We start from the raw sequence: 72,089 nt of genomic DNA, 5'->3' as shown, positions 1-72,089 counted from the left end.
TGATTGTAAAAAATATATGTGTACGTCACCGTAGTCTCTGCAATGATAATTTTATCAGAGCAGTCTCGCGCAAGTAGAAGTTCTTTACCTATTAGTTCTTCACTTATTAGTCTCAACGTCTGGCGCAAAGCCAGACGTTTTCCATTACGATTTCACTACGATGTTTGACAAGAAGGAGCAGTGCGCGAGATATGCTAATGAGCAGACTTCCCTCGCTTGAGTTTCTGAAGAATGTTCCATATCGCGCTAAGCTCATCACTGCTGATTATGACAGGCGTGCAACGGTAGGTATTTGCTCCCCAACTTCCACCCTAATACGGTACAATAAGTTACCATTTGATGGGAATGGGACAATGCCCTCACTGTGTATGGAGTCATAGGGATAAGAAGACATTATTCATTAGTGTTGGTACAAGTGATTTTGCCCAAAAAGCATGTGCATTCAAAAAACAAAATATGCAAGGTATCACGTACATGACCATGACGACGTGCAGAAAGTGCACTGGCCAGTGCATACCCTATGGCTATGTACTAGTAAACATGGTAAACATGAACAACATCATTATTCATCGGCAGTTCATTTTACTCCGAGCTTTTCCTGAAACATATAGCCATGATGATTAGGCCTACCATGTACCATGACATGACCAATAACAGCACTAGATCATGTAGATGTCAACAAGTTCACATGAACCGTATAATCCCGCATTGCGCATGTGGGGCATGCGTCTAAACCAAAGCCCCAAAATCACTTGTTTTGGTCTATTTCACTTATGTTTCCCCCGTCTCCCACCCCGGTCCATAATACATTTACAGTTTACAATCCCCAATCATGGCCCAACAAAAGGTCATCGGTTGACTAAAGGAACAGAACTGTTCAATGGATTTATAGTTGAATGCGATCAAACTACGTCTTTTCAATCGTGGATTGTAAATTTAACCCCATGGGCCTAGGGAAGGCCCTATAACAATACTTTCGACACAGTTATTATCTCCGCTGCCTCCACCATGTTACACGCAGTGCTCACTGCTGATTTTAAAAAATGCACCACCTAGTCAAAACAGGACATATGTTCTTCTAGGAATAGATCTCTTTCCAATATTTCGTCATTCCACTATCGTCATCACCTCATGATACTTTCATTGACATTACAGGCACACATCCACAGAGCACTCTTCAAATCATCTACACAGTGGTTATCCAACTAGGATTATAAAGGTAATTTCTAAGCCCCGCACAGTGGGTTTCACTCTTGATAAAGGGGCACTATTGCTAGCAGCTAGGTAGGCAAGATAAAGTTAGACGAAGTAGCCGATAGGGGTCTCTCACCCCTCAAAGTCCGTCACAACTATTCAAGCTTGTACAAGGAATACATGCAGCGCTGACTCTCACAAGACCCAATGGGAATGTCGCACAGTCATCTGTCAAAAACAAGACCTATGTTGTAGTATGATCTCTTGCCAATATTTAATAATTGCACTTTCGTCATCACCTCATCATACTTCATTGACATTGCAGGCACACATTGACATAGACCACTGTTGCAATGAACGACACAGTCGCTATCCAAGTAGCATTATAGAGGTAATTATCATTATCATACCTCATTAGCATGTGAACCAATCGCGTCGCGTCCTTTGCGATCACAGCAAAGCCTCATGGAATAATGTCTTTCACCGTTGAATGATTTTTCATATTCCATGCCTACAACTTCAATTTCTTCATATTCCATGGCTAGAAGTTCAATACTAATATAATATCCAAGATAAAGTTACAAGAAGTAGTCAATAGGGGTCTCTCACCTCTCACTGTATGTCCACACTATTCACGCTTGTACGAGGAATACATTCAATGCTGAATCTAACAACACCCAGTGCCCTTACTCTGTATATTATAGTCACTGGAAGATGGCCCATTTCACTCCTTGCTTCTACTTCACCTATAGTCTCATTGCATACGCCTCAGTTCTATGATATCACATTCACTTTCAGCTGTCATGCAACGCAACAACTGTGCTATCTGCCATCGCACATCAACGAAGAAGTGCAGCCGCCCACATTCCACCTCACATCTGTCCGACCAGCTGCAATCCTCGAGGACGCCCCACTGTACCACGATTTCACTACGATGTTTGACAAGAAGGAGCAGTGCGCGAGATAGGCTAATGAGCAGACTTCCCTCGCTTGAGTTTCGGAAGAATGTTCCATATCGCGCTAAGCTGACCACTGCTGACCATGACAGGCGTGCATTGGACTGGTACAGGTTGGAACTGAACATTGAATATGCTGGTGGGGACGCTTTCTGATGAGAAGTTGGTCGTGACTGATGCAGTATTGTTGGACTTGTCCACAGCATCGTTCAATCATTGCTCTCTGAGCTGCCTTGATTCTGTACTTACCCAAATACTAAGACCAAATGCCTGTTGACTGTGCTTTAAGAGAGACTGGCGCCATGCCTAGAGATATGACTGACCCCTATTGGCAAATTTGTATGACTTTATCTTGCCTACCTAGCTGCTGCCTATAGTCTCCCTTTAACTGCGGAACACTTCAAAGTCGATAAAATGCCATGTTCCACCTTTTAATGTGTTCAGACCGCCATTTTCAAAATAATCAAGTCAGGACACTGCCTTCTAGTCTCATAATAAATTTTGCTTTCCTCAATAATAACATTTCTTCTTCTTCAATGCTTTCATCATTCCAAACTTCTCCTCCTCTGACTTTTACAGGGGTACAGTCATGGCAATCAAAACCCAAATACTGAGACCAAATGCCTGTTGACTGTGCTTTAAGAGAGACTGGCGCCATGCCTAGTCTCTCTTAAAGCACAGTTAACAGACACCAACCCCCTCAGACTCAGAAACCACAAACGCCCAACCCTTCCTGCTACCTTAATACTTCTGGATGCACGCTTACACGGCCTCGAAACATGTACAAAACGACAGTTTACTCCAAGTGATAGACACTCGCGCAGCGGAATGCTATCAGATGACTCCTCGATGCAATAGATGAACAAAACATTGGTTTTTAGCAATTTTGATCCAGAAGTTGAGACAAGACCACAATTGATTTTTTAAGCCTTTTAGCAGTTAAATTGTCAATGTTTGACCGCGACGCATCAAAGAACGCGTCAAGTAGTGAAACTGAAATTCGGATATGATATACGGGTTAGTCTTGCGAGTAACTGGTGCGATGGAAATTGGTGATTGACCACGGTAATTTTTTTATAATCGACAAATTAGACAGACTTTGATATTTCCACTGTTTTCAGCCAACTGGCAGAAAAAACTCAAAACACGCCCCCTATTACCCAATTAGCAAAATTCGAAATTAATTTTTTCATCAAATAATTTCTTTATATCTGTAGACTTGCCACAGCAAATATTTTTTCAATACCTCTCCAAATATGTACTTGAGAGTAAAAAACATGCACTCGTCTAATTGATAGGCCTCGACCCTCCAACCTATGAATATTCATTAGTGGTCTTGTCTCAATGAAGGTACATTTCAGGGGTTAACATTTTGAGATTTTTTTCAAACTAATGTAGATGACATCCCACAACTCTCCAACAAAGGAAAGTCATATCTGGACATTTTTGGAGAAATGAGAGACATTTCAAAGAGTGGTACAACTGTGCCAAAGCGACGAAAGAGGACAAAATCGACAAAAAGTCATGCTTTTGCAGCCAACAGCACCAAATTCAAAGACCTGCCCTGGCCAGAATATGCAAGCTATGGAGCTGAAAATTTAGGATGTGATTAAGGAATATCTTTGCTGCTTAAAGCACAACTTTCAGAATCAAGGCTTAAGTAGTTTCAAAGAAATTACAAAATGAATGGCAACACAACAAGACTTGTAAAAATGAAACCGAACTTAGACCGGGGTTAGGTTGACTCTTATTTGGGTCAAATTAAGTTTTTTTCTCATTATTTTAGCTTGTTTTGACCTTAAATCATCAGCAATACAATATTCTAAATGAATTAGAGTGATTTGAGCACATTCAAATTTTTCACTATGTTGACCCAAAATGTAGTGTAAATAGAGACAAGACCACAATTGATTTTTTAAGCCTTTTAGCAGTTAAATTGTCAATGTTTGACCGCGACGCATCAAAGAACGCGTCAAGTAGTGAAACTGAAATTCGGATATGATATACGGGTTAGTCTTGCGAGTAACTGGTGCGATGGAAATTGGTGATTGACCACGGTAATTTTTTTATAATCGACAAATTAGACAGACTTTGATATTTCCACTGTTTTCAGCCAACTGGCAGAAAAAACTCAAAACACGCCCCCTATTACCCAATTAGCAAAATTCGAAATTAATTTTTTCATCAAATAATTTCTTTATATCTGTAGACTTGCCACAGCAAATATTTTTTCAATACCTCTCCAAATATGTACTTGAGAGTAAAAAACATGCACTCGTCTAATTGATAGGCCTCGACCCTCCAACCTATGAATATTCATTAGTGGTCTTGTCTCAATGAAGGTACATTTCAGGGGTTAACATTTTGAGATTTTTTTCAAACTAATGTAGATGACATCCCACAACTCTCCAACAAAGGAAAGTCATATCTGGACATTTTTGGAGAAATGAGAGACATTTCAAAGAGTGGTACAACTGTGCCAAAGCGACGAAAGAGGACAAAATCGACAAAAAGTCATGCTTTTGCAGCCAACAGCACCAAATTCAAAGACCTGCCCTGGCCAGAATATGCAAGCTATGGAGCTGAAAATTTAGGATGTGATTAAGGAATATCTTTGCTGCTTAAAGCACAACTTTCAGAATCAAGGCTTAAGTAGTTTCAAAGAAATTACAAAATGAATGGCAACACAACAAGACTTGTAAAAATGAAACCGAACTTAGACCGGGGTTAGGTTGACTCTTATTTGGGTCAAATTAAGTTTTTTTCTCATTATTTTAGCTTGTTTTGACCTTAAATCATCAGCAATACAATATTCTAAATGAATTAGAGTGATTTGAGCACATTCAAATTTTTCACTATGTTGACCCAAAATGTAGTGTAAATAGAGACAAGACCACAATTGATTTTTTAAGCCTTTTAGCAGTTAAATTGTCAATGTTTGACCGCGACGCATCAAAGAACGCGTCAAGTAGTGAAACTGAAATTCGGATATGATATACGGGTTAGTCTTGCGAGTAACTGGTGCGATGGAAATTGGTGATTGACCACGGTAATTTTTTTATAATCGACAAATTAGACAGACTTTGATATTTCCACTGTTTTCAGCCAACTGGCAGAAAAAACTCAAAACACGCCCCCTATTACCCAATTAGCAAAATTCGAAATTAATTTTTTCATCAAATAATTTCTTTATATCTGTAGACTTGCCACAGCAAATATTTTTTCAATACCTCTCCAAATATGTACTTGAGAGTAAAAAACATGCACTCGTCTAATTGATAGGCCTCGACCCTCCAACCTATGAATATTCATTAGTGGTCTTGTCTCAATGAAGGTACATTTCAGGGGTTAACATTTTGAGATTTTTTTCAAACTAATGTAGATGACATCCCACAACTCTCCAACAAAGGAAAGTCATATCTGGACATTTTTGGAGAAATGAGAGACATTTCAAAGAGTGGTACAACTGTGCCAAAGCGACGAAAGAGGACAAAATCGACAAAAAGTCATGCTTTTGCAGCCAACAGCACCAAATTCAAAGACCTGCCCTGGCCAGAATATGCAAGCTATGGAGCTGAAAATTTAGGATGTGATTAAGGAATATCTTTGCTGCTTAAAGCACAACTTTCAGAATCAAGGCTTAAGTAGTTTCAAAGAAATTACAAAATGAATGGCAACACAACAAGACTTGTAAAAATGAAACCGAACTTAGACCGGGGTTAGGTTGACTCTTATTTGGGTCAAATTAAGTTTTTTTCTCATTATTTTAGCTTGTTTTGACCTTAAATCATCAGCAATACAATATTCTAAATGAATTAGAGTGATTTGAGCACATTCAAATTTTTCACTATGTTGACCCAAAATGTAGTGTAAATAGAGACAAGACCACAATTGATTTTTTAAGCCTTTTAGCAGTTAAATTGTCAATGTTTGACCGCGACGCATCAAAGAACGCGTCAAGTAGTGAAACTGAAATTCGGATATGATATACGGGTTAGTCTTGCGAGTAACTGGTGCGATGGAAATTGGTGATTGACCACGTTAATTTTTTTATAATCGACAAATTAGACAGACTTTGATATTTCCACTGTTTTCAGCCAACTGGCAGAAAAAACTCAAAACACGCCCCCTATTACCCAATTAGCAAAATTCGAAATTAATTTTTTCATCAAATAATTTCTTTATATCTGTAGACTTGCCACAGCAAATATTTTTTCAATACCTCTCCAAATATGTACTTGAGAGTAAAAAACATGCACTCGTCTAATTGATAGGCCTCGACCCTCCAACCTATGAATATTCATTAGTGGTCTTGTCTCAATGAAGGTACATTTCAGGGGTTAACATTTTGAGATTTTTTTCAAACTAATGTAGATGACATCCCACAACTCTCCAACAAAGGAAAGTCATATCTGGACATTTTTGGAGAAATGAGAGACATTTCAAAGAGTGGTACAACTGTGCCAAAGCGACGAAAGAGGACAAAATCGACAAAAAGTCATGCTTTTGCAGCCAACAGCACCAAATTCAAAGACCTGCCCTGGCCAGAATATGCAAGCTATGGAGCTGAAAATTTAGGATGTGATTAAGGAATATCTTTGCTGCTTAAAGCACAACTTTCAGAATCAAGGCTTAAGTAGTTTCAAAGAAATTACAAAATGAATGGCAACACAACAAGACTTGTAAAAATGAAACCGAACTTAGACCGGGGTTAGGTTGACTCTTATTTGGGTCAAATTAAGTTTTTTTCTCATTATTTTAGCTTGTTTTGACCTTAAATCATCAGCAATACAATATTCTAAATGAATTAGAGTGATTTGAGCACATTCAAATTTTTCACTATGTTGACCCAAAATGTAGTGTAAATAGAGACAAGACCACAATTGATTTTTTAAGCCTTTTAGCAGTTAAATTGTCAATGTTTGACCGCGACGCATCAAAGAACGCGTCAAGTAGTGAAACTGAAATTCGGATATGATATACGGGTTAGTCTTGCGAGTAACTGGTGCGATGGAAATTGGTGATTGACCACGGTAATTTTTTTATAATCGACAAATTAGACAGACTTTGATATTTCCACTGTTTTCAGCCAACTGGCAGAAAAAACTCAAAACACGCCCCCTATTACCCAATTAGCAAAATTCGAAATTAATTTTTTCATCAAATAATTTCTTTATATCTGTAGACTTGCCACAGCAAATATTTTTTCAATACCTCTCCAAATATGTACTTGAGAGTAAAAAACATGCACTCGTCTAATTGATAGGCCTCGACCCTCCAACCTATGAATATTCATTAGTGGTCTTGTATCAGTTAAAGTGTTCACTATGGAGGCCGCCATTATTATGAGCGCTCTCGAAGAGAGGCCGGCATCTATAGTATGGGTCGTGATCACGTGATATGACGTCACTGCGGTATCCTCCTTGTATTTAACTCTAGGTATGTGTCTCATAGGCCAATGAATAGGAAATTGGCAATAGGATGCTGCACTATGTACTAATAATGTATCAGTCACACTGTCATGCCAAAGTATAGTAGTACTAGTAGATTGTCGGTGTGCATTAATGGCAGCATGTAGTACGGTATTATGCATGCCATATAATATATCATGTATATAGCCATATGCATCATGAGACTTAAAATTTGGTTTCAAATAGTTTTGGAAAGCCAATTCAATTGCAAATCAAATGTATATATCCTTACAATACCTCATGGTTATTCTTGTACGCCATAGCACTTGCAGCTGATCAGCAGACTATGAAATAAGAAGTTTCGCGAATTTGCCTCAAGAAGGAGCATAAACTTCAAAATTCACGCAAGAAGAAAGACGCCACACGACATACATGTGATCAAATAGTTGATACATACTAGATTTAGAAAGTGCAAATCGACGGCTGCGGCCAAAATAAGAAATCCCAGGAAACGGGTCACTCACCCGAGTCATGAAATAACTTTTTGCCTTGTTTACTCCTCAAGTGACAATACCACCAATGAATATTCATAGGTTGGAGGGTCGAGGCCTATCAATTAGACGAGTGCATGTTTTTAACTCTCAAGTACATATTTGGAGAGGTATTGAAAGAATATTTGCTGTGGCAAGTCTACAGATATAAGAAAAAATTATTTGATGAAAAAATTAATTTGGGATTTTGCTAATTTGGTAATGGGGGGCGTGTTTTGAGATTTTTCTGCCAGTTGGCTGAAAAGAGTGGAAATATCAATGTCTGTCTAATTTGTCGAGTATCAAAAAATTTCCGTGGTCAACTACCAGTTTACTTTTCACCATTTACTTGCCCGACTGTCCGGAATATCATATAAAAATTTCAGATTCACAACCCCACGCAGTATTTGATGCGTCGCGGTCAAACATTGACAATTTAACTGCTAAAAGGCTTAAAAAATCAATGGTGGTCTTGCCTCTCGGAGACAATACCACTAGTGATGGCGGCTCACATGAGGCAGAGGCTGTATAGGGGTGCCGCCTAGGTGTAGCTAAGCGAACTAGCTAAGAGATTTCTATTATGAATAGATTATTTCTTCCTCGGGTGTTTCCGAATGGAGTACACATGCAAAAGTCTGACCTGGGTAGGTATGAACTAATAAAATGACGTTTCCACAGGAAATGGAAATTCTGAGTACTCAGCTCGGAGAGGAGGTGCTCACTTGCTCGGCGGACCTCTTCGCTTCGATGATCAAGGACAAGATCATCCTCTTTGAGGGTGTGTGGCAAAAACTATTGGCTTGGATTGGTTGGTCTTGATTCGTCCACAGTGCCCTCGCCACTTTGCTGGTCTGTTGTGTCAGGGAAAGCCCCTGAACACAACATCTTGGCCTCCCTCATTAGTGCGGAGTTATCAATGGACACTTTGAGCGAAACATTTTCACTCCTTGGTGGTGTACTACATAGAAACTGTGGTGTTGGTATGAGTGAACATGATAGTTGTGGTGATGAACATAGAAACTGTAGAGGTGGTATTGGTGAGCATGATAGTTGTGGTGGTGGTGGTCATGGCATTTGTGGTGGTGGTGTTGGTGGTGAGTATGATGGTAAATCATCTCCAACATTTGTATCCCAAGTTTTCGATGAAAGTGGATCAGGAAAGAGGGAATCATGATGTTCTGACATCTCCCGATCCGTAGTCTCATCGTCCTTCTGGAGATACGTTGAAGGCCTCCTTAGTTAAAGGCAGTTGCTTCGCCTCTTTCCTCTTTTTCGAGGAACTCTTGTTCCTCAGAATCCTTATCCTTATCATGACTAAACATGTTTAGGAAACGATTTTGAAATGGATCCGCATCCAATCTGTGGGTTGTTTCCACATCCGGATAACTTTCGTCATCTGAAACATGCCTGTCGAGATAACTCCCTGGAAAGTCCAAACAGTCAGGCAGTTGCATGTCTATTTGGACTTTCAGACACGATTCACCATCTTTCCAGAATAAAACTTTTTTATTACGCTCACCAATTCCAGATTTCCCTCTTTGTCCCTATCCGTTCGAAGCGCCGACTTGTCATTCTGAACTCGCCACTTCACATAGTCCCTCAAATGACGTACAAGTCCTGTCCAAGGAGGTTCTTGAGGGCCTGAAATACATAAATTAATTGGGTTGATTTTTTTTCACATGGAAATATGTATTCATGCTTAAAAACGTTCAATACTTAATCAGTACAGAAAATCAGAAAAAACTTACTATGTGTGGCAAGATCGTCCGACGCGGCTGACATGTCCGACGCTTCCTTTTTGCCCCTCAGCCCAAATGGGCTAGAGGGGTATTGTCGTCACGTGCGCCGCCCGTCCGGGCAGGAGGGCGTCTGCTACTTGGTTTCCGTCGATTTCTAGGAGAACGGCTTTGACAATCAATTCAATTTTTAGCTCGGCTGTCAAAGTCAGCAAAGCTGGCAATATTACTAAGGGAGTGGTGTCCGTCCTTCCTTCCGTCCGTGTCACTTTTGGGCATTTTGTAACCGTAAGACGTAGGCACTTTGTTGACTCTGCTAAATTAGGAGTAGCCCAAGGGGAACTCAGAAACCAAAAATCAGCGCGATCCGACCTACATTCAGCGAATGAGGTCATCGGGAAGTTTAAACTTCTTTCCTTATATTGTTTTCAAATCTGGTCGAATATTTTTTAATAATTTTTCATTTTGACTTGTAATGGAATTAGTTTAGTTTTCACTGCCAGTTGGCGCTACAGGCACATTTGACTGATTTTTTGACCATTCAGAAGCCTGGGTTATGACGTATAGTTGCGCAGTTGTATTCTGCGCATTGAATTGGCCAAGGAACCAGGCTATATTTCAGCATAGGCTACCCACTGTGAAAAGATGGAAGATTGATTTTGCAACAAGTAACCAATTTTCTGCTAAAAAGTAGTCAAGTAGGCGATATTATCACTAGTTCCTTTCAGTGGGTAGTCATAAGGTCTTAAGGGAATACTTTCAGAAATAAGTTCTTGAAAATTTGGCCACAATTCTGTGAAAACGATATCGGAAGTGCACGCTCTGTTCGCGATGTATTTTGAAGTGGAGAATTCCCACAGTATGTGCAGTGAATCGGCATGATTCCGTTTGCATATTAGTTTTTAGTACTACGATTCTTACATGAGTAGAAAGTAGACATTCCAAGCAACACAGTAATGTTACTCCCATAAAAATTGATTCAAAATTGACGGAGCTACGGCATTCTGTTGGGCAATTGGCAGCGCTGATAAAATATATTGCATGCTAATGCATGCCGAATGGCACACTTTAAAAAGCGCTCATTGAACAACGTAGGGAATCTCCAGAAATGACGTCATCGCTAGTCTAAATCTTCTATATAATAATACTGGAAGGGGACGAATAAAGTCACACTTAGAGGCGTTGGATCGCCTTGAAATTTTGCATGAATGGTGGTGACACCTTACCCTGATGCAACGTCTTTGTTTTGTTCATAAATTTACTTCAGCGGAGCAGTAATGAGCGGTTATACTAATTCCCGACTTTTCCCGACATTTACCGACTTGCGGAAAATGCTGCCAAAATATAGTGTATTAATCATCAGAATATTTATATTTGTACTGTTTACATACATATACAGCACGTCTGTTAATTTCAAGACTTTTGAACGATGCTAAGCTGAGCAAATCAACTCCAATAATTACATCTATTTACCGACCGCAATTATTTTCTGCAGGTCGGTAATCTTTGTTAGTTGTGGTTGTCGCTTCTTGTAAACTGTACATGCATATGCTCGTGTACGGCTTTGTCTGAACCCAGCATCAATGGCAGGAAAATAGCTTGTGGCTGGCTTTGGCGCTAGTTGTATTGGAATTTTTAAACTATTTTAAAACTTTTCGTTTACTTTCAGTTGATGGCAGTGTCAATGAAAATCAGCTGAGATTATATCAGATTTTGAACAAGATTGATTCTTTCCATGAAAGTCCTTTCGTGATAAAAGTCCACAGATTATGATACGGAGAGTTCATTCAGGTTGTCTTAGTTGTGTGTGCGTTTTTGCGCTACGCGGTCTTTTCTTTTGCGAGTGTCGAAGGTCTTGGTATCTTTAAAAGTCCGGTAGTGGATGTGATGTAGGCCTCATTTTCGTGGTGCGTTTTCTTTCGTTTCATCAACTTGAGGAACAGAGTGTCTTTCTCTTCCTCTGATTTTGTACTCCATATTGCCTTAGTAATGCTGTGCTTTTGAAAAGCTGTGGCAAGTTGGAAGTTTCCTTCGCCATACAGGGCTCTCCTTGTGTCCTTGTATTGGACCCGTACAATATCATGCAGTTTTGACACGAGGTCGGTAATCTTTTGCGGCTTCCAAATGATTGCGAGTTTCAAGACGTGGTTCATACTTTCACAATTGTTATTAGTCCATTTGAGAGGGAGTCCGTGTTTCTGTTGTGGTTCGAAAACTTTAGTGCGGAGGGCGGGTATGAGTTTCGTCAGTAAATGTCGGGAAAAGTCGGGGTAGGTCGGGAATTAGTATGACCCGTAATGAGGGATTTTTAATCGGACAACTGTCAATTCTCCTTACCACTCACAGAAGCCAAGCCATTGCTGTTAAGTTATGCAGGGGCTTAATTATGACTCCAGCTCCTCCCTCTGGGAGCTGGAGTCAGTATTGTTTTCGCTCAGGTTTCTCGTCCAATCACGTGACCTCTCCAACACTCGATAATGCACTCTTTTCGTCCACGTTTTAGGCCAATCTTCGGCATGAACATGAAATCTAATAAGCGCAGTACTTAAATCAGATGTTTCTCTCGCCTTGAAAACATTTCTGGGTAAAATCCATTGAGATTAGCCGAGTTAATCTACTTTTTCCGTGCTTAAAATCTCTGCCGCTGAATTCTATAAATAGAAACTATAAACATCGCGGCAGTGTGGTTCCCATTGTGCGCCCTCCCACTTCACACCATGTCAGGAAGTTTTACGGAGAGGGAGGGCGTGCGGTAAGAAGAATGGCCAAAATGACGTCACGTTTTCCTGGCAATGCCTCTTGCCAGACCAGTCAAGCATTGGAAAAGCATCTTTAATTCAGACAACGTTAGAACTAGAAAAACGAATATGTTAATTTCAAAAGTAAAAGCAGATTTCACCTGTAACCAGTCAAATCGGAATACGACGGCGCAAAATGTTCTCGCTTTCCTCCTGCTAAAAAAACCTTGTTCCCGCACTCCTATTTTAATTTATGCCCAGGAATATGATATGATCTGTTTTCACTTGTTTGTAAATAAATGTTATTCATATAAGGCCATGGGAATTATTAATACCATCCACCTCCCGCATGGGTTCTGAGCGAACATGAAATATTTTCATAATTTTTTTATCAATCTATTTATTTAATTGTTGCCATCATTTTCTTTTTTTTGAAATAATCTTTCCAGTAGTTCATCTTTACCTTAAATGATTGAAAAACACAATAAAAACTTGGCAGGGTAGGCTCTTCATCATAATAATGACATTTTTTCAATGCCTCATGTTGATGACCGACCTCATTTCCATTTACCGGAACTTGCTGAATCGCATGTTTTGACCAGTAAATCAGACTGTAAACCGGTAATGAATAATGAAAAATGAAAAAAAGCCTCATCATCTTTTTAAATCTCTCGGACGGTAAACAGGATTAATCATTCCCATGGCCTAATGAGATCAATAGTAGTGTTCCTTCAACCACCAGCAAGAGTACACGATATAAAGCCACACAACACTTCTTCTCCATGAACAGATCCCATCGTTCAACTAGTCTTCTCTCCCCAGGTGCCTCACTCACGGACCTTCAGGTTCCCATACTCAAGACCAACTCTTACGATATCGCCCTCAAAACAACCCTGGAGTCATGAATTCACAGGTGCTCCTGTGAAATCTCAGTTCTAGTCAATTTACCTGCACTCCCTGTGGGGTGAATAACATTACCTTTTGAACAGCTGGCTGTAGGGGGATGATTGGAACAGCCGGTATACCTGCTGACCTGCTGAACCCAGGTTAATGTTATTTTCAATCCACGATTGCAGGTCACCTGATTTTCGAGATTTCGCGGGAAATGAAATTGTAAACAAACGCATGTGTGCAGTTCAAATGTAAACAAAAATGTATATTTGGTACTGTTGGTTGCTGGGCTTGGGTTTTCCCGCAGTTAGGAGCTGGGGTCATATTGGTGGTCTATTGTTTATGGGTGCTGTTTTAGTCAGAGCTAGCCCATGATTATGAAGGGATTTTCTAATTAAGGTGACCATGGTCTTTTTATGTGCTCACCACAGCTTTCAATACTTGATGTATCTGAAGAGGCACGCTGAACCTGACATGGCCTTATCGTGGAGCTGCTCACGGTGCTGAACTTCTAGCTTGCCTGTCGACTAAGTGCCTTGCCCGAGACATTGCTAATGCTACATGTAGGAGGAGCACGCATTTTAAAGTTATAGTAGTGAAAGTACAGTTGGTTCGAGCTATTTGGAAGCCGACATGTGAAGGCCTATCTGGGTTCTCCTTCTTCTCCGTATAAAAAGGGGCATATTGCTGTCAAGGAACGGGGCATATTGCCATTGCCTCATCATCTCTATCGGACCAATTGATATACTTTTATATGCACGCATACATCACGCCATTGCAGGGTCCGAGTCTGTGGACAATTGGTTTGATTAATTTGTCTCTCCGATATTGCTCCTTTATTGCATTAGATTTTCATCGCAATTCAATCTATTCAAGATATAGCCAATTTGAACCTGTCTGCGCCACGGATAGATTGGTTCCCGATCGACTCACTAGGGTACGCAGTAGAGCACAATGCTGGTAAAAAATAGATTGGTTCCCGATCGACTCTCTAGGGATACGCATTAGAGCACAATATCATGAAAAACGACCCTTTGTATTGTAAATTCCAATCACCTGCAGGACAGGTCAATTTCTCTCAATAAAATTAATTTTGTTGACTCCTGTAATATCTACCTTATTAAAAAAAAAGACAGTGGTGTTAGTCCCAAACTGGTCATTTCTATTTATTTTGACCTCTGTTAAATCAGGATACCTCTCAATTACAGACAGCATTTTGTATCCTTGTGCTGTACAACCCAGCCTGGACATACTACAGTTGTCCATGGAGAAGTCATATCCTCTCTGACACTTCTTGTCAGTAAAGCTACCGATACAACATACTGAACTGGGGATATCTTCCGTTGCCTCCTGTAATATTAACATACCATGGATGATTAGTTCAATCATAATTATTTCATCCAGCTGGCAGCTCTGCATTGGAAATTTTAGTGTTATAACATGTTCTCCTGACCTTCAAACAGTAGTATAAAGCCGATATTTACTACTTTACACCGTCAGTCCTGTGTTATTAGGTCATCCAGCTGAGCGCCAGGCCCTTGGGCCTCTTGTTAGTATGTACATTGGGGGTGACTAGAGGAAGGTTCCTTTCGAAAATGGGCTTGTTCCGATTATCAATATGGCAACCAGGGCGGCGTGTTTGAAATTGGTTTCCGTCAATTTCTAGAACCGTTCTTCCGATCAAATTCATTTTTTGTATGTACGTTGGGGGTGACTAGAGGAAGGTTCCTTTTTAAAAAAACGGATCGTTCTGATTCTCAATATGGTCACCAGGGCGGCGTGCTTGAAATCGGTTTCCGTCAATTTCGAGGAGAACCGTTCTTCCGATTAAATTCATTTTTAGCTGACAAAGTCAGCGAAGCTGGTAATATTACTAAGGGAATGGTGTCCGTCCTGCCATCCTTCCATCCTTCCATGTCAATTTTGGGCATTTTGTAACCGTAAGACCTAGGCACTTTGTTGACGCTGCTAAATTAGGAGTAGCCCAAGGGGAACTCAGAAACCAAAAATCAGCGCGATCCGACCTACATTCGGCGAATGAGGTCATCGGGAAGTTTAAACTTCTTTCCTTTATACCTCGGGCCACAGAGGAAATATTGTTTTCAAATCTGGCCGAATATTTTTTAATAATTTTTCATTTTGACTTGTAATGGAATTAGTTTAGTTTTCACCGCCAGTTGGCGCTACAGGCACATTTGGCAGATTTTTTGACGATTCAAAAGCCCGGGTTATGACGTATAGTTGCGCAGTTGTATTCTGCACATTGAATTGGCCAGGGAACCAGGCTATATTTCAGCATACCCACTGTGACCAGTGTACTGTAAAGATGGAAGATTGATTTTGCAACAAGTAACCAATTTTCTGCTAAAAAGTAGTCAAGTAGGCGATATTATCACTAGTTCGTTTCAGTGGGTAGTCATAAGGTCTTAAGGGAATACTTTCAGAAATTAGTTCTTGAAAATTTGGTCACAATTCTGTGAAAACGATATCGGAAGTGCACGCTCTGTTCGCGATGTATTTTGAAGTGGAGAATTCCCACAGTATGTGCAGTGAATCGGCATGATTCTGTTTGCATATTAGTTTTTAGTACTACGATTCTTACATGAGTAAAAAGTAGACGTTTTAAGCAACAAAATAATGTTACTCCCATAAAAATCGATTGCAAATTGACGGAGCTACGGCATTCTGTTCGGCAATTGTCAGCGCTGATAAAATACATTGCATGCTGATGCATGCCAAATGGCACACTTTAAAAAGCGTTCATTGGACAACGTAGGGAATCACCAGAAATGACGTCATCGCTGGTCTAAATCTTCTATATAATAATATTAGAAGGGGGACGAATAAAGTCACACTTAGAGGCGCTGGATTGCCTTGAAATTTTGCATGAATGGTGGTGACACCTTACCCTGATGCAACGTCTTGGTTTTATTCAAAAATTTACTTCAGCGGAGCAGAAATGGAGGATTTTTAATCGGACACTGTCAATTCTCCTTACCACTCACAGAAGCCAAGCCATTGCTGTTAAGTTATGCAGGGGCTTAATCAATTACCTGCACTCCCTGTGGGGTGAATAACATTACCTTTTGAACAGCTGGCTGTAGGGGGATGATTGGAACAGCCGGTATACCTGCTGACCTGCTGAACCCAGATAAATGTTATTTTCAATCCATGATTGCAGGTCACCTGATTTTCGAGATTTCGCGGGAAATTGTAAACAAACGCATGTGTGCAGTTCAAATGTAAACAAAAATGTATTTTTGGTACTTTTGGTTGCTGGACTTGGGTTTTCCCGCAGTTAGGAGCTGGGGTCAAATTGGTGGTCTATTGTTTATGGATGCTGTTTTAGTCAGAGGTAGCCCTTGATTATGAAGGGATTTCAAATATGAAAACGACCCTTTGTATTGTAAATTCCAATCACCTGCAGGACAGGTAAATTTCTCTCAATAAAATTAATTTTGTTGACTCCTGTAATCTCTACCTTATCAAAAAAAAGACAGTGGTGTTAGTCTCAAACTGGTCATTTCTATTTATTTTTAACCTCTGTTAAATCAGGATACCTCTCAATTACAGACAGCATTTTGTATCCTTGTGCTGTACAACCGAGCCTGGACATACCACAGTTGTCCATGGAGAAGTCTCATCCTCTCTGACACTTCTTTTCTGTAAAGCTACCGATACAACATACTGAACTAGGGATATCTGTTGCCTCCTGTAATATTTACATACCATGGCTCTGCATTGGAAATCTTAGTGGTATAACGTGTTCTCTTGACCTTCAAACAGTAGTATAAAGCTGATATTTACTACTTTACACCCTCAGTCCTATGTTATTAGGTCATCCAGCTGAGCGCCAGGCCCTTGGGCCTCTTGTTGGTATGTACGTTGAGGGTGACTAGAGCGAGGTTCCTTTCGAAAACGGGCTCTTTCCGATTATTAATATGGCCACTAGGGTGGCGTGGTTGAAATCGGTTTCTGTTAATTTCGAGGAGAACCGTTTGTCCGATCAAATTCTTTTTTGGTATGTACGTTGGGGGTGACTAGAGGAAGGTTCCTTTCGAAAACCGGTTCGTTCTGATTCTCAATATGGTCACCAGGTCAACGTGCTTGAAATCGGTTTCCGTCAATTTCGAGAACGGCTTGGAGGATGGAATTAATTTTTAGTGGGTGTCGGCCATATTGGCATGAATGGTGCCAAACAGAGGAGGCGGAAGTAATAATAGGAGTGTTCTGAATGTAAATTTCAACTTACCAGTCTGAGGACTTGTGACTGATGACAACGGCCGTCGTTGATGGGGCTGTGAAGGAGTGGCAACCACTGAAACAAAGAATTATTAGATTGAATATGTGCCAAATTAATGCTGTCATAATGTACATGTTGTACAATAAAGGAGGAAGTAAAAATAGGAGTGTTGTGAATGTAAATTTCAACTCACCAGGCAGAGGACTTGCTTCAGCCACAACAGTCGGGGGAGCACCCAATGCAGCCGGCTTTGTTGACACTGGCCAGGGATGGCTAGGCCTCGAAGCAGCGGCACCCCTGAAACAAAGAACAATTTGATTGAATGTGTGCCTAAACAATACTGTCATGAGTTAAAAACTTTAGTTGTGATCGTGATTGAAAAGTAGGAATGTTTTGAAAGTAAATTTTAACTCACCAATACTGGGCATTTTATGGAGGGCAGAACTCCCTAACTTTTGTGGCAAAGTGTGTTGCCTGGGGAATGTCAAAGGGACAGGGGATGTTGGTATCCTCTCAGGCCTTGGCTCTGCCCTTCATTTAGGGGTTTTGGGAATCTGCCCTGAAAAAAAGGAACCGATCAGATTGATGATGGAGTATGGAGTTGAAAAGCTGAACTGATTTGCAAATGAAATTAGGAAATATATGAATGAGAGTTGTATTACATGAAAATAAAATTTACTTACCAGTCCTGCTGTTTCAGTGGAGGGACGATACTTGCTTAGGAGGTTGCCTCATCCTCTCCTCGGAGGTTGGCATAACCACTCGAGCCTCCGACACTTTAGGTGCAGACCCTACAAAGAAGTTACATTAAGTAAAAAAAAATATGTCAAGGGAATGGTAGAATTAAAAGGCCTTGTGACTAGACTGTGAAATCCAAATCTAAGTAAAATTGACAAGTAAAGAAATAGAGAGTCAAATAAACCTGCAATAGTTTTCTTGATCATGTTAGACATGAATGGTATTTTGTTTAGCGTGGGCCTAATATATACACATATATTTTATTGCTTTGCTTAGTCGTTGACGTACCAGGCCTAGGTGAAGTACATGTAACGTTACGAGGCCGAGGACCAGGGGTTGGCAGCTCTTCTGGCGTGGATGGGAGATGCTGGGCCTGAGGTGTGCTTAGGCCCAGGCTTGTCAGACATATGACCATGACACGTACGGATTTCACCTTCATAAGTATCTAAATACAACGCAATAACACCACGTTTGGTCTGAAGTGGCCAAATTGTAAGACATTGGACAATCAAATCATTCAGATATGCCTGAACCACAACGTCGTGGAAGTTGCGCACAGAAATGTGCAAGATATGTTGGCGAGACCTGGAGAGAGAAACAACAGGGCGATGCGGCATGCATCATGCCGCCAATACGTCCTCCACACGTATGGCCACTTGGGTAAGGGAGTGAGGGTTGTTATTCCTTCTTGTGTATAGTCTGGATGATCAGACAGCACTTTCCTTCACCAGATGGCCGCTACACCGGATTTATACCAGGAATAAGGCTGATCTAAAACAACTAGCAGAACCAGGCTCTCAACTGATAGTAATAGTGACAGTCAAATGTTGATAATGTACACTGTAAAAAGTGAGAACACCTAGAACATGTTCAAAATCAGAACACCTCGATTTGAACCCATTTTTTGAACACGTTCTGAGAACATGTTCTTCATATTTCTGGTGTTCTAGTCCTAGAACACGTTCACAATACAAGGTGTTCTACCAAGGAACACGTTCTACAATGGGACACGTTCCAGAACACGTTTTCCAGTCAAAAGAACATGTTCTAGTATTTCAGAACCTCTTCCTGAAAACATGGGGTTTTCTGAACATTTTAAAAACAAAGATTATCTCTCTTTTTACAATTTTTATTTCAAAATACAAAAATAAACTGACATGTACATGTTATCTTGCCTCAGGAAGTTTCCTGACATTTGGGATACTGGCCCTTTTAATAGGTTTCCAGACAGGTACTATTTTTCACTAGTCCCTACCAGCACCTACCAGGAAGACCCAGAGAGGCTGACAAAAACACAAGCGAGTGACAACTGACGACAAATGACTTGTACAAATAATTATAAGATATATATCACCGGGATATAACAATATATCAATATATATGATAAATCACTTATCACCTCTGGCCCCCCCCCCGAGGGTTTTGCTATGAACAAACACAGTTGGAGTTTTTAGCTCAGCTGACAAGCTGAGCTATTCATATGAGTAAATGGTAGAATGAATGTCCGTCTGTCTGTCTGTCTGTCTGTCTGTCCGTTAAACAGGCACGTTTCAAAACTATGGCGGATAGGCGATAGATTTTCCCTCTGAGGCGTTGAGAACCATCAGGACTCCTGAATAGACCAAATGTGGGTCCGGCAGGATGAGCGGTTTGGCCACTAGGTGGCACCGAGCGAAATTTTCCAAAAACTTTTCCAGCAGCTGATTTCTCCTAATTCTTTAAGTTGGGGATCATGAATCAAATCTAATCTTATAGAGCAAAGCTTTCTCTTTCATTATCAATAGGCGTGGTTCATGAATTTCTCACCAGGTGGTGTGACTGGCGCAATTTAGTGAGCACCCCCCAAGAAGAGCATTTTAAATTTCGCGCGAGTTATCCCACGTGCAGCGAACGTCACGTCTCGGAGTCTGCGCAGTTCAGACGTAAGGAGACCATGCTATGGAATAGATCGCGTTCTGTCAATTCGGAGGTAAGTTCTCATTAAATGCACAATTTCAAAGGCGATAATATTTGGCTGCTTGTGTTATTGCATGTTGATGACATTAGGGAAGGCTTGGATTGTTTAATTGGATGTGATTAATTTGAAATAGTTCGTCGACGATCGTTGAAAAACGATCTGCGAAATGCAGCTTGGTCTGAGAAACGATGTCAAAGTCCGGCTTTAAATCATGGATTACTCAACAAATAACTCTTGTCACATAGCAGAACTAATGTGAATAAACAAGACAATAATAAACATCGTTCTGATATCATCGGGTAAGTTTGCCAATGTACATAAACAGTGTAATTGAGGATCGACTCCGGCGATTTGAAATGTCAACAAACAGTAAATGCGATAGCTGATACACACTGACACATGTACACTGTACATAGCACAATGCTTCAAACGGGGCCGATTCATCACTCTTATCACAATGTATTCTCAATGAACTTCCTTGATCATTCGGCCCTAGCGCCTTATCAGTTGTTGTTGGCCTTGTATTTGATATAAAACTTGGCTAGCTTAGCTATCTATCAAAATTAAAATGTTATCTCCTCATCATGTTTTGCAGGAATGATCTGCACTACTGGCAGTACTGCAGCTGCATTTGAACATATTTGGTGACCACATCACAGATGACCAAGAGAGAGGATCGAGCTATGACTTTGCACATCCCATCGACTTCGGTGTTCACCAGTGCAATCATCAGAATAGCCAGTCAATTTTAGTATTCAAGTATTTCATTCTGTAATACTTACCTCAAAATTGACTAAATAAAGAAAACCGCATGTGGCAGTTGGTTAAAAAAATCAAGTCTATCTGTTTAAAGTTTTTACTTGCTATCAACATTTCAATGGTGGCATTCTGCTAAGGTTTGTAAGAGTTTCACTTGACTTAAGCAGGGTGTACACTAGTAAAATATTAGCAACATTTTACCAACATTTTTACAACAATTTTGCAACAAGCCCTTCAAGGCCATGTGTACACTAGCAAAAAAATTGCAACAAATTAGCAACATTTTTACAACATGTTGGTAAATTGTTGCAAACTTTTTAGTGGGAACAAAGGGAAATAGGTATTTTGGAGGGAAAATGGATGATTCCAAGGAGAGAAGATGTGTTTTGAGTGCTTCTGCAGCAATTTTAGCTCTCATTGTTGAGAGACGGAAGAGGCGGCGAAATAACCAAAGAGAATATGGACCAGGCCCTGGATCAAAATGAGGGTGGATCATGGGGCATACCACTGCCTGTTAAAGGAGTTGCGGCTGACTGACAAGCCGTCATACAAAAACTTCCTGCGAATGGATGAAACTTCTAGAAAAGGTTTCATCACCCCTCGAAGCAAGACACTCACTTGAGAGTTGCTATACCTGCTTCTTGTTCAAGTCACATGACCTCAGGTAGATCACATGACGCAATTCCTATTTCTGATTGGCTGAAGAGTTTGCAACATTTTTACAACATGCAACAAAGAATTGCATTGCATTTAATTTGCAACAATTTTACAACATGTTGTAAATGTAAGACGCGTTTTGCTCTGTACACACTACGCAACATTTTTGCAACATTTGTTGCAACTGGAAATGTTGTAAAAATGTTGCTAATATTTTACTAGTGTACACAGGCCTTTAGGCAATAATAGAGTTGGGTAGGGCATAATGTTACCCTTTTAGTTGGGGAAACTGGTGCCTTCTGCATTAGGTGGACCCTACTTGCTCATCTGTCAGACCGGCCTCACATGTCGGCAGTAGAGTTTAAGGTCCAGTCTGCGAGATTTACCCATTTCTACCCAGCGAAAAGCGGGTGATTGGGCTAGTCTCTCCATGTGATTCAATTCGCATGCATTCTTGTGTCCTGTGCTGAAAGGCTCCGTCCACAAGGGCAGACTACATCCGGTGGCACTAAAGTGTGGAAGAAAGACAGAAGACGACCAATTTGCGAAAAGGATCATCATCATCATCATCATCATGGTAACAGCTGAGGATGAATCATGTTGCTGTGTGTAGAATTGATGGTCCAATATAGGTTAGGTTATCTGTTTGCGCACATATTGCAAGGGTGGAGCTTGCTTGAAGTAGATTGCGCCAGTCTACCGTAATTCACTGTTACACATCCAGAAGCTCATATCCTCAGGCTTTGAGTCCTTAGTTTAGTAGAGTTTGACGAGTAATGTAATATATACGAACAACGCAGCAACAACTCAGCTGAGCGCCAGGCCCTTGGGCCTCTTGTTAATAAAGTGATTCATTATACACAGGGATTGCTCTTTATGCTGGTGCTATGCGTCGCAATGAAATAATCATCTGAAAATATCTATCATTATTTATAAACTTACTTTGAAAGGCGAATCGAGAAAATGCCACCGCCAATCACAACATTTCTGAAAAAAACCCCAAAACAATTTAATATGAGAGGCCAGTGGCCATTGTGCTCGCCATATAGATAATTGGTGGTTAATAGGAATTCATCGTGGTTAAGAAACATGCACATGTATATTGCTTTACAGTTAGAGGTTTTGCCCCCTGGTGGCCTAGTTGAGAAACAGATCAAGTGGAATTTTGGCATCCGAGGTTTAATATCTGACATTGACGGCAGACAGTGCAGTTTTGTACCTTCTGGTTCAAATCGATTCAGTGTATATAGCGATGGTAGAAAGTAGTTCCACTATTTCTGCAGTGTTTTGTCTGGTAATTATGCAATACTCACCCATTATCTACAGATGTTGCAGTCGGGCAATTTAAATTTGTTGGGGTAGATCTGAAAGAGATTTGATAAATAGTTGAACTCTGAAAGCAAGATCAATACCTCTATTGCTTGGTATTCCTCATTTCTATAAATAATACTATGTTATGGTCTTGATTTCCATGGATGATGTACATTGGCCCCTGTCCAAACCTGTGTCAGCAACTAAACCTCCTAATGAAGCAAATCCAAGATATCCGGCTCAGTGCATAACACTGTTGAAAAATCAGACCTTCTTTGCTGCCTTGCTCCACTGCAATACTCACTCAAAGGTGTTCATGGGGATTTCCAGTTCAGGTGGAATCAAGGGTACAGTAGGGCAATTTGAGGTAGATCTGAAAGAGATTCGATAAATAGTTGAACTCTGAAAGCAAGATCAATACGGACTATGACGGACGGACGTACCCACTGCAGCACACTTGTGGGGAGCACCTACATGCGGGTTGCACTGTGTGCGTGTGGGCTGCAGCAGTAAATGTGTGGGTTGCAACCTACGGACAAGTCATACCACATGCGGGGTGTATGAGGCAATATACAAGTGGGTTGCGCTGGACCAACAAATCACTGGGTTGCGATTGACCAACAAGTTACTGGGTTGCATTTCGTCTTCAAGAAGAGGTGCTTGGCTAGGTCACCCAAAACACATTTCTATCAATACCTGTATTGGAAAATACATTTGTGGATCCCCTCAAGGCCCTATAATAACTTTGCCAAGCTTTTGCTTATCTTAAGCGTCATCTAGCTGTTATTGCTAATTTTCAATAAACTTGAGTTTGGGTTAGGGTAAGGGGTTAGGGTTAGGATCACTCACTCAGTGTCCTTATCATGTCTGTACAATATTGGTCTTCTTATCATTTTGTTCCATACGGTACAGGAGTGGCGCTTGTATTTTTTACTTTCTGGTCAGTCTTGAGACCCATTTTCATCACTTCTCCCCTCATGCTACCTTAGCCTGGGACATCATACTACAAGCGCCCCTCCTGTCTAGTTTTATCTCCTTGTCTCTGTACGGGACACCTTAGTACATTGTCACAACCAGAGGACAGTCTATGTCAATGAAACTCGCTAGTCTAAGGAATGGCCCCGGCTATAGGGACAGTCACAACCAGGAGATGGCCACAACTGTCTTCAAACACAACCTCGAGGGGACACCCGAAAGACAAATAGCAACAACTCCAGACATGGCCTGCAATTGCATGGTGTCACCCAGAGAACACTGGAGATCTACATCACAGAAGAGCAGAAGCCAAGGCACTGGTGTTCTCCTGGACAAGAACCAACTTGAAAATGCAGCATAGGACCCACCATTTTTTTTGCGAGCTATGCTAATCAAGTAAATAAGCACAACACAATCAAATAAAATGTCAAAGAGTTCATAAGTCCTGCTGGGCCAGTTCCTACCCTACATGTATTTGCGGGAAAACTAAAAGAAGTGAGTTAAGGGGTGCACCCCACAATTTTATCAAGCTCCCGGGTCAAGTTGCACACTTGGCTGCAAAGCATCAGCTAATCATCTTCATCGTTTACATGCACTTGCTCTGAGGAGCCAATCAGCTTGCAGCGTGGTCTATATTCCCAGATCGGATTTCTAGGCTTCATCGCCCCAAAGTTAAAGAAAGATAGCCAACGTTGCAATATCATAGTTTTCTCATCCTCCTCTTTAACTTGTTGTAAATATTGTGTTTTGCGTGTTGCCAGTTTACTCCACTCCATTGCCTTTTCAATGGCCTTCATCAATATGCAGCTTTTCTTGCAAGTATCCATGCCGATTATCATGGCCTATAATTATCTCATTTTCAATAAACTTTAGGTTAGGGTTAGGGTCACTCAGTGTCCTTATCATGTCTGTATCATATTGGTCTTATCATTTTGTTTGACACGGTACAAGAGTGGTGCTTGTATCTTTTACCTCAGTGTCCGTCTTGAGACCAATTTTTATCACTTTTCCCCACATGCTACCTTCGCCTGGGATATCATACAACAAGCGTCCTTCCTGTCTGGTTTCATCTCCTTGTCTCTGTACGAGACACCTTAGTACATTGTCACAACCAGAGGACAGTCCATGTCAACGAGACTCTCGCTAGTCTAAGGAATGGCCCCGGCTGTCAGGACAGTCGCAACCCAGAGACGGTTTCAACTGTCTTCACAACCTCGAAGGAAAACTACAACCCCAGACATGCTCTGCACTTGCATCGTGTCGTCCCAAGAACACTGGAGAAGATCCACACACAGAAGAGCAGAAGCCAAGGCAGTGGTGTTCTCCTGGACTAGAACCAACGTGAAAATGCAGCATAGGACCCACCATTTGAAAGAATTATTTGCAACCCATGCTAATCAAGTAAATAACAACAACACAATTAAATGAAATGTCAAAGAGTTCACGAGTTCTCCTGGGACAGTTCCTACCCTATCAGCAATCTTATTGGAAAACTAAAAGGTGAGTTATGGGGTGCACCCCACAATTTTATCAAAAAAGGAACAGCCCTTTTGTATAAAATGCATCTCCAAAATAACAAACTAAAAGGTTGGGTGCACCCACGTTCTAGCTTCAATGTCTAAAGCTAATACACCACCAGATATAAAAACTCGACCATAGAAATGAGAACCTCCTCAGCCAAACAGAAAAACAATGTTTTTTGGCTTCACTGTGGTGTTGAGATAGTCCCATATCAGCCAATCACAAACAAACTTTCATTTTTTATGTTGTGTTTTATTGATAATCTCTTTGACAAATTTGACATATTCAAAAAAAAACTTGAACACGTCCAGCCCAAGTATGGCACGTCAAAGCGGAATCAATTTAACATGATGAAAAACACATCAACATTACAAAAATTGTGTCCACAATTTTTAAAAGTAGTCAATATTTTCTGAAAACATATCAACATTTTTGAAAAACGTAACAACATTCTTCAAAATATGACAACAGTTTTAAAAATATTTCTACTCCTGAAAACTTTGTCAACCCTAAAAAAGATGACAAGAATTTTTTTCGTTCAAGACTGAAAAATTGGCAAGACCGTGCACCCCTATCGTCAGCTGACGGAACGGAACCCTTAGGCAGACTAGATCCAGGTTGCATTTCCGGCGTACCAAAATGCAACCTGGATCCAGACAGTTCAATTTTTTGAACGGTCTTCGCAATCTTTTGGGAAATGTTGTTAAGATTTTCAAAATTTTTTATATGTTTTCAGAAAATCTTGACTACTGTCACAATTTTTGTAATGCTAATATTTATTTCATCATGTTGAATTGATTCCTCTTTGGTGTGCCATACCCAAGTAATAGGGAATGACCTTTATACATTGTATTGACAGGTTTGGAATGAGGTGGTCGCAGAACTTTTACGCCAGATGGCGCTGTCACTATAAGAACCGGAAGAGACCCGAAATGCGGCACAGCGCATGCCCTATGACGCAATGACCTTTTGTTGATGTAGGGCGTCGAACTTGTGTCATCACGCGCGGGAAAATGGTTTGTACCTTTTAGCATTAAATTTCCAAACAGAAAAGGTGCTAACCCAGGGCAGAACTGTCCTCATAGATGTGTAACTCTTTAGATTTGAGTCAAAAAGGTAAAGTTCGGCTGAATTTGGATGAAAAGAAGTCGAGTATTTTACGGTCAGAAATAAATGGAAATGCATTAGAATTTGAGCGGAAAAGGGTCTTGTAGGTTGCGACCTATCGACGGTGTTGGAACTAAAATTTGTGCGACCACCTCATTACATTTAATTACAATTACAACGGAATTACAATTACAATTAAAACATGTGCTTTACTCTACTCCTTCGAGGACTTTGAATCAGCGCCGCAGTTCGAACAAAATTTCCGGATATTGCATCCGGTTACGCATGCGCATTGATAAGTATACCTTGGTTACTGATCGGTATTGTTGGTTACTTGCGTAACCGGATGCAAAATCTGGAAATTTTGTTCAGACTTCTGCCGATGGTGGTGTTGATTCAAAGTCCTCAAAGGAGTATTGACCATATTCACAACAGCACTGATCACTTTACAGGCATTCGTGCTATCTTCATGATCTTTTCAGTCACCGCAAATCCAAAGGTTCTAATGCTGCTTGTAGACCTACACATACTACGACCTTAAAGGCCTAGTCAGCTCAATAAAATATTGTTTTTTTCACCAACAGTAATTGAAGTGCCACTGGGCCTCACAAGTAATCATTTCCAAAGCTTTAATATAGTACTGGTACTGCAGAAAATTACCTCGGACGACTCCACCTTTAACTGGAAAACCCAATGGATAGAATCAAGGAGGTCCTATAATGAGACTAACATCCAATATCTGGCAAGCTTGCATTGTATCCTCAAATTAAAAGAAATTCTCTAACTCTTGAAATAACATCCAATAATAGGTGGGCCTACTTCAATTTCAAACAAACAAACAAATGCCCAATGATTGGAGAAATTCACAGTTTTGAAACGAACTATTCATCTGGCAAGCTTGCATTGTATCCTTAAATTAAAAGAAATTTTCTAACTCTTGAAATAACATCCAATAATTGATCGGCCTACTTCAATTACAAACAAACAAAGAAATGCCCAATGATTGGAGAAATTCACAGCTTTGTAACGAACTATTCCTCATAACGCATTGGTTACATCTCTAGATAAATTGCCACTTTACTGCACTGATATGTATCACAGTATGGAGAGTATGGCTTGATAAGATGACGTGCCAGTTTGCATAAAATGCAGCCTGGTCTATTTTGTGGTCGTCTCTCACAGAGACAAAATTGAACAGGAATCACAATACATGTATGTTAACACAAATAACATCAAAATCCTTACAATCACATTAACACATACAAAAACTCACTTTGTGAAGATTCTCCTTTTAATATGGAAAGGTGCAAATGTGAAAGAGTTCATTAACTCTACCATGCAACTTCCTACACTAGGCTGTATATCTAAATGGAAAACTGAAGGGCGAGTTCTGGAGTGCCCCCCCCCCCCCCACAATTTTGTTAACGTTATATCCAAAAATTGAACAGCCCTTTCGTACAAAATGACCTAAATCAAGACAATATCCCCAAAACAGCTGGAGACTATGAGTTCATCAGCTCTTTTGTGTCTACCACAGGACATCTTCCAGAAATTGAAAAATTATGGCAAATTTTATGGGGTGCACCCCACATATGATAATACCCGGTCAGAGGTGAAAAAGCCAACGAGACGATGCGGGGTGCATCCCACAACTTAAGATACGGATATGAAAATAGGAATAGCCAAGGACAAATGAGAGCTTAGAGCTTAGAGCCAGAGGGGGCTAACCCACATTTGGCTAATGTTGAGTTATGCTCATGACGAAACAGATGTGGCAACCTTTATACATGACAGGGCGGTCTTACCAAAATTAGGGCTTTGGTAAAAATATTTTAGAAAGGATTTGGAGATTTCTTTTTATTATCAACAAACATTTACGTAAATTTATAAAAAGTGTTGAGGCTATATTCTTCTTCTTCTGAGAGTGTTCTGCTCATGGTCTCGTGGTCATGGTTTTATTTTTCATTGGAAAACAAATGCAAGGATTCTTGTTATTTGTTCAATTTCTGATTTCTAAGTGTTCAGGCCACCCTTCTTCTTTATAGTATATTGTCGAGAAATACATACTTCCTGTGGTGAATTTTTGAATGAAGCAGATTTATGATTTGTTGATTCTGCTCCAAAATTTTTGAATTTTGTTGAATGATTTGGTCATTCTGACTCTTGATGTGATTGATGTCTGTCATAATCTGGAAGCAAACGTTTTCTGGGATAAACAAAGGTTCTGTCATGCACATCTTTGAAATTGTAGCCAAAAAGCCAACTTGTTTGAAGGCCAGCCTTGAATACAAAGACTGAGATTAAAGATTCTCGGCAATCTGGGCAATCTACTTGCCTTATATTAAGAAAATAACATCCTTTAAATCACAATTACAACAAATTCTTGTATGGTTTTACAAGCAATTCATGTTGTCGTCTTTTTTAGTAACGGTAAAATGTGTAACATGGCATATTTTTGTTTTTAATTGACACAGACTTGAAGAAATGTACTGGTGAGAAAACACCTAAATTTCATAAAGGGATGCATATGTCTCTATGATTGTTGTCCGGATTCTTACATTAAGATCATAGAGCAGCTGAAATGTGAAAAAAGTCAAATTAATCAGTGTCCTTCATAGAGGGTGTCCTTTAGAGAGGTGCTTGCCTCAGGAGACTTCAATCCACATGTCAAAGTGTAACGGGTAACTTCTGATTTTAGCATAACATGTGCAGTATTTAATTTTGAAGCATTTGCCGCAAACATTCTGAAATTGAAGTTTCTTGCATCATATGTAACTGTAAATGGAAATTATGCAGAATGTTTTCATTCATGTGGCAACAACGTCAACTTTGTAATTGCAAAAGTTGTAATACCTGATGTTGGAATGTTTTTTTAAGAAAAAGATATACTCACATTGGACGTTTCTTTGTTAAGGTCGCCGAGAACTGTAATAAGGAATATTTGTAAATAAAAAAATCAATAGATTGATAATTTACTAGTAATGATTCAGTCTTTTCTTTATCTTCACTTTAATATATTCAGCTTGTAATTGTTAAGAGTCCTGTTCGATGGATTGTAATCAATTCAATTATATGATTTCAAAATAGATATAAATAATACTTACATTCACAGTCAATGGTACTTTGTTGCAGTAGATCAGTTGTTTCAGCAATCTAAAAATTACAGAAACAAACCAAAAATATAGTGTATATAAGTATGAACCAATAATGGATGTCTCTCAACTGGAAAATAGTTAGCCTTTTAAAGCAAATGGACTCACCTTTGCCTCCACAATTGATTCCTAGTTTATATTTATATCAACCTCTGAGTCTGACTGCGACAGCCACGTTCGAGGGACGATTGGGTGAAACGAATGTTTTTTAAAGAAAAAGATATACTCACATTTGACTTTTCTTCGTTAGGGTCGCCCAGAACTGTAATAAGGAATATTTGTAAATAAAAAAAATCAATAGATTGATAATTTACTAGTAATGCTTCAGTCTTTTTATTATCTGCACTTTAATATATTCAGCTTGTAATTGTTAAGAGCCCTGTTCGATGGATTGTAATCAATTCAATTATATGATTTCAAAATAGTTATAAATAATACTTACATTCACAGTCAATGGTACTTTGTTGCAGTAGATCAGTTGTTTTAATAGCAATCTAAAAACAAGGCATCAGTTGAAGCAGTGTCCCCGCAGAGGGTGGGGGTCAGGTTGCAGGGGAGGGTTTGGTTGAGGAGGGGGTAATGTTTACCTGATAGTTTGGTTGGTTAAATGGTGATCCAGGTGAGGGAGTGATCACTGTATGGTACTGGGAAGACTGTTGGTGTGATACTTGGTGTTGGGCTAAAGATTAAGTCAAGAACGCCTCCATGCCAGTGGGTAGGTGATTTGATGAGTTGGTGGAGCTGGTAACTATTGAGGAGTGCTGGTAGGTGGTTATTAGTTGGAGCATTTTGGTCCATGTTGAAGTCGCCGAGTATATATGTTGGAGATCCTTTTGGTAGAGAGTTCATGTATAGTTCTAGCTTTTGGAGGAAGCTGGTTTTTTTATCTTTTGGATGTTTGTAACATACAATGATGAAGATGTCACTTGCTGGGGTAGCTAGTTTGTAGGTAGCTATCTGGAGTCCTTGGTTTTGCAGGGGTAGTTCCTGGGTGGTGATATGGTTGTCGATGTAGATGGAGATGCCTTGGTCTGTGTGACAATGGTATGCCGTGTAGTTGGGAATATCGAAATCATGTTGGTTTGTCTCCAGTTGGAGGTGGGTTTCTGTTAAACAGAGGACTGTTATGGCTGGGTGCAACTGTAATTCTCTGGAGATGCTGTTGAAGTTTGTGGTCGAGTTTCTGATGTTGAGGTGGGCTATGGTGATCTCATTTGGAGTGGTGCGTTGAAGCGGGTGGATCCAATTGAAGTAGTGGTCTTTACTCATTGTGTCCATTTGTTTGAGAGCTTTTTGGTTGACTTTAATTTTGCTTGGTTCAACGTTTTTGAGGGTGAGGCCTTTTCTGGATGTGACACGACTCAACATTGTGTACACCAGGCCTTGTGGGACTCCTTTGTTGTGTGTTGTTGACAAGTCTCCGACCATATATTTGTAGGTGCTTCCCTGGGCTTTATGGACAGTCAGTGCGTAGGCGAGTTTGAGGGGGAATTGTTTACGCTCCACTGGTATGGGTGCTGCGCCTGTAAGAGTGAACTTTGTCGTGGTCGCTTGGATGGGTACTGCTTTTGGGACTGGTGAATAACGTTTTGCCTCTGCTCCTATGTGGTCTTCATCGAAGTGGACGTAGATGGTGCCTTCGAGTGGATTTGTTTTGCTGACTCTGATAGAGATGACAAGGCCTGTTGCACCATTTACGAGGTTGTCTGAAACGTTGATGTTTTTTGTGAGAATGACTCTGGTTTGTTCGGCCAGGGTTAAGACACTTGGCAAGTTTCCTGTTTCATATAATTTGTCGGATGTGATTGAAATGGGGACGGCTTGTGTGTGTAGGTCCCTGTCTTGAGCTCTAATGGTTATCTTGTTGCCATGAAGGTCTTTGAATTTGCGTTCATTGTGCGCGTCCACTTGTGCATTTGTCAGGAAAAGGTAGATTGGTTCTTGCTGTTGCTGTTGTGGTGGCGATTCTTGCAGTTCGTTGAGCATTGCTATGTCTTGCGAATTCATTGTTCCTGTTCTTATCCGAGAGAGTGTTTCAGCAAAGACTGGATCTCCTTTTTGGCGAACGATGTCTGTGAGTTCATGGAGTAGGAATTGAGACCAGAGTGTGCCTTCAAGTGCGCTGTATCCTGTTGAGGCGGGTTGGAAAACAGCTCGATCTCCGACTGGATTTAGTTGAAGTAGATCTCCAACTGCGAGGATTGATAGACAGCCAAATGGTGCGCTGAGGTCTTCTTTGATGTGTTGCAGGGCTAGGGACAGGTGGGAAAGAGAGGTACCACCCAACATGGAAACTTCATCCATGATGATGATTTTGAGGTTTATATACAGCATTTTGAGGCGTTGTAGTCTTAGGCTGGATGGTTTGCAGTAGCTGAATGTTTTTCCTTTTTCGCGTATTGGAAGGCCAAAGATGTATGGAGAGTTGTACCGCCAATGTTGGCTGCTGCCTTGCCTGTTGTTGCGGTGAGCATGACGGTTGGTTTGGTTGGGTCATCGTTGGTTAAGCGTAGGGCACGGATGGCTCCTTGGTAAACAGCATTGATGGTGTGACTCTTTCCTACACCTCCACCGCCACTCAGGAAGATGAAGAATTGTTCAGGTTCGGTGACGACGTTAGTGAAGGATAGGCGTTTCTTGGTTGACCACTGGTATGTAAAGTCGAAGAGTTTTCTTTATTGAGGATTTAGTGAAATAATGAGAGCCCGGTATTCACTGTCTGGAACATATGAGTTTTGCACATTGAGGGTGAAGGTTTTTTTTTTGCCTGTTTCCTGTTGACGCTGGGTTGTGGTTTGACGTAGCTGGCAGTTGTTGGGTCAATGAAGGTGAAACGATCGTCTGTAGTGAAATTATTGTTTTCATCAAGTTCCTGCTGTGTTTGTGCTGCCATTTCATCCCAAATATATGGTAGTGCATCATCTGTGGGGTCGAATGTGAATAGGACATCCTCTATAGCTTGATAGTGAGGTTCAAACTGTACGATGGTGGTGGCTATCTGGTCTTGGACTTGAGCATATTTTGAAGAATATGTGCTGTCCTCTCCTAAGAGTTGCAGTTCATCACGCCATGGTAGGTAAAAGATGAGGAAACGGTGGTAGTATTTTTCCTCGTCAGCTTCTTTTAATACATAGTGGTAGCGTAGGAAACATGGTGTTTTGCGCCTGTGCATGTAGCCAAGATTTCTTTGTAGTTTGATGGTGGTCTTGGTTGTGGTGGCTTGGTCCTCTCTTGGTTGGTCGTGATCTTCTTCATCATCGTCTTCAGTTGTCTTTGTTGTTGTGGTGTAGTTAGCGGCAAAGTCTGCATAGCAGGTATTCTCTAGGTGAGGTGGGCGAGCGGCGTACTTGTCTGTTATGTTTGGAATGTAAATATCTCTATCGTTGTCTTTCATATTTGCGAGTGTTGTGTTTGATTTCAGCATTCGAGTTCTATTTTGTTTAAGGTCTGTTGGGATGAAGGTGACACTCTTGTTTGATCTTCTTAGTGGGATAGAGAGTAAGCGTGCGATCGCCTCGTGTTCAGAAACTTCTCTGGCATTTGTGAAAACTCTACCAATCTTTTGTACCTTTTCCTTCATGGCGCAGTCTGTGGCTTCTTTGCTTGCTTTCCTCATTAATTCGCTCATTGCCCTTTCTGGTTTGCACATGTAGGATGTGAGGTAGGCGATGCATGCCCATATGTTGGTTATGTACTGGATGTCCATGTTGGCTTGTATGGCTCGGAGTAGGATGGGGTTGTAATTGTTGATGTTAGCTTCAGCTGGGGTGCGCTTGAGGATGATTTTGGCTTTGCTTTTGGCAATTGAGAGGGCCCATTGGTAGTTCTCCATTGATACATCTGCCTCTTTTAGTAGTTCTTCGAGTGGAACCGGTTGGTCCTGTGGCATTTTTAGTAGGGCTGCATACACTGACTTGAGGTATGCTGCAGCTGCAGTCTTGTGGGTTTTTGCTAGTTCATCCAGTGGTGGCCGTGAAATGAGAGTTGTGGGTGATGGTGGTTTTGGGAAACCGAAACGACATGCCACACATTGTTTTTTCTTGCATGTTCTTGTGTGGTGGTGCATCTGTCTTGTAAGGACAAGTTGATGAAGGTCAGGGTCGGTGTTGGCATCTGGAATGCTGGTGGCGACATGCTGGTCGATGAAAGCAATGACTGCCTCATCTGAATCTTTGTCCATTTGTGGTGCATCTTTTATGTGAAGGGCTGCATGGAAGTGTTCTACTCCTCGGCCCTGCATTTCTTTTCTTCTATCGTAATTGAGGATTTGTCCGATGGGGTGGCTCCCACTAAGAATGACTTTATCCCATAGCTGTTGAAAGATGTAGTCTATCTGGCGTGCTGCAGTTACTGGATTTCGTTGTAACCATGAGCGTTTTGTGTCCCAACTCATACTTTGGACTTGTTCAGCAGTGAAGGGGCTGCCATACTGGCGACCAATGACTTGGATTATTTCAGTCCAATGAAATTCGGCAGCAGAGGCAGTGAGGAAGAAGGTGTAGGGTCCTAATTGGCGCAATTTTGCAAGCATGTCTAGCTGCATGTTATTCCAATATTGCGGTGTGCCACGGATAGTTTTGAATGTTCTGAAGATTTGATCGGAGGAGATGAGGCGTTTTATTGCTGTCCTGCGTTATTAGTTGTCCTGCATTGATGTCATGTTGGTATTGCTGACAAGAGACAATGGAAATGGTATTATTCAGTGTCTCGGTTTCACTCCAGTGCAGTGCTTGAAATATGTACTGGGTGCTTTCTGCAAAGCGTGTGTCTTTTGAAGTCAGTCTGGCATTTAGGTACTTTTTGACACTAAGTTTTTTTATCCTGTCTGCATTGAATGTGTTCCTGCCATCTGGGAACAGAGTTGGGAAAGCCATTGCCTCCCAATGTTTTTCTTTAGACATGCCAGTGGGTGTTTGACCTTCACCAGGAGCGATGTTGATGATATCCTGAGATTGAATGATTGGATCGTTTGTTTTGAGACAGGTGTTGGTGTTTAATGTTGCCTTTTTCTGTAAGAATCGGGTGAATTCTTCTGGATTATCTTCATCTACTTCGTCCTCGCTATCGACTATTGGGGCACCTTCTTTATTGGCAGGTGTTGCTGTGTCAGTGGTGGGTTTTGGGTAATTTCTGTGGTCATCCTGTGGCGGTGGATCTGTTGTTAGATTGTCCTGAACTCTGTCCAACAGGAATGCATTATCAGTTGGCTGGCTTTGAGCTACCCAATGTTCATTGAACACTGTGTCCTTGTAGTGGGGGTTCATACTTTTTAGTGACTGAAGTGCATTGTTAATGTATTCTGGGCGAATGAACTGTTTGCTGACATGTCCTTTATCAGTCAATCGCCTCTTTAGTGTTAATGCAAAGACTTGACAATCGGAGGTGCATCTTGGTAAGACGTCGGTGACTTTGTTCAGGTCAGCAGGGACTAGCACAACTTGTCCGTGGATGCCGTGTTGTGCTCCTCTGGGTTTAGCCACAATTTTCATGAAGGGTATGATTTTGGCAATAATTTGTTTCTCTATATCGCAAAGTTTATGGAGGTCATCTGGAATAGGGGGCAGTTTCATATTATTCGCAATGGCTTGTGGAGGCATTGCTCCTCGCAAAAGTTGCTTTTGGCATGTAGAACACATCCATTCTTGATTGCCCTCACTCAATGTTTTTGTTATGCAATTGTTCAAGATATCCTCTGAACACTTCTTGTATTTAGAGACATTGCAGCGGACAACGGCAGTACGAAAAAGCATGCGATGGCAACATGTACACGTGTAAGTTGGTCCTTGAGCAATAGCAGTTCGGTATGCGAGGAGGTCCTTTTTAATTGCTGGGGTCAAGTATTCCGGTTCATCTGGAAGAGCAGATTGTTCATTGAGGAGTACGAGTTGTCTTCGTTTGGTTTCCTTATTGGACCGTTTTCTACGACGATCTTGGAGTTGTACTGTGGATCGTTCCTGTTGGGATTGGTTGTTCCGTTTAGCTTGTAAACTAGCTGCAGCTTTGCATTTATGTTCAGGGGTACGAAGACGCTTTCTTGGTACAGAGTCTGCAGGACTAACATTGGCAAGTTTATGTTTGGGAGCATACAGTTTTTTGGGCAATGAAGTCGTTGCGCCCAGTGGCGAAGACTCGGGAGTGGAGACAGTTTGTGGTGGCGCGTACAATGAGACACCCTTGGCATATCCTGGTTTTGATTTAGTACAAAGACGCTGTCTTGGTAATGGTACAGAGTCTGCAGGACTAACATTGACAAGTTTACGTTTGGGAGCATACAGTTTTTTAGGTAATGAAGTCGTTGGGGCCAATGGGGAAGACCCGGAAGAGGAGACAGTTTGTGTTGGCGCGTACAACGAAGCACTCTTGGCACATCCTGGTTTTGATTCAGATAGGTTGCATTTGGGGCCAGTGCGAAGACGTTTAGTTTTTTTAGGTATATCTGCATGATTGTGATCAGTAAGTTTTCGTTTTGGAGCACACACTTGTTTAGGCAAGGACATGTACGAGGAGGCTTTTTTTGCTGGCGTGGACAAGGAAACAGTCCTTGCACATCCTGGTTTTGATTTTGAAGTGGAGGGTTGAGGACTGGGACAACGTGGGGACGATGAAGAAGCGTGCCCAGCGAGGTTGGTGAGTTTCGTGTCCTGATCAGCGAAATATTGCGCCAGCAGTTCTGTGCAAGTGGTTCTTTGCGTTATTGTCTGGAGGGAATGTTTTGATCTTTGCTCCCGACTGCGCGCTTTCATGTATTTTTTTTTCTGCTCGTAACTCTGCTTCTTTCGTTTGGCCATGTTAGGTTGTGGTTTTCAAGTTACTGAAAGGAGGAGGAAAAAGTCAGGTATTTTATTTCAAAGACATATTTTATTTAGGAAAATTATGATTTGTGTGTACATAAGAAGTTTCTGAAAAATCAGCAGATTGGGTATATCCTTGCAGTAGGCAAAAGTCTCAACATTAACCGGTCTAATTCTGAACCATTTCCTCATCAGGTTGATCATTTCCGTCTTTTTGATTTGCAACATTGTCCTCTTCAGGTGCCTCAACTGGTGCATCAAACTTTGCTAACAGTTTGTCATCAGCCTCATCCTGCAGGCTCTGGATAGTTGCATCAAGATGGCCAATTTTAAGGAGCAGGCGGTCGTTTGTGTTTTGCGTTGCGGTTAGCTTCTTGACTAAATGTCGCTCTCTTGCTTCAAGAGAGGCGACCTTGGCAGACAAGGTGTTTGCCTGATTCTGTACCTTCGAAATGGCAGCCTTGGCTAAACGAAAACCCTTCTCAATGGCAGCCGACGCTTTCTCCCTTAGCCCAAGGGAAGAGTGATACAGCCCTGTGTAAATGGCGTCCTGCCAAGGTTCTGTTTCTAACCTGAAAGAAGACAATAAAGTATGATTACTGTGCATTTGCTAAGGCACTATACAAAATTTAATTTCATTCATTAATTTCATTTATTCGCTGTGAAGTGTTGATCGTAGTTCATTGTGGGAATCCTAGGATTATTTTGTGATTAATGAGACAAATGAGCAATTTACTATGTTTTAAATGAATTGGTTATTGGATAATGCCACGACTCCAAAATGCATATTGGAATTCTAAACGAAAGGGAAAGTATGGCAAACTGCAATGAAGTGTCATGTTATTGGCGAATTTCGTGACATGACATCAGAATCCTCTGCTGAACTTACGTTTCTTTCTTTGGGGTGGTGTTGGATTTCGATGGAGTTCCCTTAGTTGGTGTGTTTGTTGGGGTTGACATAGCTGGTTTCACTGAAAGGTAAGGTAGTTGGCATGAGCAGTATAAATCTATCAATCAGGCGTGAACATTCGCTAGGACGTCACCAATGCATTTCTTTTTTACAGTGGCTGTGGAGGGGTGGGCTGGCTGTGGAGGGGTAAGCTGTCTGCTACGTTTTTAAAATGACCATGGCATGTTTCCATGATTTTTAGCTCACCTCTTAGCAGAGGTGAGCTTATCCCATACCGTGGCGTCCGTCGTCCGTCGTCGTCGTCGTCGTCGTCGTCGTCGTCGTCGTCGTCCGTCGTCCGTTAGCAGGGCACGTTTCGTAACTGTTAGAGCTATTGAGTTGAAACTTGGTACACATGTACCCTTATGTAATGACACCTTGGAGACCAAGTTTCGGTCCGATTCGTTTCATGGTTTGGCCACCAGGGGGCCAAACGTTAAAAGTGAAAATATGCAATATCTCCCTTAATAGTAGTCGGGAAATTTTGAAAAAAATAAGGTAGGTACTTCTAGCAAAGGTGCATCATATATCCTCCGGGTTTTTGATTTGCCCTCCTTTTCAAGGTCACAGAGGTCAAATAGTGTAAATTGGCTGTTAGGATGTAACGATGGCACGTTTCTAAACTGCAATGACTATTGATCCCAAATTTGGTACACATTTACCCCTTAGTCAGGTAATCTCAGGGACCGAAGTTTGGTCCAATATGATTCACCACTTGACCACCAGGGGGCAAAATCCAAAAACCTTAAAAATGTGATTATTCCTTAACTTCTTGCCCGATTGCCACCAATTTGATATCATGGGTACATCTAACCGCCATACAGTATATGTCACACAGGTTTTTAATTTGACCTTCTTGTCAAGGTCACAGAGGTCAAATTGCGTAAATTGGCCGTCAGGCCGTAACTATGGCACGTTTCTTAACTGCAATGACTATTGATCACAAATTAAGTACACATGTACCCCTTGGTCAGGTGGTCTCAGGTACCGAAGTTTGGTGCGATCTGATTTGCCGTTTGGCCTCCAGGGAGGGGGCCAAATCCTAAATTCTTCAAAATGCCATTATTCCTAGTATTACTTGCCTGATTGGCACCAATTTTATATCATAGGTACATCTAATTCTAACAACCATTCAATGTGTTACCCGGGTCTTCTTTGATTTGACCTACTTTTCAAGGTCACAGAGGTCGAATGTACTGTAAATTGGCCATTTTGGGGAAATTGTAATTGCTTGGACCTACATCAAACCTAACACTACATGACACAATACCATGCTCTTTATCCATCTTTCCTCCACATGAGGTGAGCACAATGGCCCTGGCCATTTCATTGATTTTACAAGCGTTTGATAATGTGAAGTTTAATGTCATTGAATTTAAGGTGTTTGCTACGGTAATATCCCCTTTAAAGGATGGATGTAAGAATAGAAGGGGGGGGAGGAGGAGGAGGAGGAGGAGGAGGAGGAGGAGGAACAGGACACTGGTTCAGTGTGATATCTCACACGAGTTCATCAGGTGTATGAGAGAGATGAGATGTCATGATATTGATTGGTTGTCAAAGTTACTAACCTTAGTTGATGAAGAGGAGGGATGGTGTACGTGTACCCTGTGGTTGAACCGACTATTACCGATACTGGATGAACCTGGAAGGAGAATAAGTGTAAATATGATTTTGCAGGAAAAAGTTTGTCATCATCATCATCATCATCATCATCGTCGCCGCCGCCGTATCCGTCAGTCGTGGTCATCATTCATTTTATAGCAGTGCTTCATGCTGCCATTCAAGATGTCGGTGTATGGACGGTTGGCAATGTCATTGTGTACAATCAAAAACAAAATAACTGTTATTTGTGTGCTTTGCGAAAGCGGCATGGATTGATGCATGGACAGTCTTCTCATATTTGAATGTATGTACCAAGTCTGATTTACCTTTCAGAGATAAGTATCGTAATGTACTAACCTTTATAAGAAATATGGGGTGGTGATGGTTGATCAGATATGTACATGAAAAGAACACGGTCTCGTATGCGAGCGCGGTCTCTGCAAAAAATGGAATAAAATAGATTACAAAACAAGTCTCGTTTTGTAGTATATGAACCGTTAGACAGGAAATTTATGGGATGGATGAAACACATTCCGTTTTAAAGATTAACAAAATGTGGTTAAATATACGATTGAGCGATGTAGGAAGTCGATGATGGACGATTTTGTAGAGATGGCTGAATCGGTTTTCGCCTCACGTAATTCATCTACCCAATATTCTGTGTCGAGATCGGATGAAAAGATCAGTGATGTCATAACACAAATATGAGCCTCAAATGCAATGGAGGGATCGTAGAACATTCAAGAATGGTTTAGAATGCAAATAGCATGTCGTTTTTGTGTTGTTGGAGGTAAATTTCAGAGATAATTGATGACCACAGTAAGATGACCGACCGGAATCGATCGATGGCGACCGGCCGAAACATGCACAAATTGTCAATTCGGATATCGCACTTCCGACGCAATTATTGCGTTCGCGAAGCAAAAACACAGACAATGACTCGTACACATGCATTCTAGATGATCACAAGAACACCATAACTAAATCTAAGAAATCAATTTTGGCTATTTACCGTATTTTTGCGATGTTTGAACAGGTAGGCCTACTCGCACTCAGAATGACAGGAAAACAATGGAACGCATGTGCTTTGCGGCAAGTTCCGCTTTCCGGCATACTTCGTCGTCATGAAGTATAATCTAGTATAATCTCGGGAAAAATATAAATTTCAACGTCAAAAGAAAGTAAGAGACAAGTCTCAAATGGAACGAACCTGGGCTGAATATTTTTAAATGAAAGCGATTGCGGAGCAGTGACAGTAACAGTAGTGTCGACCTACATTACTCTGCTTTTGGAGATTGATTGCAAAATACACTTACGGCAATGGCGGCGCCCGATATAGCCCCGTGTTGAGAGACAAGACCACTAATGAATATTCATAGGTTGGAGGGTCGAGGCCTATCAATTAGACGAGTGCATGTTTTTTACTCTCAAGTACATATTTGGAGAGGTATTGAAAAAATATTTGCTGTGGCAAGTCTACAGATATAAAGAAATTATTTGATGAAAAAATTAATTTCGAATTTTGCTAATTGGGTAATAGGGGGCGTGTTTTGAGTTTTTTCTGCCAGTTGGCTGAAAACAGTGGAAATATCAAAGTCTGTCTAATTTGTCGATTATAAAAAAATTTCCGTGGTCAATCACCAATTTCCATCGCACCAGTTACTCGCAAGACTAACCCGTATATCATATCCGAATTTCAGTTTCACTACTTGACGCGTTCTTTGATGCGTCGCGGTCAAACATTGACAATTTAACTGCTAAAAGGCTTAAAAAATCAATTGTGGTATTGTCTCTTGAGAGACAAGACCACTAATGAATATTCATAGGTTGGAGGGTCGAGGCCTATCTATTAGACGAGTGCATGTTTTTTACTCTCAAGTACATATTTGGAGAGGTATTGAAAAAATATTTGCTGTGGCAAGTCTACAGATATAAAGAAATTATTTGATGAAAAAAATAATTTCGAATTTTGCTAATTGGGTAATAGGGGGCGTGTTTTGAGTTTTTTCTGCCAGTTGGCTGAAAAGAGTGGAAATATCAAAGTCTGTCTAATTTGTCGATTAAAAAAAAATTTCCGTGGTCAATCACCAATTTAAATCGCACCAGTTACTCGCAAGACTAACCCGTATATCATATCCGAATTTCAGTTTCACTAGTTGACGCATTCTTTGATGCGTCGCGGTCAAACATTGACAATTTAACTGCTAAAAGGCTTAAAAAATCAATTGTGGTCTTGTCTCTTGAAGGTGGGTGTTGAAGTCGCGATTCTTTCTCGAAATCAAACGCAAAACAATACTACAAATTGCTACCACTACTTCTTTATTTGCAAATATATATACAAGCATCATTAACATATTTTGATAACCTCACACTTTGCTTAAAATCAGGATACAAATCTCTTTCCAACCTCGTTTCTATGCTCGACTAATACACATACTCACCACTGATTTACACACAGTACCCAACCTGACACCGAGTATGCTGCAATGCATAGACCAGGGCCTGACCTTGCATGTAGCAACACGCTGTGCTGCACAGCGTGCAGCTGCTGCAGTGCCAGTGTTGAACTTATTACTTGTAGGCCTATAGCTAAAAAAGAGCATGTAGGAGAATCAAGACACAATATCACTTGTTGACAATTTTCACGTCAGATTTACCTATTAGTTCCTCTATTCTGCAAATAGAAATTCCGGTAGAAATTGGGAGATTTCTCCGGCGAGAATGAAAACCCCTCCTCGGACATGTTGGGGATGCTCCATGTGCTTGCACCACGATATGTCGATGGTGTCCAGTCAAAACGGCCCCTAATAAAAACGGCCCCTGGTTTACATAGTGAGACATCATTGCTTTTGATTTGGATTTTTTACTTGATTTAAAGTTTGAAATTGAAATACGAGTTTAACTGATCAATCAGGTGTTATGCCTTTAGTGTTTTAGATGCATTAATCAGGGTCAAAATGAAGAATGTTCAGTTGTCAAGTGGATTTTTTTAAAGTCTCCAAACTTGCTTAAATGAGTCAATTATTCTTTAAAAATTCCTGAATTCAACCAATTTTACTCAATTTTAACTAACCAAGATGATTATATTGAAGAGAAACTGCAAATAAGACTGTCAGGAGTGATCTCATGAAAATAAAGTGGGGCCGTTTCGACTTGGGGCCGTTTTTGGTCAGGGGCACGATCAAGGCCGGATGCTGCCAATCTGTGCACACGTTGATGAGGCTAAAAGGGGTATTGGGAAATGAGCATTCCTCCTTCCATTCCGACTGAATACCAGTTTTAGTTACACCCGCGTTCGCGGCCACAACCATGGCAACAAGATGGAGTCTGCAGACCAGAATTCGCCACAAGACTGGTTTCTGCGTTTCGTTTCTGTGTTTCTGTGTTTCCGTTTCGTTTCTGTGTTTCTTGTTTTACAACTACCCTTATAAACAAATAGAGATGGTTGAACGACGAGAATAAGTTATCGTACTAACTTCGCGATTCGACAAAAGGGTGCGGTCTCAGTAAGGTATCGCACCAACAAAACATTCGATGATCAAGGCTAAAATGTTAGCGCGGCCGTATACTAGATGTCTAATAGACGCGCAGATCAGCGTTAACAATGCTAACATTTTACTAGTGTATAACGTTTAACAACAGCAGAATGGGGTGTCATAATATATAATACATTTTTTTGATTTTACCAATTTCGAAGCTGATATAGGTAAAATGGCGTAAATAGTACAGACAATTTTCAACAGATCAAGTTCATATAAATTCATATGTGTGATCCCGTCTCCCCCCCCGCCGAATCCCTTGGTGCTATTTTTGGCTCACCGTAGGGGAGTCTATACAATAGCGCTGTGTCCGTCGTCGTCGTCGTCCGTCGTATCCTGTGGCACGTTTCTGAACCGCCTGTGCTATGTACCTGAAACTTTATATACATCATTCTCAAGGTCATATGTACCCCGACACTGAATTTCGCTCCGGTCTAATTCTTGACTTGGCCACCAGGGGGCTAAAACCAAAAACTTAAAAAGTGCAATATCTCCCTTATTACTGATTTGTTTTTGCTGAAACTTTTATGGTGGGTACCCCTAGCAAGGATACATCACATATCGTACGGGTTTTAAATTAGATCTACATTTTAAGGTCACAGAGGTCAAACTATAAAATTTCTCTGATAGTGGCACGTTTTGTCATTATTCATCCTATAGTCTTTAAATTTGGTATGTTGACACCTGTTAGGCAGCTCTACAAGTTCACAAAAAAGTAGGTCGATGTCTCGTACTTTTCAAGGTCACAGAGGTGAAATGGTGTAAATTTGCTGTTTAGCCTTAGGGTGTAACCATGGCACCTTTCTTTATAGCTTAAGCTTTTTTCTTGTTATTCAGTACCGGTAGGCCTACACATGATGCCCTAGCCTCTAGACCTCTAACACTGAATTTAAGTCCGGTGTAACATCTGTGGTTGTTTCCCATGTGTCAGTGTTTCCAAACAATAGGCAGCTAGAGAGACCACGACTTTTCAATAGAGGGGATACACAGAAAAACTTGTCAATCTATTTTTGAGCGTTCCCAAACAATGAGGGGAAACACTCAAAAACAGAAACACTCAAAAACATTACACCGGCCTGATTCTTAACTTGGCCTGATTCTCAACTTGGCAAAATGTGAACGTGTCGGTTGACTTGTTTATAATGTATGACCAGTTTGCCTATGTTGGCTAGACATTTAATTTAGTTACTGTCTAAGGCCTATTAGGTATGGGCATAGGTGATTAAAAGAATCAGTAAAAACTGATGCCATTAAAAATCAGCCCAAAAACAAAGTGCCAGCAGTGCCAGTGCCCTTTGCCAGTGCAATAGTCATGTATTTGGACATTGCCACTCAGTAACAAAATACAAGTTATTCAAATCCTTCGCAATGGCACTATATGGATGCGTACTCTGGAATTTTACCCCCAGAAAACTTGATCTATTCTGCGTCGCCTGGACGAAATGTGTCAGGAAATTATATAATGTGTCCTAATTGACACACTCTAATCTGCTCCCACTCATCTGTGAAGACCTACCCCCAGAACTGCAACTCCATACGCGCTTCTTAAAATTCATCGGTGGGATAGCAAGTAGCACTAACCCATTGCTAAGAATCGCCGGTCAGTTGGCCCTTAAGCGTAGTAATTCACAGGTCGCTAACAACATCAATACCGTGTGTGCAAAAGCGGATGTTACAAAATTTGATGTTACACAGATTTCTATAAATAAAACTGTGTTTTTAAATGATGCAACAGTCATTCTAAGAGACAAGGCAAATGTCATCAGAGATATGATAAGTTTGAGAGACAATAGAGACCGCAATTTCTTTAATCTTGATGAGATTAATACTATATTAAATGATTTATGTGTAAACTAAATTCTACAGACACCTGAGACTGAATAATTTGTTGATGGCCAATATAATATCTGTATAAACAAGTTCAATTGAGTATCACTGGTAATTAGTTGTGGCATTCGCTGCCTGTTTCTAACTTGTTTTAAAATGTTGTTCCATCTATTTATTTTTCTCACTGCACAATACAGAACTGCACTCTGTTGAATGTACTCTTATGTACGATTAAATAAATAAATAAAATAAAATAAATCGACCCTCACTTCACTATGCTCTGTTTTGTTCACACTTTGAATAGATTCAACTGAGTGCTAACCACCAGATTCTCTTTGAAAAAAATATCATTGAAACATGGTACTGGTATTTGTTCTGTATTTGCTTTCTTTAGAATGAAAATAATCTCAATGCCTGTGCCAGTGCCAGTGCCAGGTTTTGGACCAACCCCACATTCGGCCATTTTGTCTAGCTTGATGAGCTGTTTGCTGTGATAAAACCTGGAATTAGGCGTTCTTAGTAATTCAAAATGCATGATTGTGGACATGAACATTAATTTATATCTTTATAATATTAACCAGAACGGTGAGCACAATGGCCGATGGCCGTTTCATTTGTAGATGTATTAATAATACAATGTGCAATTTTGTACTGGTATGCTTAATTCTGTAATCGTTCAATTGAGATTTGAATAAAAAAGTATGTGCTGAAATTTTGTTTTGTTTCAATGTTTTTGAAGAGTTAGTCATTAGTTGAACAAGATCGCACGCCTAGGTTAATATCGGCGAGAGAAGATGCTTCAACATTATGCCTGCTTTGGATAATGCATCAATCCGTGTTTTACCAGACACAGACGAGTCACAGTCAATTGATATGGCCACGCATTGATGGATATACTTGAGTTGTGATATATCAAACCATTCTAGTCACAAACAGTTTGTCACACGACTCTACTTGAAGAAATACACTGGTTCATCAGATCAGCCTGGCGGGCAGAGACATGTAGGCTATTCATCCACGAGCAGAAGTGTGGCTCAGTCACATAGAGCTTATTAAAATGTCATGTTGTGGTAAATACATGGCTGGGATGGAATTAATTCTCAATCTGTGGCTGATTTTAATCTACAGAATCATGCCATCACAGAAATATGTTTTTGGACAATATATGTTAAAAAATGCGGTCTCACTGGTCAGTTTCGAACTCTCATTTTGAGAGGGCCATACCAATACACGAGTGCCAATTTAGCGAATAGGCTGTACAGTAGACATTTTTTCTCAGGCATTTGGTATTGGAATGTTGTAAAATTTTATTATGATATTGGTGAAGGGTTCTTCTAAACACATATTAATTTTGGTGAGGATCGATTTGCCCCAGGGGTCCTTTTTTACCATTCCATTAATGTACACGTAATGTACACAGAGTGTAATAGAGGTCTGGCCTGGCCACAATAATTTTAGTTTCATTTGGCGGTCGGGCGTTTCTGGTTTCTATCTTGGCCGCCTTGGATTTTATGCATGCATGACAGCTTTAAGAATAGTGCTGGAAACTACCACATACTTCTGTGAGGCGGCTAGACAGACGACAGTTTGGTAATAAATGCCATGCCGTGTTTATCCTTTGAGCGCTATGTCGCAACTATCTACGTTAAAGGGATGTAGGTCAAACAGTATTGACCAACGGGCCATTAATCCCTTTTTGCTCATCAGAAAAGAAGACGGAGAAATAAAGCATTTCCATTACACAATATTTATTTCATGCTTAACCTGTTACAGGGAAAGAACAGTGTGGGTCAACTTCTAGCATTTCTTCCTGCAGTTGCTGTTGTGTACGTTACACGTTCCGACGCACTGTCTTCTGAACTTCTTTGGGTCCGCTGGCGGGCTTTTGTACTGGCACTTAATGCAGTTGGCGTAGGTTTTGTCACATTTAATTTCGCAGTCGTTTCTATTGCCAGGACCTGAAACCCACAGGGCATCTGTGAAGCTAATCACCAGCACGAGAGCAATCACGAAACAGGCAATCTGTAACAATCAAAAGGTCACGGACATGATTATCTGGATCACATGAGAGTGCCGTTTCTTAAAATTACCTGTATCACAATTTTTTCCAACCATTCACTACCACCGTCTTCAAATTTCTACTATTGCAGATGTTCGTCAGCATTACGTCATTACCCCAGGAAGAATACCATCATATTTGTGCAGGACCGGAACCCTAATCAATTACGTTGTTCAGTCCCTTTTTAAATTGGCAGCCAGTTATGTTTGAAACAAGATATGTGATTGTGGTGTGAGAACATCAGTTCCACAGCGAACAGAAAGATAGCATGCGAAAACAATTTTCAAGATGGTTGCCGTTAGCGGCTGAAAAGAACTTTTTCTAATTACCTCTATAATGAGCACAAACTATTTGGATCAAACGTCGAAGTATTTGTCAGTTACTTTGCTAAAACTGAAGTCGGGATGGCTGGCGCTGTCGTCATGTTTAAGAGGGGAAGATGCTGCTATTCGAGTGATATCTAATCCCCTTATCACCGAATTAAGTTTTAAAATGGGACTAATCGTCCAATGAGCAAGTGGTAAATTTAGGAAAGCTGCCACACTCTTAAAATTTGTTTGTAAAAACGTCTCATCTGGTAGTTCTTTTTACACCAACTGTGAAATTAGTAAAATTAGAAACGAAACTGACCATTATTTTGTTAATAGCTAAAATGTAGCAAAAATAACTATTAAAATGGTTCAGAATAACTATTTTGATAAAAACAACTAATTTCATAGTCGGTACAATAGGAACTATCAAAGTAGGAAAAAAATCACTATACAAGTAGAATAGTTGCTTTTACTAATTCATTCTAAGAGTGCACAGCGGCTATGTTTCAGAAGATACGAAATGACCTATCACAACCCAATCTGACGAACAACAAAAACTTGGAATTAAACGTACAAGGCATGAGCTTTCTACAAAACCTGATAGGTATTTAACTCTGCTAACAACTGCTTTAGGGAATTTTTTCATTGAAAATTTGATATATTTGATTACATTACTATGCATTGAGCCTTATCTCGCTTTGAAGGAACCTCTCCAAGTTACAAGTGGAACCGATGGGGAAACAGCAAACCATTACGGTAATATAAAAAACGAGTGTCAGAAAAAAATGTGTGAAAACGTAGATGACGACCAGTAGCCGAAATTGGTGCGTAATCGTAGTGGCATTAACAAACGCTCTTTAGCATTGGTGGAGTAATCTCCGGGAAATAACCCCTCCAAGTACACAGTGGACGCTGTAGAAGAGGAAGACGAAGAGTTGAAGGAGTAAGAACGAAGCCAATAATGCACAGTTGAAATGGAAAACACAGGGGAGGAAGGCATATAGGTAGAGAAAGAATTTGCCAGTGCGAAAAGGTCGATGAAAAATGGAGGGGGGGGGCAGAGAAAATAAAGTCTCACCTTCATCTTGAGTGTTTTCTGCGACAGATAATGCAACTGAAACAAATAAGAACAAGTCGGTTAGCCAAGCCTCGTCACTACAGTGTCATAAAAGGAAATATTTTGCTCATGACGATCATTCTCCCGTGGATGATACTAAAAGCAACGGATATCCAGGAAAATTCGGGCTCGAACATTTCACTTTTTAAATACTTTGAATTTTGTATAAAAAGGTGGAATCAAATCAAATTTATGTTTGTCACTTCAAGATGATCATTGACAGCCATTTCCAGATAGCGGGCTACATAATACGATTCACTTGGTCACTTTTCACCCTCATTGCACACATGTCATATCGTGCCATGTTTTGAAGCCAGAGTGAGTTCTACAGGGTGGCCCAGAATTATTTTCCTTTGGACAATATAATTCTATTGTGTGTCCATGTGTGAGGGAAAATAATTCTAGGCCATCCTGTAGACAAGTGTCATGTAACACAAGAATCGTGACAAAGAGACATCCACATTATGACATTACAAGTCCAAATCAAATACCCAAAGCTAAAGAGATGCCTCCCCTAATCGATAGCTGGTTCCCACCTCATCCCTATCAAAACATCGGTGTCGCCACAGAGCCAATATCAAGGTTGATACTTCACACCACACGCAAAAAGCCTTAAAGAATTTGGACAGCGGTATGAACAACCACTGCTATCGCCGGACAAAAACCTACCTGATGTGACTCTTCTTTCCGGTATGGGAAGTGGATAATGAGAGCATTGAATTTATTATTTTATAAGGTTTGTCATAATGAGTATTCATATTATTCATTGAAATTTTTATCACAAGACATGTTTTACTACGACTTTATTCCAACACCTGTAGATTACTGCGTATTTTATGTAATATTGGTTCACTTTTTGTTTCTAATTTCTCATAAAATACATGTACTAGTATCTCCACTTTCTCAACGAAACCGTATAACCTAAGATGTTTATGCTTATGCATAATGTAAGTTTTACAAATTTAAACAGTAAGTAGAATAGAGCTGCGCTTCTCATAACTGTTATCCCAGTGAGCATTCTAAGCGACACAGAAACGCCATCCAGAAAGCCTAAAAACAAGTTATGTTACCAACGCTGGTGTTAACGTGAGACGCGTTAACGTAAGACGCGTTAACTGAATTCGTGATTGGTCTTAGCATGACTCTTCATATGGGATCAAACTATCATATTCTGCACTTTATAAACAAAATAGCATCGACCTTTAATTATGAATAATGTAGTCCGGTTTCATCGACAACAATGGCTCAATGGATTCCCTCATGTGCTTTTTTATCTCAAGGGAAAAAGGCACTTGGCCTTGATTGAAGCCTCTTTCCCTCGTGTTTTTGTATCGATATTGCGCTGACCATCAGCCTTTGATTATTAATAATGTAGTCCGGTTTCATCGACAACAATGGCTTAACTGCACGTGTGCTTTTTTATATCAGGGAAAAAGTCTCTTGGCCTTGATTGAAGCGGCTTTCCCTCATCTTTTTTGTGTCTTTAAACACTCAATCGATATTGCGGTGACTATCTGAATTCATCAGATATGGTCATACAGTGTTAAGAAGCTGGTCGAAAACACCTACCCATAAAGTAAATCCTATAAAAACGGCGTTCCTTTAACTCAGCAGTCCCATTCCTTCCAATCAATTTGTTTTTATTATGCAGCTTCAGTCAGGTAGGACAACAAATAACAACAATCATGACGGATCGCCAGAACTATTTTCCTTCTGACTAAAGCAAATTATCTTGGGAGAAGGTAAGTTGAAATCAGCCTAACCCCAGGTCAACACTCGACCGACAGTAACGTGTGCAAGAGGAGGAAGATACGACTGACTCTGGACTTTCGAGGAGGGTGAAAATGGGGTAGACCATACCTTGAATTGCATGGGAAAAATAATTGAACTGCATTGAAATTCTAATTCAGTGTCATTGATTAATTGAAAAGATAGTTTAACACAAAATGAACTGTATTTGGTGCCTTTTGCTGTCTAAAGTTCAACATTGGCATATCGACGTCGAGCACCAACTCAAGGCCCATTATCTGAGCCCCATAATTTGACCTTTTAGCCTCGTGAGACCAACAATCCTAATCATTCCGGTGCAGCTGCAGAGTGGGCTTCCCTATTGTTGGTGCTAGATTAAAGAGCACCATGCACAAAGATCGAAAGCTCATAGTAGAATATGTGTGGTTAATTCCTATCGGGCCTCTCTGTAGAATTATCCCTCTTGCGGGCCCCGAGGGGTGCCCCAACCTAAATAGATTCTGGACTAAAATAGAATATGCTAATTACTAATCCCTTATCATGGCCTGTATACTGTTCAATGCATATGACCTATTGTGTATTCTATACCTGGAGTACCTACATGTAGAGACTATGGTGAGTCACACCAGTACATGCATTAGAATTGAAGGTTGGCTGATTTTTGGGCCAATGTCATGTTTCATAATATAGAAGGGAGCAAAGGCCCCTAAATAAACTTAAAATAGAATGACAAATTCAGGATAAGTATTGAACAATGTATTCATACTTTTCCTGTAGATTTCGGTAAATTTTCCTCACTTCTGACTTATGAAATGCAGCCCTATCGCAAGGGAATTCCCTCAAAATACAAAACTATCAAACATATATTTCTCCATAATCATTCCAGAATTCCGAAATCAATGCCCGCCAAGACACACCCTGTATCAATCTCCTGAAAAGTTTTGTTGTCATCCAATCTAAACCATTGACTGAGGAGGAGTTTAGATTACAAACTGGTGTACCTCTACGTTCATATAGCAGTGATACGTAGCGTCTTGGCCAAACTCTCAAAACGTTTTGCCTGGTTTCTGACAGTTTGTAGGATCTGGGTGGTATCAAGTGTAGCGCTACCTACTGGTATTGAAACCACATGCCTTGAAAGTGCCTTCGAAAGCTTCCTCAGGACTCTGCCTTTTTTGTCAAAACATCCTTTTTCAAATTGGTTTGGGAACCCTTTACTAAATTTGCCACGATTGACAGGGTACGGAGCGTAGCTAATTATCTAACTCTTTTGAAGACAAGATTTTGACATCTTTTCTGATGACATCTTTATCGTAGAGAAATATCACTTTCTGATGACTTCTGAAAACATGATATTGTAAAAATTATAAAACAATACGCTTGCATTTTGAGCATTCGTTTAAGTTCAGCATTCTCTGCAAGCCTCGTGTGTCTTGCCTACTGTTTTAGCTGATGGGAGCAGATTATAAAAATTGACGTTTAGGGCAAACTGCACTGTATGATTGCAAACCATAAAATAAGCAACCAAATCAAAAGTCGTTTTAAATTTAATTCCGCCTACAAAATGGAGGTTTTAATGTGACACCTCGACCATTGTGTTTCCAAAGAGTCCTAGATCCGAATGCCCAGGTAAAATAATGAACCGAGTTGGTTATTTCAAACAGGGGAGCAGGTTTCTAGCCGAGACATTTGGGAGTTCGGAACCGCGTTATGCTTGGAGTTCTGGATTTCGATTCTCCGGGTGGTGAAGACGTGTATCCCTGAATGACCGATTTTAATGGCCGACGTAGTGCTTGTGGCAATATTTCTGTGCGGAACTATGGTCAGTTTTGAGTTTTCTCGCTGGTGTCTCACATTTTGAATGATTTTATATCTTTTCATTCTTTAATTTGTTGTGTATGACGGACATAAATCCTCGCATGAAAGATATTATTGCAGTAGGCCAATCCATTTTCGGACATCAAACATAACCATTACATCGGGATGTTATTCTTGTGCCAACCTGTACCAGAAATAAAAGTGTAAATGCGTTTCTAAACACACAGTACCCATGCATCCGATAGCACTTACCGATGACATGAATTCTCATCATTCAGGCAGATATATTTCATAGAATTGAAAATAGCTCTTTTATATTCATTCAATTCATGCCATAAAATGTCTAGTAGTCTGATGAGTTGCAGAGTAAAAAATGATAACAACACGATTTTATATTCAGCATAACAGCCGCCTTATTACAAGCGGCTTTCCCTCGTCTGTTTTGCTTCAATATTGCGCTGACCATATTCAATTCATCAGATGAGGTTTCACGCCACAGTTTCAATATCAGCCGAAGGCGTCCATCCTCTAAAGTAGGTCATATAAAAACGGCGTTCCGTTCAATCGATCGTGCGCGTCATGTCTATGTAACCGTCTCTGGTCCTCACCTACCGCGGATCCCTGAACATATCTCACAACATCAACACGTTCTCTGTCTAACTAACTTAGTCTTTAATGTCTCTCTCTGTAAGTACAATGTACATGTACGTCAGTCCTCTCTGGACCATCAAGGCCTTCTCCACAAGAAGGGGCCACACCAAAAGACATTCGGTGTGCCTTACATAATACTAACATATACTATACTATAATACTATAAATACATAATAATACAATGGAGCACAACAGTGTTCAACCAGGCAGTCAGCACAATAACCTAGCCATTGGCTAAAGAAGGTAATAGGGATTATACTTAAAGGGTTGACTGCCTGGAACACAACCTTACATATTCCCCCGTCAATAGAAAATGGCTCCTGACATTTACTACTTCAACACATAAAAACACACTTAAACCTCAAATAGCAATAGAATTATACCAGTTCTATTCTAAAGGCCTAATCAACTCTGAATCGAATGAAACAACGCAAAGGAACCAAGATACCCATGATCACTTTCAAACATCAAAACCGAATCAGAACGCCTCAGAGGAAAAGTCTCTACTTTGCAACTTTGCCAAGAAATATATACACAGAAGAAATATGCGCAGTACGTCCAATATTTAAGAATCAGGGTCCTTATTCACGAAGCTTCCGTAAGGACTTACGGTACCGTAAGACATACTTACGGCACCGCAAATATTTCCGCTGTATTCACAGAGCGACCGTAACTTTGCGGAGCCGTATGTCAGGACCGCAAATCAGCGTGAGGTCCTGCGCCGTCCGCAAGCATTACTACAGATATACCGATTTGTAATGGCAGTCGTATTGATAGTCGAGGAAGAAATAAACAGGCGTGCGTGGAGGCGTCAGCGAGTGTTTCGGGACAGACTTCAGCCATTCGATATTTATGATGACAGAGACCTCATATCACGGTACAGGATGCCAAGGCATGTTTTGATGGAAGTGATAGATCTGATTCGTGACGAAGTCGAACACCCAACCACTAGGTCGCATGCAATTCCAGCTGTGCTTCAAATCCTACGTGCAATCAGGTATTACGCAACTGGAAGTTTTCAGCTTGTTACGGGAGACCTCGGTAATGTAAGTCAGCCATCCATATCCCGAATAATCTTCAGAGTTTCGTCTGCTCTACAAGAGGTGTCTGCCAGGATAATTCGATTTCCGATGGACCAAGCTGGACAAAATAGATTGAAAGAGGGCTTTTACAGTGATGACCGCAGGATCCCAAATGTCTTGGGATGTGTAGATGGTAGTCTCGTGCCGATCAAGCGCCCTTCACAAAATGAAGAGGCTTATGTATGCAGGCATCAATGCCCAGCAATAAACGTGCAAGGTGTCTGCTCGGAGGATAAAAAATTCCTCAACATAGTTGCAAATTGGCCAGGGGCTACTCATGACGCGTTCATTTGGCGCCAATGCGATCTCAGCCGGTTGTTGCAGAATGGTGGAGGAAACGATGGCTACCTACTTGGAGACAGTGCGTATCCCTTGGCGCCGTGGCTTTTGACACCAATTCGAAATACAGAAAACGAGGCAGAGAGGAGGTATAATTCTCATCAAAGACGTATGAGACAAAGAATTGAGGGAACATTTTCGAGGTGGAAAATGCGGTGGTTGTGCCTACATAGAGATGGTAAGTAGTGCCATAAAACCGCTGTTGTAAGGTCTATACAGTGCCATCATTATCCAGTTTGGCTATCTTTGACTTTATTGTCAGGTTTCAGATAGAGTGGACCTACATTAAGTATGTAAAACTCATTTGCATTTCTTTTAGGTGGCAACCTTACACTCCGGCCGGAGAGAAGTTGCAAGGTTATCATGGCAACTGCTGTCCTCCATAATATATGTGAGGTGCATGGTTTACCAGTGCCACGGGGTGCACCACCTAACTTGGTGGACGATGCAGACTTGGACAGAAACCCTCCACTCTATCCAGATGATGCGGATGGTCAAGCTGTAAGGAACAGAGTAATTAGACAAAATTTCGGAAATTGAAGTATGTAATTATTCAATAATACAATACATAGTTGCAATACAGAGTGGCTTCCGCATACATTACTTGATAACTTTTGGAAGAAGGCTAGTGCGCACCCTTCTTACCCAGCTTTTGAAATAAACCTTCAGTGATGGCGCTTACATTGGGACGGGGTTTAGGAGCATTGCTGATAGATTGTTGGCGAGTCATCAGTTCCAATTTTTTCTTTTCAATGTCAACAAGTTGCTCAAGAGTGGTCAGAGTCTTCTCTTCGACCTGCAAGCGGCGCTTGTCAACATCAAGCCGGCGGGTTTCAACGTCCAGCATCATTTCGGTTACGGATTTCTTCCCTGCACTTGTACTGTTACTTGTAGTTGGGCTAACACGGGGAGTCTTTTTTGGAGGCGGCTTTTCAACGCGAAAGTCCTCGTCCTGGCTATCAGCTGGTTCATCGAAGTCGGAGTAATTGCCGAATGTCTGTGTCGGTGCCTCCATCAGCTCATCGAAAGCATCATCGGACTCGACACAAGCACGAGTTGCCGTTGCACTTTGACGCGAACGCTGCAATACAAACAATGTGACGTAATATTGACTGCCTACAGTGGAAATTATTTCGCCATGATGAGGTATAACTTCATTCTTGTAGATTTAAGGTTATATGAATACTTTGAATTGTATTTCAGCATGTTATCCAGCCGACGTCTGACCAAACAATACGCTAATACGTCCTTAGAGGAGGAATACCTGCTACCGCCCCCTGGTAGGCATTCAAAACTGGGTCAGATCGAACAATAGGCCTAGTCCAAGCTGCTACCAGAGGGAAAATGACGCACGAGATAAATGTTGTTATGGGATGCAATAATTTGATAAGTTAATTAGCCGAAGTGTGTGGTATGTCAAGGGTTCAGTAACTTATGTGATTAAAGCTTATTTTCACAAGTTCCTACCTTTGATTCTTTCTTATAGCTCGGTAAAGCGGCGGTGTCATACTCGTCACGGTTGTTAATACCGAAAACTTGAGCAGCTCCCAGCATCCCGATGACACGTCGCTCTGTATCGGTCAGAGAATCGCTCTTGGGACTCCTCGGGACATTACCGGTCTTGCCATCCCTTGTCCGATCCTCGTTGGCTTTTTTCTTGGCACGCACTTCAATATCGTCCCACTTCTTTTTTACTTCCTCTACAGTTCGTAGACACGGGCTGATGGCGTTTAACTTCCTAGATATTTCCAACCACGCGTCATTTTTTCTTTTAAGGGTGACTTGGTCACTGAATTTCGATGAAATAATACGGTAGTTGTCCTCCACCAACTCAATTAGTCGATTAGTTTCGTTGGGATGAAGTTTTTCTTTCTCGTCCTCTTTGGCTCCGACATCTTCACGGCTTCAGAACCACAGACCAAGTGACTCTACAAACGTCTGGCCAGTGTATTAAAACGCATGCCGAAACACTGACGAATAAGGCAATAAGAGTCTTATGTAAGAGGAATATTTGTCCCATTGCTATCCATTGATTATGCCTTCACAATTTTTAGCCGAGTTGCGGTCATTGCGCAATTTACGGATCCTCACATTTATGGAGTCGTTACGGGATGTTTTGTGAATACCCTTAACCAACATTTCACGGTCCCGCAATGCCACCGTAAAGGCTTGTACCCACGGACGCGATTTTCCTTGCTTTTGCCGCCGCGGAAAGTCGCAGCGATAATCGCAAAGAATGGTTCCTAGTCAATTCAGTACATGTGTTCCCACTTGAGCGATGCTACAAAATCCAAGCGATTTCTCGTGCTTTCTCGTGCTTTGCCTTGCGCGCTACGTAATTGAGATTGCAAAAAGGGCAATCTATGCGACAAATCGCGGCGACCGGTTAGGTCATTTTGACTTAAGTAACTACCTTTGGGTTATTGACAGACAGAATTACGTAATGATTTGCGGGCTTGTGTCCACAAATAGTCCTCAACTGTTCACTTGGTCATCATTTTGGGTCCGTCATCACCAACTCGACATGTCTGAACCCGATTTTTTGGAACGGTTGATCCTGGAGATTGAGAAGTTCCCTAGGATATATAACAAAGGATTGGAGGAATACAAGGATCCTGACAAAAAAGATGACGCGTGCAACGTGTCCAAAATGAACTCCGCAAGTCCTTGAAGTCGATTAGCAAGAGATTATGTCGTAACCTGACATGAGTACGCTCCATTATACGCTTCAGTCGGAACAGGTTACGAAATTCGGCGCGCAACGACTTGTCGCGGCGGAATATCGCAGCGACGTTTTGTAGGCGATAAATCGCGCCCGTGGGTACAAGCCTTAAGGCCCTATTTGCGGTACCGTAACTCAAAAATTTGCGGAAGCTTCGTGAATAAGGACCCTGGACTTTGTACAGTCAGTACACATTGACTGAAAGAGAAGCTCGCACTCGAAGAAACATTATCTGTTAGATCAGTGTTTGATTCCAAATAGTCACCGGATCCGACTAATTGTCAAATCTAAACTATACTCTACAATTTTAACTGTCAGTCGCTGCCACATTAAAAGTAACATATATCTTCTATTCACGTCATCACGTCAGTTGTGATCTGAAAATAAAACTAATATTATTGTCAGTTACTAGCCGTCTTTCATCAGTAAAATTATCCGATCCATTACTGCCGGATTCTCAGACACTTCTGGTCGAGGTAACAATGACATAAAATGATCTACTTTGTCCCGCCACCCAGGACGCTGCGCAGGAGCAGGACAACTCGTGTTTGGTGTTGGCTGATTGCTGCCCATGACATAATCACCAAATCTCACAGGAGGTCTTGTATTCCTCACAGGCCTTGCAGGTCGGATGGGGGACGGAGAATGAGTATCTGACATGGGGATACTAGGTGGAGCAGAGGAGGATTCATTAGCTTTAGAATCATTAGGTGAACTGCCACTGGCTTACGAAGAGGTAGTATCAGTCGACTGCTCAACACCAGTAGAAGAATCAGACGGAAGAGAAGAATCGGGCTGATGAGAAGAATCAGACTCTGCTGGTTGGATAGCCGGTCTGGGTGGTTCAACAATCAGAGGTGGATCCGCCATCGAAGGAACATCTTCCGCAACAGGTACAACCGGGTTGGTTAATACAATTACAACGTCTCCAATCTCTTCATCCTCGTCTTCCAACACTTCCAGCGGTCTCACATCAGTCTGCTTCTTAGTCTTCCTCGGTTTAGGCTTCGGTCTTTGTCTCGTCTCTGGTGCATCATCTCGTAGCGTGCCAACCGGCAACAAGAGGTTCCAGTGCAGGATTCGTACAGTCCCTCCCCCCTTTGGTTGAACAGAGTACACTGGAATGTCCGGATTGGGCTGATCCAGCACAGTGAAAACATCTTCAGACCATTTGTCCGCCAACTTATGGCGGCCCCGAAGGTGGACTTGCCTGACCAAGACAGAATCACCAGGACTTATTACCGCAGCTCTAGCTTTCAAATCATATTTGGACTTCTGATAACCGGAAGATACACCTTGATGCTTCTGAGCCATCTCAAAAGCACAAGTAAGGCGTTCCTTCAATGACTTGGTATACGACGTAAAATCTACACCATCCGTGCCCTTGTCACTACCGATATCAAAAGCAACATCAACAGGTAACTGTGGATTTCTTCCAAACATGAGAAAGTATGGGCTATAGCCTGTAGAATCGTGCTTTGTGCAGTTATAGGCGTGCGTGAGGGTGGACAGGTACTGTGACCAGTTGTTCTTTTTCTCCTCTGACAATGTCCCTAACATAGAAAGTAGTGTGCGATTAAATCTTTCACACAACCCATTGCCCATTGGATGATAAGGGGTGGTATGAGACTTATCCATCCCACCTAACAAACACAGTTCCTTGATCACACTCGACTCAAAATTTCGACCTTGGTCGCTATGGAACCTAGCAGGGAAACCATAATGCACAATGAAATGTTCGTACAGAGCTTTAGCTGTTGTTTTGGCTGTTTGGTTCCGTGTCGCTATTGCTACCGAGTACTTTGTAAAATGATCTGTCAAGACCAGGATGTTCTCACAACCTCGAGAAGGTTCAACCGTCAAAAAGTCCATACAGACCAACTCGAGAGGTTGCGACGTACTAATTGAAACTAGAGAACTTTTCTCATTGCTAGGCTTACGCCTAACGCAACGCCCACATGACTTGACATAATTCTCTACACACATGGTATAACCTGGCCAGAAATATCTACTTTGGACCAAATCTAGAACTCTATCCCTTCCGAGGTGACCCATATCATCATGCAACTGATGTAATACAGAATCTTGTAATGAGCTCGGAAGTACGATCCTCTCCACTTCCTTCCCGTCAAAAACACTTGATTTATATAGAACACCATCCTTCACCAACAAAGATCCCCAATGCCTGAGCAACGGTCTGAGTTCAGGTGAAGGTACCTGAGCCCCCAAAATGTAACCGTCTCTGGTCCTCACCTACCGCGGATCCCTGAACATATCTCACAACATCAACACGTTCTCTGTCTAACTAACTTCGTCTTTAATGTCTCTCTCTGTAAGTACATGTACGTCAGTCCTCTCTGGACTATCAAGGCCTTCTCCACAAGAAGGGGCCACACCAAAAGACATTCGGTGTGCCTTACATAATACTAACATATACTATACTATAATACTATAAATACATAATAATACAATGGAGCACAACAGTGTTCAACCAGGCAGTCAGCACGATAACCTAGCCATTGGCTTAAAGAAGGTAATAGGGATTATACTTAAAGGGTTGACTGCCTGGAACACAACCTTACATCTAGCTATTGAATTTATTTTTGTGAGGGAGAGCAATAAGGAACAACCATGATTTTGGTTGCCAAAATCGCTGGAATACTTCATTCTGACATATGGGGACTTCTTGGCAAGACTCTAAAAAATCGGCTTTATATTTGGCCGTTTGTAGCATCTATGTGATATCGAGTGTGCCGCCATATGGTATGTTTTTGACGCCAATAGAACCACTACAAAAACGACTCTCTCCCGGCATACCTACGTTCCAAGATGATATTTGCATTCTGATCTCGAAATACTTAGCCTGCTTTGGACAGATTTCCATCACCACAGCGCTGCTGATATAGCAAGTACATGTATAAGCACGAAACCTAAAAATAAGCTACCAAGTCATTAAAAACAACTTAATTCAGCCTACAGAATGGAGGTTTTAATTTGAAACCTGGACCATTGTGTTTCTAAAGAGCCAAAATCCAAAGGCCCAGGTAAAATAAGAACTGAGTTGGTATTTAAAACAAGGGAGCAGGTTTTTCGCCAAGACACTGGATCGGGTAGCTTGGAACCGCGTAAGACTCTGATTTTCCGGCTGGTGAAGACGTATGGTCCTTTAATGCCTAACGTAGTGGTGTGGCAGTTTTTGTCTCACTGATATTAGTATTATGACTATTGTGACTATTGTGACTATTGTGACTCTTGTGACTATTGTGACTATTGTGACTATTGTTACTATTGTTACTATTGTTACTATTGTTACTATTGTTACTATTGTAACTATTGTAACTATTGTAACTATTGTAACTATTGTAACTATTGTAACTATTGTTACTATGTTTACTATTGTTACTATTTTTACTATTATTACTATTATTACTAACTGCCATACAGCATCAAAATCGTTTAAAACTTTATTTATTGGCAAAGAAGTATCACAGACTTACTCGGGCAATTTAAAGTGGTATATCGGACCAAAATATGTAATTAGTTCATATTCAAGAAATAAATTGTGTATAAAGTGTACTTCCGTAGCCTATGGAAAGTGTTTTACGGATGCCCGATGTTTGAAGACGAGGAAGGTAGTGGTAGTGAGTTCTACGACACGGAGATGGAGAATGGGATTGCTCCATACCAATTCGAACCGATGACAGACGGGGAGTCGGCAGAGGAGGAGGAAGAATGTCAAATGGATGACGATGACTGGTTGCATTTGGATAGATGGTACGTTTTATTCCGATTTGTATACTAGGCATAATATCCTCACCGCCAAAATGGCCAAGGCTTAGGTTAGGTTATTCTACAGAAGTGTACACACCTCGTATTTTGTCATCATTCTGTGCCTTTTGAGACGTTTGAAATGTCCGAAAATAGATTCCCAATCAATCCAATGCACCCACTAGTTACTAGAAATCAATGTTCGGATGTGTGGCCATGCCATAATAAAGTCAACACTTCGTCAATAATGGGTAATTTTTTTTCTTAGGCTTGATCCGTTCTAAGTTCAATAAAAAATATTTCTTATCATGCTTATCTTTTCACTTTCAGGTGCTCCTGTGATAATTGCCAGCCGATGTCTGTGAAGAGAGAGTGCCTGTGCTGCCGAAAAACTGATCAAGTCAACAGCTTGGTTCTAACAGAGGAGATTAATTGCATCACTGATCATCGTGACTTTGGGCCGATATGTTTACATGAAGGAGTGCTGGATGTGGCGTGGCTTGCCTACAAGCAGCAGTACAAGAAGAATGCATACGAGGGACTGAAACACGCAAGACTGAGGCATGTTGCATACAGACAATTTGTTAGGTGGACACAAGGATATTTGGGGAAAGACATTCGTGTTGTTCTGCCGTCGTGCGTGGTGTGCAAGGGGCGGGCATTCTTCCCACCCCCTGGACTTGAGGAGGATGCCCACTTTGAGGGAGTTCATATGTTCGATGAATGAAGACAATAAAAAGGATAACTAGAATCAATTCTTCATTTTTCATGCAGTTAGAACAGCTTTCAGGCATCTGGGCATGGTTGTTACAATGCATTGACATAGGTCAGTGGAGACATTATACATGTCATAGTAGGAAAAAGTTCCAACCAGACCCAGTGAAATCCCTACCGGACCCAGTGGTGCAATACAGCAGTAAGCACTTTATTCTGTTTTTCATGTCCCCATCACTCAATATCAGGAAACAAGGTTATCCTGAAATGTCATACTGTAAAACCAGAAATTTTTGCTGGCTATTTAATTGTGCGGGTGCCAGTAAACCACTAATATCTACCAGCGCAAAATATAAACTTTTATTCAGGTTAGCTGAAGGGCAACCGTCATCGTTTCAGCAAAATTAAGTGGCACAAGATATAAATCTTTTTGGGAATTTCCACCCAAGCACAAAAATGAATAGCTGCAAAAAAATTTCAGTTTTGGTTTTTTCAACCCATCTTCAGGGATAAAAGAAGGTACAATGTACATATATATCAAATGAATCACCAAAAGGGTAATTTACACAATGAACTCTTTTATTTTAGTCAATAATATAGATTAGCAGTTTGTAAGGTGACACAAAATCATGTTTTACAAGCCATACCATCAACAAGGAAATGTCTGAACATTCAAGTTGTCTATATGTACTTTGTAGTACTCCACCTAAACTATTGGAAATGTCCCATACACAGAATAAGTCAAAAGCGTTCGAAGGACTTTCTATCTTTGATCAGCTCTTCTTTGGAAGGGCGATCAAACTTGGAACAAACTGTTGGTGGGTCCTCCAAGATTACATAGGACTGTCCACTGGTGACCAATTTCTGAACTTCAGTGAAAAATATCTGCACATATCCTGAAAGAAAAGCGACGCACATGTTATTTGAAAAATGATTACAAACAAAAATGACTGCTTTACTTTACATAATGAGCTTCCTTAGCAGCCAGGCCTCAGTTGCATTCTAGTAGAAAGGCCAACATACTTCTGCACACTCATTTTTTCAAGCTATTTTTGGGCTCACCAGTATCCATAAACTCCAGTTTCAGTGCTTGAAAAGCATATCTCTGGTACTGTCTGTTCAATATGAAGGGGTTTGAAAGAGTCATTCATATCCAAAAACCAGGCACTGAATCTAATCCGAATAGACAATAATACTCTCAGTTTGGTACTCTAATTCGGGCTCTGTGGGCAGAATCTTTAGATCCTCAAGTTGCTTCAAGCATTGGAATCGCCAGCCCTTGCAGGACACCTTTCACAATGAATGTGCATGTCAACATCATGTGAACTTACCAAATGTCGGAGTCTTCTTCACTGGTATGACAATGCTGTGTCCTTCTCTACCCCTGGGGGTCACCCTGTTGAAGTAAGGAATCCCATTCCTAGCAATGCGTTGACCTCGACCGGAGTTCTCATTGAAGTGGAGAGCGGCCAGCAGCAGCCTGCAAGTACACAAATCATAAAAAATAACCTTGATTTACCTTGAAATGATCAACAATGACTATAGAATATAGTGTGTGCCTAGCCTTCATTTACTGTACATCATGTCATAACACAAGTGTACATTTTGTAATGTAAAATACACATGCTTTTTGTTTGAGCAATTCTCTATTTACTACGAGCCAGATGACATTGTTTACTTAGTAGGCTACTATTAGCTATATATCGTCGGCGGAACATATTAGGGGCCTACCTTTTTCCATTCCCCAACATGATATCTGGAGGCTGGGTAATACAATCGCTGGTGAAATGCCTTGAACAAATCACAGCCGATCTGTTGCCTGGGGCAGGTTCCTGGAACCCAATCCTCGACCTCTGTACAAATTTTACCCATGCGGGCCTTCCCTCCGACCCAACAGCCGGGAAAGCAAACGTCGAAATGCCAAGTGCGGCATTGGCCACGTTCTTGCAGCCCCCAACTACACAATAGTTGGGCATAATGGAGAACAAATACGGCTATTCAAAATAGCTGAACAATGCATTCAACCATTATCAAATTATTGTTTGCAGTATGAGCTCCCTGTAATGACGTCACTGCCGAAGATTACCGAAGATTGCCGAGCGTTTTCAAGGTGTTTTTTTCCTCGTTCGGCCGGAAAGAGAGGCACACAAAAATGCCAAAATAATGAAAACTACGGAGAAATAAAGTTTATCAGGTGCCATTTATTGACAGTTTATATGCATATATTATTGTGACAAATTCTAGTTTTGGTCCGATATACCATTTTAACTGTTGCTCAAATAAACAATATTCATAGTTGCACTTATCGTACCACAGGTACGAACAAAAGGCAGACTACATGGTGGGTTGGCTATACAATAACGTGGGAATATAAAGCAGTCGGCAGAACCAAGTATTTACAAGTCTACTCGTATTTCTGCGGTAACAGTGGAGTTCAATTATTTAAAAATTATGCTCTGCAATGTGTACATGCCAGGTGAGGAATATAATGAGGAATCCATATTGAAACCATGCAATTTTTAAAATGCAATATTTATGTCGGAAAACATAGAAACAATAATTCTAGGTTGACAGATGGCGGATACTGTTTGGAAATACTCAATACCTTGATTTTTTTTAGGGGCAGCATCGTTCAGCTGCGGACTTTGGTGATATTGACTATACGTATGAAAGTCAAATTAATAATAGTAGATCGATTATTGATCACTTCTTTGTGACAGATAATCTGTACAATGACACTACTGAGCTTAAGGCTATGCATCATCTTGACAATTTTTCTGATCATTCAGCGCTCGTCAATCGAATAAATATCCCTGTTGAGCTTGTTATTAACGACAATGGCCAGGTCAAAAAATTACAAAATACCCAATTGGAATAAGGTTACCCCAGAAAACAAAACCTTGTACAAGCTGCACCTTGAGCGTAGCTCAAAGGATATTGATTTACCTCAAAATGCCTTAAACTGCCACAATGTTCAATATAAGAACCACACGGATACATGACAGAATAGTCGACGTATATGTAACTGCAGGCTCAGAATGTTTCCAAAAAAGACACGAAGATCAAAATAGAGGGCGAAACGTCGTTAGAGGGCGGAATGATAACATTAGAGACCTCAGGGACCAAGTAATGTTATAGCATAATGTTTGGAAGGCAAATGGGCTTCTGCGCCTGGGATTAATGATTTTAAGCGAGAAGCGCTAGATTCCTGGGCTCACTTATTGTCTCGTGACGTAGGTCAGACCAATTTCAGCTTATGTCAATGTTGCCTGTGACCCGATAAATTAAGGAAAATTTGATTAAATTAGAGAAAGTCGAATGTCAGGTTACAAGACACACGATTGACGCCGACTTCAATTATGAAGTACAGTTGGAAGCCCAGGGCTCATACCGCATGTTATGGATGAGACGGGATTGACCTCCACGTGTTTCCTGGAGAATTGCATTTTGAACCACGTGGTCCGTCGAAAGTAAAACAGATGTAAACAAATATTATTTTTATATAGCCCCCTACTCATCCGATAATCACACTGGAAATTATTAAAAAAGCAGGATCAAGAGGGCTTATTCTAAACCGCGAGATGAGAAATTGCGAAATCGCGAGATGAGTAAGCCTTATTTTCTGCCACAAGATTTTCTACTTCCCTGGACCATGACAATCACCATTTCTAATGCTGCTGTCCACTTCTCCATTCAATGATAGCAGGGCCGGAGACATTACAAAGGTTACATGCAACTGCATGTTTATCTTGACCACAAAGGTTTTTGGAACTTATCAAGATATTCGGTGAGTATAATACCACGAGGTTCAGGATGCTGCATGTATCAAGATTATTTACACGTTACGCCTGGTGGCACAAGTCACCATACAAAAGATTGAACGATAACACAGGGCATGCACCTGGTGAACGTCTGGTCATCCCTAAAAATAGCGCGGGATGGTCTGACCATCGAAACCAGGCTATAAATTAGGTTAAATTCCACACATCGCACAGCGGAGTGTATTTCAATGGGCCGATCAAAACAAGGATAGCTCCGTACTACAGCCTCGGTCTCATGAATGTACGCCTTTTCAGGTTCCATATTTGCAATACATCCTGTGGCGCATGGTACTCGTATCGTGGTTGGCATCTCGCGATTTCGCATTCCGCATCTCGCGGTTTATAATAAGCCTACCTGAGCAATCTTACCATCTAACTCATTAATCACATCCCTCATTAGGTTTTCGTCATGACCAACAGATGAGTGTAATTGCTCATACTCATCCGCAAACTCTTCTGCTATAGATGGGGCGTCACTGGCCTCGTCTATTTTGACAACATGATCATGACTAGGTTTACTACCTGCTCGTTTTTCAACCATTTTCCAAAAATCACCATCAATTTTGTCAATGTAGGCCATATTGCTAGATTATCGCTTTCTGCTATATTATTTTGTTTTTTCTCAGACTTTACAGTATGGTGGTATCTTGCCCGTGTAGTTCTCCTAATGTCTGCGATTAACCATGTCCTATTAACCCGATATTAGGCCCAAATCCCTAAAGTTAGGAAACTGGCACAAAGTTGACCGTTCACATTACAATAAAACAAAACTGGACTTCCTTTTCTTGTACGAGTAATTGACTAACATTGCCACTTTGATGGGCTCATCAAATGCATGACCCACTTTTCACAACATTATTTTATTCACAAATCTGAAGTAAGAGACGATATGCAGCTGAATCAATTACATGTACATTTTATTCTGTACGCCTTTAAGGCTGAAGTTACAGAGACCTCACGTTTCATCGACTCACGACTCATTTGTCACTTGTCATTCGTGAGCTGATGAATGGACATTGGGAAACCTATTAACCTGTTCTCATTGAAGTAAATTTTGTAAGTTTTGCCCGCATTCGTCGCCTCACGTCATTTCATGTCATTTCACGCGTGAGGCGATGAATGGACATGTTCATTCTTTGTGAAATGAGCTGGCAAAGAAAGTGGACGTCCATGTGCATTTGTAGTGATATCGCCTTCGAAACTGTGAGTATAGCTACTTTTCGGCATTTTCATTAGTTTACACATTAATACAATAGCTAATTTCGATTGGAAATGAGAAACAAAAAATGCAAAAATGCAGCACTTTTATGTACCACATTGTTCTCGTCCGTCGCCTCCGCTTTCGTTTTCTATTCTCCATTAGGAGCAGCATGGCTGCCATCTCTTCTTCTTCTGAGTCCATGTGCGTCGCCGAGAAAATCCAAGTGACAAATGAACGAGCGAAAAATGATCTGTATGTAAACCGCCGCGGTCACTCGTGACAAATGAGGAGTGACACGTGAAAATGAGCCGTGAGTCGATGAAAAATGTGGCGTGAGTAGCTCATTCCTATGTAACATCAGCCTAGTTATTTGCAAACAACCACGTTGCCTGGTCACTCCAAAGAGAAGTAACTGGGTTCACTATGTAGAGCAAGCACTTCGCTATCGTTCATAATTATACATATAAAGCAAAAATAGAAGAGGTTCTAAAATTGACCCCTGTTGTACCTCGTAAGGGATTCTAGGGCATTTGCCCCCCGGACATCTGCCCCCCGGATCTTTCCCCCCGGATTTTTGCCTCCCGGACATTAGCCCCCCTAGGACTTCTGCCCCCCTAGGACATCTGCCCCCCGGACATTTGCCCCCCGGACATTAGCCCCCCTAGGACTTCTGCCCCCCTAGGACATCTGCCCCCCGGACATTTTCCCCCCGGACATTAGCCCCCCTAGGACGTCTGCCCCCCGGACATTTACCACCGGGGACAGTCAAAGAGAACTTGGATGAGTCGGTCAGTCCAAGAGTAGCAGGATGATCAGCTTTGGCCTGTATTAATAGATTTAAGAGCATACTTATGTGCATTACTCCAGGGCAATCCATAGGTCAAATGTAAGAATGGTAAGGATTGCTGTATTTCTTTTAAATGAAAATTACTGAAGGTAGCAGAATTACTGAAGGTAGCAGGTAGGCCACCCTTCAGTAATTTTCAGCACAAAATAATTTAAATAATGATTACCTTCTTTGACCTGTACTATAACTTCATTTCTTGATTGGTTGTGATGGTGGAAGGAGACGGAGGTGTCATGTGAAGTTTTCTATTTTAATCAAACAACAAACACGTTTCAAAACATCAGATATACATGTACATGTACTAAAAATAGATTTACAGAAACATTGTATGACAGAGGCATTTCTCAGGAAAGGAGTATCATTAGGCCACTTTAAAAAAAAGCTGGTTAGCGTCCTTGCTTCTGGGAGGAGGTGGGTAGGGGGAGGTGTTTTTGTTTTTTTTAATTCATTTTAAGGCTGAAAATATAGCTGCTGAGCAAATAAAAAAAAATCTGAATCATGATAAAATCCGGGTAGGTGTACATTCTAGTGTAAAATGCACTATACATTTTTTTTGCCTCTCGAGCACTTTGTCGGGTAGGAAGGGGGACGCCAACTAACTTTTTTTTATTCGGGCTTAGCTACGCATGCCTATCCCTTCACAAGCATCGGAATAGCATTCCGCGACGTTACTTTATATAGAATTATCGTTACTATAAATAGAAAAGATGTATTCAGAAATCCTATGGGGGCTAATGTCCGGGGGGCAAATGTCCGGGGGGCAGATGTCCTAGGGGGCAGAAGTCATAGGGGGGCTAATGTCCGGGGGGCAAAAATCCGGGGGGCAGATGTCCTAGGGAGGCAGAAGTCCTAGGGGGGCTAATGTCCGGGGGGCAAAAATCCGGGGGGCATATGTCCTAGGGGGGCAGAAGTCCGGGGGCAGAAGTCCGGGGGGCAAATGTCCAGGGGTGAAGTGTCCTGATACCCTCGTAAGGTACATCCAAGGTTGGAGACGAGGAACCATCCGTAAACACTCCTTGCTTCCTACCGGGAAGATAACCCCTAATTCAAGGCCCAGTTGTTCAAATCAAGTTTTGTCACTAACGCAGGCGTTAGCTTAACTTGGCGTTAAGTCTAAATGGCATTAGAAAACGCATTAGAAAAATCTATGTACATCATATTAATCTTGAAACAATCTGATTCATTAACAACCGATCTGTGATCCAGCCTCGTGTCAAAATACGTTTTTTTACAAAAACCATGATCAGGTATTTAAAAGTTCATAATTAGTTGCGTGGTGTTATCATAATCAAAGTCATATGATACTTAGCAAAAACTTGCTTTAAGAAACTAAAATCGAACATGATCAGTTGAATCAAAATAGCCACGAGAGAAGGTTCCGTTCAATTTTAGATTGTTCGCGCTACTATAAATTGTTGAAGTGAAGCATTGCCTTTGTCTGATTTTATTACAGTCAAGAAAAAAAATATGAATATGAGACCGGGAACGTGGTTCATATAGGTGCAGTTGTCAAGAGTCAGTAATACGACGGCGCAAGTTCAGGAGAAGCAGAAGTCCTTATCGTGTGTTTACATTTTTTTCCCAAATACTAATTGAGGCAGGTTTCGCAAGCCTAACGAAGAGGAACGATCGACTCTTATGATTCAAGGAAATGACAGTCAAAACTTACAATGACACCAGACATTCGACGCCGTAAAACTCTAAGGACCAAAAACTTTTGCTCTTCAAGCATTGATAATGAGTACTGGTCGGATGCTGTCGAGGAAGGGTGAGAGCGTACCTGCTGAAAACTAAAAAATAAATATTCGATTGTTGGACAACAACAGTGCATGTTCGCAGAACAATATACCTTGCTATCTTTTTTCATTTGTTTGGTCGCCACCTTTTTGAGTGACGATTAATTTGTTTCGCCGTTGTGCAAATATCACTTAATAACGTCTAAAAAAGGTATCGTTTTTCGGCCAATATCAACGACATTGGTGTCAATCGGAAGCGCGTCAACTGTCAAATTAACTTTACATCTATTTTCCGCTGAAAATGTTGAATTCAGATGTGCATGCGTTTGGCCAATATACATTTACAGTTACGCTTTATAATTAATTTCCAATGCGATTATCGGATGAGTAGGGGCCTATTGAAAAACAAAAATTGTTTTCATCTCTTTGACTTTCGACGAACCACTACCTGATCTTCATGAGTGAAGTCAGCAACATGGGTTACAATGAAGATTTCTATCGCGTGTACAGTGTTCCTGTACCAACGGTTGACACATCATCCATGAATCATACCATAGCAGAGGAAATCAAATCGTCCAACTCCACCCATGGTTCTCCGGCAACCCGCCACCAGGAACCGGGGAGCTTTCTGCTAGTCTTCAGAGCAGTTGTCCTTCATTACGGTGTCTTTCACGTGGCCGCAGTGATTCTCGTCTCCGGGTGTTTTGGTAACCTGCTCTCTGTTGTTGTATTCTACCGGCTCCGGCGCCGAGATATTGTGACCTCAACCTACCTCTGACCCCTGGCGGTGTACGATTTCATCAACCTGTGTGTCGGCATCAACGTGTGGCTTGACGAGGGCATCTATGCATTTTCAGGAGGAAAGATACTTATAGAAGAGTCAGCATCAGCTGCCGGTTGTAAGTTAAACATGTTCGTATTCCAGACATTTGGAATCGTATCTATTTGGACACTCATAGCATTCTGCATTGAGCGGTGCGTAGCAATATGGAAACCATTAAAAGTCGCAACTATTTTCACGACGCGAAAGCGAAGGATTGTCTTATTTTGTATCTTTCTCATTTCTTGCGCTTTGGGGGCAGTTATTGCGATTCAATTTAATTTTTACGAAATCGAAGATGACTCAGGCGAGAAGGTGACCCAATGTCGGCCTCGTCCATTCCTACTTTTGGAATTTCTAATATTATTTGTGATCGATTTTGCAATTTATAAGATAATTCCCATCATAGTCGTGGTGATACTAAATGTGGTGCTTGTGTGTGGCCTACAGCGAACTAATGAAGCCGTTGGTCCACTGAAAAAACAGCGTTTCAAAAGTATGAGGTGAAAATTATCTTCAATCTCATTTTGGTCTCTGTTGTTTACGTTATCGCAATGGTGCCCTACAGTGTCCTTGGGATAATGGAAAGCGTCGGTGAAATGAACGAGTGGGAAGGAGCGGACCCTCTCTATGCCGCTCTAATCCGCGTGTCAACTGATTGCGCGTTCACTTTCCACTATATTAATTTTAGTACAAATTACTTGATATATGCCATTTCGTTGCCGCTCTATCGAGCTGAGTGTAAGAAGATATTCTGTGGTCTGTGTTATCGGAACAAGGATCGCAGTGTTGCGTTGGATATCGATACAGTGAAATAGTAGACCCGGTAAGGGTAGGCTTCCATCCTAATTTGCGATTTTATTCAATTCTCGCAGAGCTTGCGACATCACTCTTAAGCGAACGTTTTTGTTGGTTCTGTGTGGGTGCCGTGAGGCGTGCATTTCCGCAATCGCCCTCCGTTGAACCTACCCTAAAAAGTGAAAGGAGGGCGTAATTCCGATGGTTCGAAAACTTTGTTGCACCATGTCATGATCATTCAAGTCGAAAATTCCGGGGCGAGAAGATTATAAGATTCTTAGCTCAGATCATAGTTTTGTATGTACATGTACAATTCGTACAATTTTGGTTTAACATGTTTAAAGTCTTAATCCGGAATCTTGCAAGAAAGGGATTGACTGTGTACATGGCACATGTGTACAGAACAGAATAAAATGTTATCTACGCATCCGGATTTTTGTACCTTGAGCAGCTCTTGAGAGCTCGATCTGCAGTCTCGATATCGAAACGGATGACAATTGTGAAAGCGTAGCAAATACAGGAACCTCAGAGAGATTGTGTTTTGGGAGATTTCCACTTGATCTATGCAGCACAGAATTTGGCAGTCGACAGACTTTAGCAAATCACAAGGTTTGCTTTCTGGAGAATTTCGAACGATACCTTTTACTCTCGGTAATGGGTGCATTAACATTGTACATTGTGGGAAGCCCACGGAACCCATCCTGGCCTACGCAGTATTTTTCCCGTCAACAACGACATTCTTTGAGGCACTTTTGATGAGCAGCAGTCATCATTCTCATGAGTGTTGATTCCGAGCTTATCTGCCTTCTGCTTTAACCCGAGTACAATGTATTTTGTGTCATGACTGTAATCGCAACGTCAAAAGGTAGCATGAGATTATTTGAAATTCAAAGGTAATGCAGCCGTGCACATTTTATTGTCAGTGCGTTGTCTGGATAATAGCTTCAAATTTCAAAGCAGCTTTGTTTTAAATATATTCAACTGCCGTTCATAAACTTAACCATCAAACAAAAGGAAAAACATTTTCATCAACACAGACCCAGTCATCTAGAATCAACAACTTGTAACGAGCTCTTTAATTGGTTACTTGCCAGTAAAATTGACCAATCATGGCGCTCGTTACGAGTTAGATGCCGAAACCTCCCTCAAAATATTGATTGGCTATAGACGACCGCATCATGTCGTGTATACTGCTTTGTTGTTATATAATCTCGAATAAAATCATGTTTTTTCTCTTCTGATAAATGAGCATATTTTCCAAGCCTTACGAATTTGGTCGACGAAGTACGAATGTCTATCGTGTTATCAAGTCCTGCGCGTAATCATATGCTATGTACGTGACACTCGTTAATCGACTTTCATTGACTTGACGAAGCATCGGGGATTTCGTGTAGCTTTTCGTAAGAATGCGAAACCTGCCAAATAATTTATATCGACAGCAATTCACCGAGCACTTCGCAAGCGATTCAATATATATATCGCTACGACCTGCGACGTAGCCATGAAATCATGACATTTTACTGTGATTTAACCAATCGGCGGCCGGTTTGCAGTCTCAGTCGTCATTTTTGTATAGCTATATCGCAAGTTTCAACCATACGAATTGCTCGGTTACTGATCGGGTGCTTAAGACTTTCCATATTCCTCGTGTAGACAGGCGTACTAGCAAAAAAACGAAAAGAGATTTAGGCAGGAGGTCGCGTCTTGAAAATCACACTGAACCGTAATAGATTGTGATCTTTTTGGACACGACAGGACCATCGATCGTCGGTGTCGGCCGCCATGTTTTGACACCCTACTTCGTCATCGCCAAGTTTTGTCGGTGTCCTCGGCGGCGCTAAGTTAAAAACCCCTTGGCGATCTGCGATGAGAGCGTATCTCACCATGCTTGACTGTCGCTAAGCCTCAAAAGGGTGGTCGAAATTTGACAACAGACATCTGCAACCATCAGA

At 41.1% G+C, this 72,089-nt stretch overlaps 3 protein-coding genes across 3 annotated transcripts; 1 reads left to right on the top strand and 2 right to left on the bottom strand.

Annotated features, from left to right (window-relative positions):
- Nucleotides 1-36,818: 36,818 nt before the first annotated feature.
- On the bottom strand, nt 36,819-39,623 carry LOC135497404 (uncharacterized). The gene is made up of 4 exons (XM_064787290.1): nt 39,576-39,623; nt 39,185-39,258; nt 37,557-37,638; nt 36,819-37,239 (listed from the first exon to the last, which is right to left on the bottom strand). Exons 3-4 carry the CDS (start codon nt 37,625-37,627, stop codon nt 36,837-36,839), a joined length of 474 nt encoding a protein of 157 aa, XP_064643360.1. The 5' UTR covers nt 37,628-37,638; nt 39,185-39,258; nt 39,576-39,623; the 3' UTR covers nt 36,819-36,836.
- Nucleotides 39,624-60,045: 20,422 nt separating this feature from the next.
- Nucleotides 60,046-60,927, top strand: LOC135497226 (P2X purinoceptor 7-like). Its single transcript, XM_064786988.1, has 2 exons — nt 60,046-60,206; nt 60,531-60,927. Exons 1-2 carry the CDS (start codon nt 60,046-60,048, stop codon nt 60,925-60,927), a joined length of 558 nt encoding a protein of 185 aa, XP_064643058.1.
- A 597-nt stretch (nt 60,928-61,524) lies between these two features.
- Nucleotides 61,525-62,757, bottom strand: LOC135496612 (uncharacterized). The gene is made up of 3 exons (XM_064786035.1): nt 62,646-62,757; nt 62,246-62,394; nt 61,525-61,810 (listed from the first exon to the last, which is right to left on the bottom strand). The coding sequence occupies exons 1-3, from the start codon at nt 62,663-62,665 to the stop codon at nt 61,656-61,658; spliced, it is 324 nt and encodes a 107-aa protein (XP_064642105.1). The 5' UTR covers nt 62,666-62,757; the 3' UTR covers nt 61,525-61,655.
- Between the last annotated feature and the right edge of the window lie 9,332 nt (nt 62,758-72,089).

Source organism: Lineus longissimus, chromosome 12 (genome assembly GCF_910592395.1).
Source record: "Lineus longissimus chromosome 12, tnLinLong1.2, whole genome shotgun sequence".
Classification (NCBI taxonomy): domain Eukaryota; kingdom Metazoa; phylum Nemertea; class Pilidiophora; order Heteronemertea; family Lineidae; genus Lineus; species Lineus longissimus.
Note: the sequence above shows the minus strand (reverse complement) of the source record. Positions and strands in the feature narration are given on the sequence as shown.

Excerpts from the sequence above, each read along its gene's own strand:
- LOC135497226 (XM_064786988.1), top strand. The coding sequence starts at position 60,046 with ATGTTTGAAGACGAGGAAGGTAGTGGTAGTGAGTTCTACGACACGGAG. Across the intron at positions 60,207-60,530 it reads TGGTTGCATTTGGATAGATG|GTGCTCCTGTGATAATTGCC; the intron begins GTACGTTTTATT and ends TTTCACTTTCAG.
- LOC135496612 (XM_064786035.1), bottom strand. The coding sequence starts at position 62,665 with ATGTTGGGGAATGGAAAAAG. Across the intron at positions 62,395-62,645 it reads ATGTTGGGGAATGGAAAAAG|GCTGCTGCTGGCCGCTCTCC; the intron begins GTAGGCCCCTAA and ends GTGTACTTGCAG. Across the intron at positions 61,811-62,245 it reads GAAGAAGACTCCGACATTTG|GATATGTGCAGATATTTTTC; the intron begins GTAAGTTCACAT and ends CTTTTCTTTCAG.
- LOC135497404 (XM_064787290.1), bottom strand. The coding sequence starts at position 37,627 with ATGTCAACCCCAACAAACACACCAACTAAGGGAACTCCATCGAAATCC. Across the intron at positions 37,240-37,556 it reads ACCACCCCAAAGAAAGAAAC|GTTAGAAACAGAACCTTGGC; the intron begins GTAAGTTCAGCA and ends GTCTTCTTTCAG.